This window comes from Myxocyprinus asiaticus, chromosome 8 (genome assembly GCF_019703515.2).
Source record: "Myxocyprinus asiaticus isolate MX2 ecotype Aquarium Trade chromosome 8, UBuf_Myxa_2, whole genome shotgun sequence".
NCBI classification, from domain to species: domain Eukaryota; kingdom Metazoa; phylum Chordata; class Actinopteri; order Cypriniformes; family Catostomidae; genus Myxocyprinus; species Myxocyprinus asiaticus.
The window spans coordinates 18388153-18459576 of NC_059351.1; the positions used below are offsets into that span (position 1 = coordinate 18388153).

Here is a 71424-nt window from a genome sequence, read left to right on the forward strand (position 1 = left end):
TCCAGACGGAAGAATTAATCGATGCACAGCTGCTTCTGCACAGATACAAACACACCGATTTTCAGTCACAAAAGACCAGGAGTCAAGTGTAAATGTAAATAAATATATTACATCAAGTTTGATCATTAAGGCTATCATTCAGCTAATCAGAACATAAAACAATAGTTTTAAATAATACAATTATTATTTCTATATCAACTTTCTATGACTTTTTAAAAATCCATGACCCAATTCTTCTTCTGGACAAAATGTAACAAATTCCAACATTATGCCGACAAGTTTCTGTTTGAGTTTTTCAACTTGAAATTACAAGTTCGAAAAAGATGCAACATTGATAAAACACTTCATGATTGTAGCAAATTCGCATGAATATACAGCTATGTGAATTGGGGTTTTAGACCAATGAGATTCTTGAAATAGCTTTATGTAATCTCAATAATAGATGTACTTCACCTGTTGAGTATTAAGCTGTTTTAGAATGGGCCATAACGTCTCTTCCGTCTTTCTGCTGTTCCAACCGAAACGACTTAAGACTGGTCAAGAAACACTTCAGAGCATTTTAAACTTGTGTATACAAAGTGACTACAAACACTTTTGTTACTACTATATTAGAAACACTGTGAAGGATATTCCTTAATTAGCTCCAGGTGTGGGTGCCCCCAGCTGAATGAGGCAACTGATTAGTCAACAGTGGGCTGCAGGTATGCTTGAGCCACGATGGGGTTTGGAAAACCAGGATGAAGCTGTAAGTTTCTCAGTTTCTTCTTCACTTTGGTGTCTTTGGGATTAATGGCCAGTTTCTTATTCTCCTGAGCTTCAGTCCACCACTCACTACAGACAACACAAACAAAATCAACTGATTCCCTTTTTACTGTATGGCTAGAGCAGCGAGAACATTCTGCAAAACATCTCTTTTGTGTTCCACTGTAGAAAGTGCTGAATTATGTTGACATGTTTCTGCCCTGAAATGCATGAGTGGCTCTAATCCAGCACCAGGAATCTCGTCGAGTATTTCCATTCCTGTGACATATCCCACCCCTGGAACACCTTCAGGGTAATTGCTGCCAAACAGATACGCCAAATTGATCATCTTAGTCCTGTCCAAACCTACGTCACAGGATACACAGTCACGCTTGTCTTGTTCTCCAAAGCCACACACATAATCATTAAAAAGGATTAAAACAGGATTTGCATTTGCTGAAGGAAATATCAGTACTAGCGAGGCAGCAAAAATAGCATTTACGTTTTAGGTAAGTTTAACCCTTGTGTTGTGATCGTTTTGTGCTAACACATTTTGTGTTCCCTATCAAAAATGACCGGATAAGTCTCTCAAATTGAATATATTATCACAAGATATTGCATTAGATCTTTTTATCAACATCTTTTTTATTAAATATGACAGGTTTTGTACACCTTTTTTGAACATATTTAAATATATATATATTATTATTGATAGAAAGATTAACTGAACTGAGCTTATACCAGGCCAGTGGAGGGCACTCCCAGCAGAATAATAATAATACTAATAATTACATAATAAATGAATAACCACTTGCTTGATCTGAACAAAATAGGTGTCGTTTTTAAAGCCTAGAATATGGACTTTATAATGCATATAGCAGATCCTACCAATTCTTAAATAATGCTTTTTAATTTACTGACAAATTAGAACTGCTGAGATAGCCATGTGCTATTTATCGTTGGAAAGGTCTCAGTTAGTAGACTGCAATCAGCAAATTTTGTTTCAGTCAGAGGCCAAACTGCAGTGAGTATTAGTGTATGAAATTCCCTCAGACACACACAAATATAATAAACAGAAGTGTCTTTTTGTCACGTTTTGTCCTTATTACTTCCCGAAACATACATATTGCCTATCATAGACAATGACATATTGTAACTTACAACAGACTATCCTGATTCAAATGAGCCCAAAGCAACATAATTTGATGAGTAGATCTTGAAATATTCCTCAAAGAGTGTACATGGAAAGACAATGAACAAGAGGGCACTCAACAAACAATGTGTGTGTGTGTGTGTGTGTGTGTGTGTGTGTGTGTGTGTGTGTGCACATGTCTGAGGACTTTGCATGTGCAAACACACATCCACATATGTGCTCATCGAAAGGATTGGTTTGCTCCTGAACACTGAATATTTTTGTATTTTGTAGTCTAATTAATTCATTTCCAGTGGCAGGTCATTTTTGACAGGGAACACAACAAATTTAACAAAGTGAAATAAAACCAATAAAATGTAAAGAAAATGGTCAAGTTTTTTGTGTTTTCAGATAACATATGTGAATAAAGTCAAGGAATTTTATTCTTAATTGGATTAAATACATTTTTTTTATTATTGTAAAAAAATAAATAAAAAAACAGTCGACAACATAAGTGTTAAGTATTAGTTTTTGGTTCTGTGGAATGTGTTAGAAATTGTAGAATTTCATGTAGAAATTTAAGATTAAATTAAAAAAAATCTCCCAAAAAACTTACAAAAAAACTATTGCACAACTAATCCTAAAATGAGCTACAAGATGTAGGTGGAATGAAGTCATTTATGTAGAATAAAAACTGAGGAATATCAACACAGAACTGCCTTGCAAACACTGTCATAACTTAAAATATTAAACTGAAAATTGAAGATGAGCTCACCAAGTTGGTTCTGCATGTCCAAAGACTGGTAATGCCCCACGTATTTGTTCTGGTTGAAGAATTTCTTGTAGACGTGATGGCCACCAAAGAGCCAGATGTCGCTGTCGTCAGTGATGGCCCCGTGTGTTTGATCGGAGCGGTCCAGAGCCACACATTGAGCTTTTGCTGCCACTATAAAAGGTACACCGAACAAAACAGCTCTTGAAAAACAAACAAAATATGGACACTTGAGCATATTTTATGTGCACCATAAGGCACCATATACATTATGCAAATAGCATACTACTACTACTATCTTGCAGTATGTATGCTGTGCATTTGTCAAACATTTGTCAGGTGACTCTGTGTAATAGTGTATCTCGCAATGCAATGCAATGCTTGACCTAAACTTCCATTTCCAGTGAATGAACTGAAAGCTTATTTGATTGGACTGACAAATTAGTTTTTTACACAAAATTGGATAAAAAATTTAAAATAACTAGAGCTGTTGATTTAACGCATTATTTTAGTGTGATTAATTAAAACAAAATTATGCACAAAAAGGGGATGTTCCTTCTATCAGAGCAGTTCAAGTTTGATGTACCACCTTGATGCTGTAGAGGGCAGTCAGCGCAACTCCAGCTGTACAGGCAACACGCTGCGTCAAACCAAAGAGCAGGCAGGCAGCACAGTCTTCCAAAGATGTTGTGCTCTTGCTCTCAATGACAGCTGGATGGAGCACAACAAAATGCATGGATTTTGAGACACATTTTTTGTAGGCCAATAATAGGGTTATGTTCAATGAAATTAAAATAAACAAACAATATTTTCCATTTTAAAGCCACTTTTTGTATTGTCTAAATGCGTTACTTGTCTGTTGCCACAATACATGTAGTATATGATGTAATTGAATTGAACTGTGTGAATGACATTATTTGTTATGCATTTTTTTTTTCTCCCCATTTTGGAATGCCAAATTCCCACAACTTAGTAGGTCCTCGTGGTGGCGTGGTTACTCACTTCAATCCGGGTGGCAGAGGACAAGTCTAAGTTGCTTCCGCTTCTGAGACTGTCAATCTGCGCATCTTATCACGTGGCTCGTTGTGCATGACACCGTTGAGACTCCCAGCATGTGGAGGCCCTTGCTACTCTCCGCGATCCACACACAACTTACCACGCACCCCAATGAGAGCGAGAACACTAATCGTGACCATGAGGAGGTTACCCCATATGACTCTACCCTCCTTAGCAACCGGGCCAATTTGGTTTCTTAGGAGACCTGGCTGGAGTCACTCAGCACACCCTGGATTCGAACTCGCGACTCCAGGGGACTGTCAGCGTCAATACTCGCTGAGTTACCCAGGTCCCCCTGTTATATATTCTTAATCATTTTAATTATTATATTCTGAATTACCTAAGAGTGAAAGTGTACAATAACAGGGCAGTCACTGAGACTAAAAAGTAGTATTGAACTGGTCATGCGATCCTAACGTGGCTGCCCCCATGAAGGAACCCTCTCCATTTAGATTTAAACAGCTTTTATCAGGCTAATGATATGACTTGTATTCCTCATCTCATGCGAGTGCTCATGATTTTATACATATGTTTAAAAATGATTATCTAATTCTTTAGGAGTAAAACATTTTTAATGAGAAAAACATTCCTGAGTGCACCTTCCAATTCAATGAATTTTTAAATCGACTCTTTGCTAAGCCCTGCCTTTAAAGTATTTCTGACCAGTCCAATCTTAGCAACTGGTGCCGTGCACCATTTCTCTGACAAGCGTTTGCTTTTTCAACGAGAGTCTGTGGGAGTAATGTGTGTTTGAATAGATTTAAGAGGAATTTTACAGAAATTATCCAAAACAAATTAAAAAACATTGTTGCTGGATAACTTGTAATAGTGACACGAGGTACACAGAGAGGATACACGCAGTGTTTTTTCTTTCCTTTTAAAAAATCTTTAAATAAATTGCCAGATGAACATGTATAACATCAGCACGGACACCTACATTATCTCCAAGGTAAATTATAGCTAATACCTTAACATTAATTTATTTACATATTGATTCATGTAATTGCAAAGGCAATAGAGTTCACAGCATCATAGTGAGTTATGAGTTGATGTGGGCAAAGCTTAGGGAATGGGCAGTCCTAAAAATAACCATTTTTATTTCTATGAAGGATGGATTAAAGGTATTGTTCACCCAACAATTTAAATTGAAAAATGAAAATTCTCTTATCATTTACTCACCCTCATGCCATCCCAAATATGTATGAATTTTTTTACTTTTAAAACAAATTAAGATTTTGGAAGAATATCTCAGCTCTGTTGGTCCTCACAATGCAAGTGAATGGTGACCAGAATTTTGAAAGTCCAAAAATGACAAAGGAGGCATAAAAGTAATCCATATGACTCCATGTCTTCTGAATTTATATGATAGGTGTGGGTGAGAAACAGATAAATATTTAAGTCCTTTTTCACTATCAAACTCCACATTTGACCACCCCCAACCAGTAGGCTGAATGTGGAAGAGAAAGTCATAGTGTAGATTTACAGTTAAAAAAGGACTTAAATATTGATCTGTTTCTAATTGACACCTATCATATTACTTCAGAAGATATGGATTTAACCACTGGAGTCTTACGGATGACTTTTATACTCCTTTTGGACCTTCAAAATTCTGTTCACCATTCAATTGCATAGTATGGACCTACAATAATAATTTAAGATTACATTTTATGACAATTGAGCAGATCTCTCCAATGTCTCATTCTTATTACTGTAATGGGAAAAAATATAAATTATTATTAAAATTCTATTTAAATACTGCAATTATGAATATTGTATTATGTTTTAAAATAATACAATTAAAAAAGGTATTTATACATAATGGCAGTATTTGTTGCGCTGCCTTTAATTTATGCTGATTTTCATATAAAAAAAATTATAACAGAAATTATAATCTATTGAGAATCACAATTGAATATAATAACTGAAAAGTCCACACACTGTGCTAAAACGTGCTAAAACTGTGGAGGGTGTGGTAAGTGACCGTCTGAAAAGTCCACAAATGGTGGTAAAACTGTGGAGTTTTTTCTATATAAATGTTCAGTAAGATCAAACAATGTATGAATACAATCATAATGACAAGTACAGGTGAAGGGAAAAAAATAAAATAAAATAAATAAAAAATTATATATATATATATACAGGTGCATCTCAATAAATTAGAATGTCATGGAAAAGTTCATTTATTTCAGTAATTCAACTCAAATTGTGAAACTCGTGTATTAAATAAATTCAGTGCACACAGACTGAAGTAGTTTAAGTCTTTGGTTCTTTTAATTGTGATGATTTTGGCAAACATTTAACAAAAACCCACCAATTCACTATCTCAAAAAATTAGAATACATCATAAGACCAATAAAAAAAACATTTTTAGTGAATTGTTGGCCTTCTGGAAAGTATGTTCTTTTACTGTATATGTACTCAATACTTGGTAGGGGCTCCTTTTGCTTTAATTACTGCCTCAATTCGGCATCGCATGGAGGTGATCAGTTTGTGGCACTGCTGAGGTGGTATGGAAGCCCAGGTTTCTTTGACAGTGGCCTTCAGCTCATCTGCATTTTTTGGTCTCTTGTTTCTCATTTTCCTCTTGACAATACCCCATAGATTCTCTATGGGGTTCAGGTCTGGTGAGTTTGCTGGCCAGTCAAGCACACCAACACCATGGTCATTTAACCAACTTTTGGTGCTTTTGGCAGTGTGGGCAGGTGCCAAATCCTGCTGGAAAATGAAATCAGCATTTTTAAAAAGCTGGTCAGCAGAAGGAAGCATGAAGTGCTCCAAAATTTCTTGGTAAACGGGTGCAGTGACTTTGGTTTTCAAAAAACACAAATGGACCAACATCAGCAGATGACATTGCACCCCAAATCATCACAGACTGTGGAAATTTAACACTGGACTTCAAGCAACTTGGGCTATGAGCTTCTCCACCCTTCCTCCAGACTCTAGGACCTTGGTTTCCAAATGAAATGCAAAACTTGCTCTCATCTGAAAAGAGGACTTTGGAACACTGGGCAACAGTCCAGTTCTTCTTCTCCTTAGCCCAGGTAAGACGCCTCTGACGTTGTCTGTGGTTCAGGAGTGGCGAAACAAGAGGAATACGACAACTGTAGCCAAATTCCTTGACATGTCTGTGTGTGGTGGCTCTTGATGCCTTGACCCCAGCCTCAGTCCATTCCTTGTGAAGTTCACCCAAATTCTTGAATCGTTTTTGCTTGACAATCATAAGGCTGCGGTTCTCTCGGTTGGTTGTGCATCTTTTTCTTCCACACTTTTTCCTTCCACTCAACTTTCTGTTAACATGCTTGGATACAGCACTCTGTGAACAGCCAGCTTCTTTGGCAATGAATGTTTGTGGCTTACCCTCCTTGTGAAGGGTGTCAATGATTGTCTTCTGGACAACTGTCAGATCAGCAGTCTTCCCCAAGATTGTGTAGCCTAGTGAACCAAACTGAGAGACAATTTTGAAGGCTCAGGAAACCTTTGCAGGTGTTTTGAGTTGATTAGCTGATGGCATGTCAAAATATTCTAATTTTTTGAGATAGTGAATTGGTGGGTTTTTGTTAAATGTGAGCCAAAATCATCACAATTAAAAGAACCAAAGACTTAAACTACTTCAGTCTGTGTGCACTGAATTTATTTAATACACGAGTTTCACAATTTGAGTTGAATTAATGAAATAAATGAACTTTTCCACAACATTCTAATTTATTGAGATGCACCTGTATATATATATATATATATATATATATATATATATATATATATATATATATATTAACCATCCAAAATGTATACATAAGATAAAGAAGACAAATAATCGAAAATTAAAATAAATATATATTTAAAATATAAATTATAATATATATATATATATATATATATATATATATATATATATATATATATATATATATATATATATAAGTAATGGGTCAGCAAAGTGCTCAACGCATTTATTGCTAAAAACGTGGAGGATATGGTTAGGGGCCGTGATCCCTCCCCCCATTTAAGTGTCCCTTATTTTAAAACTTCAAAAGTGGCAACGCTATAAGTGTCCCAAATTTTCAGTGGATCAGTAACATTGCCAGTGCCCGCATTCTTGTTCACGATATACGGATTCACGACATAGGGAACTATGGATCTGATTGAGTCACATGGTATACTATACTATAACTATACCTACCTCACACGTCACACCCATAACAACCGATGGCAGTGTCAGACACATAATGCCTCCCTTGGAAACATGAACCGAACACATCCGTTCCGTTCTCTTCAACTGTTTCCGCTTTCAACATGGACACCGCTTGCGAGAGGCGGTGAGGTACGTGGCCAAATTCACCATCAAATATCATTAATTGACATTTAGTAACTTGTTTAATGTTTTCATGATTTATTTCGTTTTATATCTCTGTTTAACACAGCATCACTCGTGTTTATTATCTACTATTGACCGGTTGTTTTCTTACGCAAACAGGCCACAAATTAACCAGATAAACAAACTACTCAGATAAACAAAGAGCAAAGGTCAAAAACTTTGTTTATCATCTCTTGTTTATGTTGTGAAAAAATAATCTTAATATTTCTATGAGACATTCACTTTATAGACGCTTATTCACTTCACTGGTAAGTTATCTAGTTTCGTTTTTAACCAGTGTAAACAGCTAAGTGGATGTCAGCGTTTGTTACTGCATACTAGTTTGACCTGTAACATAAAACTTGTTTAATTCATGATTTACTGTATACATACACGTCTCACTAATTTTGATTGTTTGTTAGAATAATATTATGAATTAATGTAAACAAAGGTAAGGCTATGATGGCATTTTAGGCATCAAATCTAAATCTGATCTGGCTAGACAGAACATGTCTACGTTTATTAACATGGATCTCTAAATCTTTTTTTTTTTTTTTTTTTTTTGTACTAGTAGTTCCCTCATTAATCTATCAAATCCAAAATGAAAGTTTGATCTGGTTAGCTGTTTACACTAAATAACACTAATGTACATGTAATAATTTTTGAACATCATAGGTGTGCTTAAAATGTTTTGAGACAAAGTCGAAGTGCAATATTCATTTGACTGAGAAAAAAAAAAATTGTCAGTGTTTAAGCGTCATCGCATGTATTTCACAACAAAAATAAAAAAAATGTTGGCATATGTTTAGTTAAATGTTTTTTCCCTTATAGGCTATAAAGGAAGCGTGTAGACTGGGAGAGATTCAAAGGCAGACTGCTTGTAACATAACAGTCCTCTGCAGTCATGTCTGTTGAAGTCGCCATGAAAGGTGAAAAATATGCTGTTTACATTCCTGCTATCTAAACATCACCTAGTTTAAACATCACCTGAACTTCACATGTATGCAAATGCAGCTTCACTCTCAGCTAATTAAACGCTCTAAAGCAGATATCCGCTGTTTCAGGTTTAGCCGTTGTGGCAGTCCGCGGCCCCGGTGATGGCATGGAGACAGACAAACCGGCGATGGCCCCTGAGATCTCTGCGGAGGCCCCGCTCTTGAAGATCGCCACTCCAAAGCTCAGTCCCAGGGCCACTGTCACATCACAGCAGTCACCGGGGGTTTTACACCTGGGGAAGGTGAGCAGAGATGCATGCATAGAGGTGGAGGCTGTGAGGATCGTGGTTCCCCGGTCCGCTATCACCCGCAGCGCACGCACAGGGCTTCACACTGAGGGTAAGGGTGATGAGAGAGGGTCACCTCAGCATGGGGATGAGCGCCCACCTTCACCCTCTTCTGAACCCATGGATTACAGGTGTGCGCTGGAGAAACTGCAGAACTCGGAACGGCGTCTGCTGCAGGATAAAGAGGGACTCTCAAACCAGCTGCGTGTGCAGACAGAGGTGAGACACTCATATAAAGCAATGCTTTATTAAACAACATATGAAAAACTACACTGCAGTGGCGAGATTATTTTGTGAAACGAATTTTTTTTAAAATGTATATCGCTGATTGGTGATTGGCGGTGTAATTAACTGCTGTCCCAGGCAAACAATGTTTTATATAGCTGTGCTAGATTCAAGTATCTTATATCACTACACACTCTCTCTCTCTCTTTTCCTATTAAATACTCAGTTACATTCAAATGTACAATTAGAACAGTTTTGTTTACTAATGAAATTTGTAGTTCTCTTAAATCTGATTGGATGAGCCACATTTGAGGCTGTTATAAAAGGCTGTTTGCCTGTGACCACACATCATTTTGACTAAATTAATCCGTCAAGTCTTGAATCTTCTATAAAATCACATACAGTTAGACTAAATAACTATTACATGGCGGAAGCATTTTTTGTGATTCATTGTGATTACCATAGTGAAGGGTGGTATCAGGGTTCCCATGTTCACTGAAAACCTTTAAATTTAAATTTAAATGTGTGATTTCCTGTCATGGAAATTTCCATAAATTTGTATAGTGATAATTTGTTTTCTTTTTTTTTTTTTTTATGTAATGCTCAGCTTTTTATTTATTTTTTTCTCCCCAATTTGGAATGCCTAATTCCCAATGCACTCTAAATCCTCGTGGTGGCATAGTGACTCGTTTTGTTGTGGCTTGTTGTGCGCGTTACCGCGGATACATAGCACGTGTGGAGGCCCACGCTATTCTCCACGGCATCCACGCACAACTCACCACACACCCCACCGAGAACCACACTTTGGCTGTGTCTCGTTTCAAAGACAGCCATATTTTGAAGGCTGCAGTATACCGAGTGTCCTCATTTAAACGAGACGGCCTTTGTAGGACAAATGGAAATGGAACGTAACATGGTTGCTATGACAGCACGCCACTCTTTAACAAGCGGGAGCGCTTTGAGTGAGAAGGGAACAAAGTCCCTTTAGAAGGAAATGCATGATGTACATTTTAGGAGAGTTATAATGATGAAAATAGATTTTACAGGTGTATTTTTAGTCTAATACTTTATTTTAATTATATATTATATAATTATACATATTAAATACTCTGCACCCATCTACTGAGGAACTTCAACTTGGGAATTAACATAACTTGCGTTTTGAACATCATATTTACAGGCAAATTGGCTTAATTTGTTTTTGTATTGTGGGTTATGAGTGCCCACAAAGGATACACCTCATGCATCCTCTGAATTCCCGTGAAAGAAGGACGCATTTGAAGGCTGCATTCGAAGTGTGCTACTCGCTTTTCTGAAACAAGACAGCCTCTGACGTATGCGGACGACAAATTTGACCTCGGGAGGATGCATCCTTCCAAACGAGAGTCAGCCATTATAGCGACCACGAGGAGATTACGCTATGTGACTCTACCCTCCCTAGCTACCGGGCCAGTTTGGTTGCTTAGGAGACCTGGCTGGAGTCACTCAGCACGCCCTGGATTCGAACTTGCGACTCCAGGGGTGGTAGTCAGCAAATTTACTTGCTGATCTACCCAGGCCCCCAGTAATGCTCAGCTGTAAAATATTTAGTAATGTCTAAAATATGTGTCCTTCACTGTTCATTCATGTCCTGTGTGTTTCGTGTGTGTGTATAGGTCAACAGAGAGCTGAAGAAGCTGCTGGTGGCATCAGTTGGTGATGATCTCCAGTATCACTTTGAGCGGCTCGCACGAGAGAAAAACCAGCTGATCCTGGAAAACGAGGCTCTGGGACGAAACCTTGCACACACCGCCGAGCAGCTGGAGCGCATGAGCATTCAGTGTGACGTCTGGAGGAGCAAATTCCTCGCCAGCAGGTGAGACACACGTTATGAGAAACGTGCTGTGTTCACATTTGGTGAATTATTTGTATTATTTATTAAAAAATTTTTTGCTTCTGTTTTATTTGATTTTTTTTTTTTTTTAATGCCTAATTTTTCTCAACATCTTAAATATCTTAGAAAGTATATGCTTTCATCTTTTCATGTTAATCATTTTTGTATCTTCCTGGAACGAGAGGATTGTTATGCATTTATTTACTTAATTTTTACAACAATTAAGTTTTTTTTTTTAATAAAAAAAAAATACTGTACCCAAAACTCTCAGTGAAAATGTATGGTGTTTTTTTTAATTTTTGTTTTTGTTTTTTTTTTAATATAATTTTTGGGTTTTGATGAGTAAAATCAGTCATGCATTATATGTAATTGTATATTCAAGGCTCAACGTTTCGATTTTTTTTTATGTTGGCCCGGTAGTTTCCATTTTAACTTGCCCTGCCAACGTTTTACAGGCCCCACTATAAAAAATGAAAATGTTATTATTTTAAATGTTAATTTTCCGATTTATCGCAGTCTTCATTTGAACAGTCAAGATATAGATTATTAAAATCCCAAGATCAATCATTTACTTTTATTCTAAAGTCTACTTTAGTTTTGTGTTAATTATATATCTGTTAAGTAGCAATTAAACTGAATAGTTTGGGCCATGTTGTTAATTTTTTGTAACTAATATTTTTATAATGTACTGAGTTAGAATTAATTTCATATGTCAGCAAAATGGATATTATAGCTGAAATGTACCCAAATCCAATCAGGAAATCTGTATATTAGCAATGTATTTTTGTATGTACTGTACAATAAAAAAATATATATGAGCCTGTTTTTAAGATTTACGCATTTTAATTTCATAAATTGAATTGGAAAATTAAATTAATAAAATGTAAAACAAATTGTTTTTATTTTTATTAATGATTACGCAATTTAATTTGATTGAAATGCATAAATCTTGCCTTTATTTTTTTAATGTGTGTATGTGCCAGAAATAAAAATATATATTTTCATTAAATATTATGTTTTCTTTAGAAAAAACTACCTTTGCTGGAAAGTGACGGCATACAATGCAAACATTATTTTCAAGCCATTTTACTGATGCTTCCAAGATTATCACAAGTCACATTCCCGCAATTTCAACAAAACCTAGCTAGATAATGTTACCTTGGTGAAAAGTGTAAATCAGCAGAATACATCAAAGAAATGCGTATGTTTTACATTTGTAAGGCATAACAACACATTTACACAGTGAATGTAAGATTTAGCGATAACGCTGCACTTCTGTCAACTGGCCCAAACCAGCCTTATTGTCAAACCCTGATATTATACATTATCGTTCATTACATATACAGTGCTTGATGTTGTCCTGTAGGGTGATGGCAGAGGAACTGACCAATGCCAGAGCAGCTCTACATCGTCAGACCAGAGATGCTCAATGTGCCATTCAAGATCTACTGAGAGAGAGAGATGAGTTCTCCAGAGATATGATGCACACACACAGGTAACACAAACACACACACACACTGACAAAGAGAAATGATATGAACAAAGCTGTAATGATGGTATATTAGCAACATTATTTGTGGAAAATGTTTTTTCTGATCATGTATTGATGGTTAAAGCTGTGTTTCTCCTCTGTTCTGCAGGTCTCTGGAGCAGCTGCTGGTCTCGTTGCAGTGGGGTCGACAGCAGACGTATTATCCCAGCGCACAGCCGCTTAGCACCGGTGAACTCGCGGTAGCCAATCACAAACTCGCTGATGCCATCAACTCTCATCTGTTGGGCAATGTGAGCAGCACTAGTGTAAAGAAAATGCAGAATTCAGAACTCTGCAACACACCAGCTGAGAAGATGGCAGAGAAGGTACCAGGCTAAGAGCATTCTGTAACAAGCTCTTTATCATATTTCCTGTGGAACCATGAGATTTGTATTGGATCCAAAATTTACACCCACCAAAAACTGGCATTGGCGAGTAAACAAAACGCTTAACTTTATTTGGAACTGCAACGTTACACATGGTTTAAATTTTATCGCAAGTATGATTAAGTGAATCAAATCATGATTTAAGTCAAAGCGACTTAAGCGTGCAATCAGTATGTGCGTTCCCCAGAAAATCAAAGTTGTAAGGCGCCAATATACAGTATTTTTAGCGAACTCGAAGTAAGAACAAATGTGAGTTTGTTGCGGTGGTTTCTCAACTCTTTCGAGCTTCTTTCTAGCGCTGAGTGAAGAACGAAGTGAATCGGAGCCTTTACAAATCATCTACTGAAGAAAACATCTTTCACAACTTGCATGTATTCAAATAGCTTTTACCTCAGTGGAAAATGTATCATCAGAAGTTTATCTTTTTCTCCAGATTTCTAAATGGCAGTCCAGAACGTACAATGGAAGTGAATGGGGGGGCAATCTGTAAACATTAAAATACTCACTGTCTCAAAAGTATAGCCACAAGACAAACAAAATATGTGTTAACATGATTTTAGTGTGATAAAATCACTTAGTTACCTCTTCTGTGTAAAGTTATAGCTAATTTTACTACCTAGTTGCCATGACGACGTAACTACCGTAACAATTACGATTTAAACAACTTTACAGCTCAAATAATACATGAGTTTTAACAGAAGAATTGATGCAAGGACGAGTCGTAATTATTTTTTGTGCTTCTCAACATTATGCCACAAATGCTGTCGATTAAGCTTAATTGTATTGAACCCTGAATATTCCTTTTGACCACCAAAATAAAAATATGAGGAAAATCACAATAGTTTTTAGTTCTATAGATGGTTCCAATGAAGTGCTCTGGTGTTTGTTGACAGGTTAGTGAAGATTCATTGAAAGCCTTCATAATTTCTCTTCAGGTCCTCAGGAGTCTGGACCCTATATCCTGCTCTGAAAAGGAAGGTGACGCATCCACATCTGACCCGGTACATTCTCCATTCCTGCCCAATAAGAAAAGCATCGGCCGATTTCACCCATACACCCGCTATGAGAACATCACCTTCAACTGCTGTGAACGCTGTAACGGAGAACTCATTGTGCTATAGATCAGATGTACTGCGGGTCAAACTATATTATAAATGGTCAGAACAACTCATAGATCAACATTAAACTCTATTTGACTGACACTCAAAGTTCATATTTTTACTTTTACCTTCTGCCTGAGATTTTCTAAACTAAAGCATTTGTTTGTTTTATAGTTACTGATCAAAGGTATGATGGAAAATGGATTTTGCAATACGCTCCATAATGTTAGAGTACTGAAACAGTTATCATTCAGTATTATTCGTTGCATTCTGAGTTCTATCTGCTAATTATCTTCTCATTAGATCAAATCTTATGAACCACATGATGTCTTACTTTTATTACCTATTTTCACCATAATACCAAAGAAAAATCACTCAAGACACCCAGTAACTTCTCATTCGCACATCCGGTGCACCTGTGGAGCTTTGAATGCATCCCAGATGTTTACAACTTTCTTTCTTTTGCAGAACACAAATGAAGATTTTTAGAAGAATATTTCAGCTCTGTTGATCCATATAATGCAAGTGAATGGCATCCAAAACTTTGAAGCTGAAAAAGCACATAAAGGCAGCATAAAATAAATCTGTATGACTCTAGTGGTTAAATCCTTGTCTTCTGAAGCGTTATGATAGGTGTGGATGAGAAACAGATCAATATTTAAGTCCTTTGTAACTGTAATTCTCCTCCCTGCCCAATAGGTGGTGATATGCATGAAGATTATTGCTTCTGAAGACATTTATTTAACCGCTGGAGTTGTATGGATTACTTTTATGCTGCCTTTATGTGCTTTCTGGAGCTTCAAAGTTTTGGACACCATTCACTTGCATTGTATGGCTCAACAGATCTGAAATATTCTTCTAAAAATCTTCATTTGTGCTCTGCAGAAGAAAGTCGTAAACACCTGGAATGCCACAAGGGTGAGTAAATGAGAATGTCAAATGTCATAAATGGATGGCAACGTGTATTTGACACTGAAAAAATATTTGAGAATCTTAGATCAGAGCAATTTAGCTGTAAAGATTTATTTAAATTGACAGTTCTCCCCAAAATTACAATTTTGTCATTTACTTACAATGTTTACTCATTTAGTTCCAAACCAGACTTACTTTTTTCCATGAAACATTAAAGGAGATGTTTAGCAGAATGTTCAAGTTGCTCTTTACAATACAATACAATGAAAGCAGACAGTGTCTAGAGATTGCCAAGCTCATAAAAGGACATAATTTAAGTATCATTAAAGTAGTCCATATGATTTGTCTGAGTCGTCGATCCAAATTTGAGTTGTTACTCACTGAAAGCTTTACTATTGTTTGGAAAAGAGCAGCGTGAACATTCTGCTGAACATTTCCTTTTGTGTTCCACAGAAGAAAGTAAAATCATACGGGTTTAAAACAACATGAGGATGAGTAAATGATGACACAATTTTCATTTTTTGGGGGGTGAACGATCCCGTTAAATTGTTTGTGTTGAGTTATCTTGTGATTTGCTGATTCAATCTTGTAAAATTTAAAGCATTTAGATTTAATATTGGAAAGATGCTGAGACTGTTTATCTTCCATATATCTGTTATGCATATTGCTTTGTTTTGTACAAATTCGGCTTATGAGCTTGTTTATCTGACTATGCCATAGGATGTATTTATACTGTAGTGTTTGGAGACATTGTTTCGGGTTAATTATTCTCACTCGTTGAGTGAACATGGACGATGCAGTGAATTCAGTTGCGCAGTATTGTGGATGTGTATGTTTGCAGTTGCACTGGAGTTGCAGTTTAACATGTTTGATACTTTAAGCATCTCATCAGCTGAACTTTATCTTTCTGTATTTGACGATGAGGCAACAAATTTTTTTTTTTTTTTTGTCTGCAAATTAGTGTTTAAAATCTTTTTAAAAGCATTTTAGTAATATTTTCTCTACAATATTCTTTTCAAATGACCAAAATAAATTTTCCAGAGTCAAACAGATTTGTTTTTAGTGTGTTTTCCCTCTTATACTAATTAAGAAACTTTTGTCTGTCTAATTGTCATAGAGCAAATAATGAATGTTGTACATCTAGTGATTCTGTTAGATGAAAAGCAAATGAAAGACGTGCTAGTTTAAAATAGTAGCAGCTGATTTGAACACAGAGTTGAATCTATAGTGTTCTTAAAATGTTGTGCTTGAACATTGAGTGAATCTCACAAAACCTGTCATTTCCAGGTCACATTTTACTCAAAAATCAAAAGAAAGAAATAAGTTAAATTTTGCATTAAATGTTTTACCTGTTTTTAAAACCATTTAAAGATTTTTTTTTTTTTTACATTGTGATAATTTTACGACGAACATGTCTCTCCCCCAAAATTATAATTACTGCAATATAAAAGTTTTTTTTGTTGTACTACATTTATGCTGATTTATATATATTTTTTTATTTTGTTGTACTACATTTATGCTGATAAATAAAAAATAAAAAAATTGTACAAACAGGATGATTTTCATCACTGTATTATATTAAGAATTATTTTTGATTTGATTTTATATTACAGTATTAAGAATTGAGGGGGCAATGTTTAATTGTCAAAAATATTGTAACTATGCAAAAAATTCCCTTATTATACTTAATATCCTTTATTCAAAATATAATTTCTTTTTTTGCAGAATAAATTATTTTAATTACCATAGGTTTGGGTTTTCCTGTATTATTACTATGGTTTCACTACATATATCATGGTTAAATATAGTAAACCACAGTAAAATTCAGGGTTCCCACTCTTCAACCAGTGAATTTCCATGACTTCAAAGCTAATAATCCATGCTCAAACATTTAGCTTTTCATTCAGAAAATGGCATCGAAATCACAATCGCAAGTTTGTAAAAACAAAAAAAAAAAAAACACACACACACAAAAAACACACACCATTGTTTGATAAAAGTTTAAAACATTTAATTTTAAATTTAATCCATAGGAACACATTGCGTGAATCCTAAAATGGGCAGGGATTAGCGGCACATCGATGTCTCTAATTGGTCAGGTACTCTAAATAACATGATATATTTTGAACTCTTCACTGTGTGTTTTTAATCCAGTGCAACATAACACCCCGATTAAATATTTTAGGACACAGCATAATAAATACAAATATATTAACTATAAACAAAACAAAACAAAAAAATATTTAATTAATTTCCATGACATTTCCAGGCCTGGAAATCACAATTTTAAAATTACCTGATATTTCCAGGTTTTCCATGTCTGTGGGAACCCTGTAAATTTATTGTGAGGGAATGCAAAACTATTTCATAAAATAATTCCTAGCCTGTTCTCTACAGACTCTGTACTGTTGTTACATACACAGGCATCTGTACACATTATTTACTTACACTGAACACAACTGGAATAGCAATAATTGTTTAGACTATCAATTATGTAAAACACAGTACTATTTGTCCTCCCACCAGTTCCTCTGGTCTCGGCCTATTCTCTGACCATCTGATTTGATTTTCAGCGCATTCTGAACTCTGCTGGGCAAATGGATCTCACCAGGAAAAGCAGATTCCTGACTAATATCATGACTTTTTTGAGTTCTGCGTTTACTTTCCTTCTCCCAGTTTTCCTCTTGGTCCACGAGCATCCTGGATTTAGTTTCAGTTCTATTGTCTCTCTGCTGGTGGAAGCCGCTGTGTTTCCTCTTAGGTACAAACTCGAGTGCTTTCTGCCAAATTCCGGTCTCTTTAACCGTGGTCAATATGCGGATCATCTGGTCTAGTGTCAGATTCTTTGCACCCGAGTCCCAGTCCAGGTATTCGTCAAGAGGAAGGCGGGCTGTGGCGAGCCTGAGGCGTTTCGCATTGGCCAATGAAATGCCTGAATGTATGGAGCGGTCCACCATCGCACCCACTACATACACTTTACTGTGATCAAACTTATGCAGGACGTTTGGCGAATCGGCCGTTAGGTAGACAAGGCTTTCAAGAGGAAACACGTCTACATGTCGGCGAGCGGTGGTCGTGATCAGCATACGTTCCCAGGTCTCAGTCCCATAGCGTTTGAGGAGCTCACGGAAATATGCCCCATTATGCTGCAGGTTGCAGAAGTGCAGGTGAAATGGGTCAACGGAACGTCGGTTCCAGCCCTCGGTCTCCAGCAACTGCGAAACTGTGTTTTCGATCTCTCGCTGCGACATGTGCTGCTCATAGCTCATATCGTATACCAGTGGTTGACCGAAGCGCATGGCCTGCGCCACCCGCCAGTTCAGGAGCTTATCCATGGAATGACTCCAGAACTTCAACATGAAAGTGTTCTTCAGAGAATCTCCTTCATCTCTATCTGATTCCATGTCTGCTTCCAGATTCCGCTCAGATTTCTTCTTTTCCTGCTTCTCCTTCTTGGAAATCTTGTGTCCTTCCTTGATGGCCAGATACTTCAAGAACTTCTTTTTGCCAGACTTTGTAGTCAATCCGGAGAGAACTTCCAGCTGTTCATCCGTGATGTTCTTTGGAACAAACTTCCCCGCTTGATGCCACATCTCAACCAGCTCGCGATTGGCCTCCAGTAGAGATGGCTCCGTTTCAGGATTTGGGGTCAAATTCTCCTCACCTTTCCTCTCTGCATGCATGGCTTGAGATTTCATCACCGATTTCCAAATGTCCAAGTCAAGCTTTTCAGCAGGAATGCTTTCTGCTCCATCTTTTCTGGTTCTCCAACTGGTGCTGATGGGTCTGCCGATGAGGTCCAGTAACCTCAATTTGCCCTGGTGCCTTTTGTAAACGGTCTGTACTGGAGCAGAGGTGCTTTTCCATTGCACGGCCAGTGAACACAACCTTTGAAACATCATGAAGGATGTCTTTTGGAATTTAAGCCAAACACCAAAACACAGGTGTGTACCATAGTATCAGTACATCATGTCAAAAGTCGCGGTTGCCTGAGGTAAAAAGCAGAAGTGTCTATTAGATACTATAAAATTACAATATATGGGAGACTGGGGCTAGCTGTCAAACTTTGACCATTATTGTCCAAGATAAAAGATAATGGCCAAATATTGGCCGATATGTTGGTCTATCGCAAGGGAAAGTAAACACTTCTGTTAATCGGCCAAGCAAACACGGTTATTGGCTGACTGCTTTCTCTTTTTACGCGCCATGGTATGGAATGATCTGCAAGTTACCGTTACTCTAGAATCACTTACCTCTTTAAATGTTTTAAAAATCTTTTAAAATCTGCACTTAAGTAATCATGTTGCTGTTTTTCATAATCTTTGAATAGTATGGCTTGTATTACTGTTTTTTTTTTTTTTTACTATTTTTATGTACTATTTGTTGTTTAAAATGTGTAATTGTGGTTTTTTATGTGAAATTGTTGGTGCAGCCATCTTGACCAGGACTCCATGGAAGAAGAGATCTTGTATCTCAATGGGACCTTCCTGGTTAAATAAAGGATAAATAAAAATAAATAAATCGCAAAATTATATATTGGTCTATAACAAAGGAAAGTTAACACTCCTGTGGCCAAGTGAACACGGTTATCGGCCGATGCGATAATCGCAAAATGGCCAAATATCGGCCAATATATCGGTCTGTAACAAGGGAAAGTTAACACTTCTGTTAACTGGCCAAGCGAACATGGTTATCAACTGATGCAATAATTGCAAAATGGCCGATATATTGGTCTATCACAATCGGTGAAAGATATCGGTGGCACAAGGGAAAGTTAACATTTCTGTTAATCGGCCAAGCGAACACAGTTGTTGGCCGATGCTAATAATTGCAAAACAGCCAAATATGGGCCGATTAATCAGCCTGGGCAGCATTTCCCAAAGGCATCGTAAGCCTAAGTAGATGGTAGAGACCTTTGAAAACAATGGCTTCTACGATGTGCTTACGATGGTTTTGGGAAACGCAGCCCTAGTTGATACATCGGTCTAACAGTAATACATTTTATAAAATGACAACATATAAAATATATGACAACATGCCTCGACATGATATTTATAAAACAAGTTACTGCACAGAACACAAAACGTTTCAGTAAAAAAATCAACCTTCATTATATAGTCGACTTTTGTATGCCAGTGTGCTTTAATTGTGTTTAACAAAATATGATGATATTGGAATGTTTGTTTAAAGTACAGAATTCATAAAAACAATTCGAATTCTAACTTAGAGTTTTTAAATAGATGTTTGAAAGCAACATAAAAAAAGCACCACAAGCAAAAATTAGCATTTGTGATTCAAACCCGTCTAGTTACTGAGATGTGACAACTAATCTCACCTGTAACAAATGAAGATAAATTAGAAAGTGACTCAATATACCATCAAATGTATTTCTGTATGTCCACTCAGAAGGACACACGCTGCATGCTGTGCCAGTGTACAACAACAAACGTATACCGTGTGGAAATCTACTCGCCATTTATCATTAGTGACATAAAATTAGATATTTAACCATTAATAAAATGTATTTAAATCAGTCGTGTAAAATAAATAGTAACATACGCAGTAATAAAATATTTATGTTCAGATAAACAGAAAGCATAGATGATGCCTTATGATGGTGTTTCTAGTCGGCCCGTATACAGTGACGCACTGCAGTACAGTAAACATCCGCTGGAGTTTCAAACACATGCTGCAGCGAATGTAGTTGTATTGGTTTATAGTTGTGTGTGATTTAAAATAGAGCGTCATGAGTTTTTTTCCTCCATAAACTGTCGTGTAAGAAAGACATTGATGACGACATTAAGACAGTCGCTGAGAAATATTTAGTGATTCGATTTGGCAGAGATGAAGATTCAATGTGTTAACAGCTCGATATCGTGAGTGTAATTGATGAGCATAATCTTACATATTTCATTTCAGCGAATCATTTGATTTCTCATTATGCAGTGTTATGTGTTATCATAATAATCGAGTATATTCATTTTTATTTAAAAATGTAATTACCATTATTATTATTTTTCTGTTGTTGTTGTTATTAAATTATTTTGCGCTAACGAAATTGTGATATTTACAATGATCTTCATAGTTTATTTTGTTATTTATTACATTGTGTTATGTGTTATGATCATGATAATATTTAATTGATCATTATTTTAATTATTTCAATTATTTATTTAACATATATGATTTATTATTGCTGTTATATATATATATATATATATATATATATATATATATATATATATTAATATAACAGCAATAATAATTTATATATGTTAATTGAAATAAATAACGATAATATATATATATATATATATATATATATATATATATATATATAAATACACACACATACAGACACACACACTGGTGGCCAAAAGTTTGGACTATTGTACAGATTTTGCTCTTATGGAAAGAAATTGTTACTTTTATTCACCGAAGTGGCATTCAACTGATCACAAAGTGTAGTCAGGACATTAATAAAGTGAAAAATTGGGGGCCTGGGTAGCTCAGCAAGTAAAGACGCTGACTGACTACCGTCATCATGAGTCATGATCCAGGGCGTGCTGAGTGACTCCAGCCAGGTCTCCTAAGCAACCAAATTGGCCCGGTTGCTAGGGAGGGTAGAGTCACATGGGGTAACCTCCTCATGTTCACTATAATGTGTGGTTCTCGCTCTCGGTGGGGCACATGGTGAGTTGTGCGTGGATGCCGCAGAGAATAGCGTGACGGCTCCACACACGCAACGTCTCCGCAGTAACGCGCTCAACAAGCCAAGTGATAAAATGCATGGAATGATGATCTCCACCTGGATTGAGGCGAGTCACTACGCCACCATGAGGACTTAAAGCGCATTGGGAATTGGGCATTCCAAATTGGGGGAGAAAAGGGTAGAATTTTTTTTTTTTTTTTTCAGAACTTCTTGAGCTGCTTCAAAGAGTTCTCATCAAAAAATCCTCCACATTCAGCAATGACAGCTTTGCAGATCCTTGGCATTCTAGCTGTCAGTTTGTCCAGATACTCAGGTGACATTTCACCCCACACTTCCTGTAGCACTTGCCATAGATGTGGCTGTATTGTCGGGCACTTCTCACGCATCTTACAGTCTAGCTGATCCCACAAAAGCTCAATGGGGTCAAGATCCATAACACTCTTTTCCAATTATCTGTTGTCCAATGTCTGTGTTTCTTTGCCTACTCTAACCTTTTCTTTTTGTTTTTCTGTTTCATTAGTGGCTTTTTCTTTGCAATTCTTTCTATAAGGCCTGCACCCCTGAGTCTTCTCTTTACTGTTGTACATGAAACTGGTGTTGAGCGGGTAGAATTCAATGAAGCTGTCAGCTGAGGACATGTGAGGTGTCTATTTCTCAAACTAGAGACTCAGATGTACTTATCCTCTTGTTTAGTTGTACATCTGGCCTTCCGGGGGGACAGTGGTAGCTCAGCGGTTAAGGCTCTGGGTTACTGATCAGAAGGTCAGGGTTTCAAGCCCCAGCACCGCCAAGATGCCACTGTTGGGCCCTTGAGCAAGGCCCTTGACCCTATCTGCTCCAGGGGCGCTGTATCATGGCTGACCCTACACTCTGACCCCAGCCTAGCTGGGATATGTGAAAAGAAGAATTTCACTGTATATGTGCAAATGTATAATGTGTGATAAAGAAAATTAAAAATGATTATTAATTAATTAATTATAATTATTATAATTAATTCCACATCTCTTTCTGTCCTTGTTAGAGCCAGTTGTCCTTTGTCTTTGAAGACTTTAGTGTACACCTTTGTATGAAATCTTCAGTTTTTTGGCAATTTCAAGCATTGTATCAGCCTTCATTTCTCAAAACAATGATTGACTGACGAGTTTCTAGAGAAAGCGGTTTCTTTTTTGCCATTTTTGACCTAATATTGACCTTAAGACATGCCAGTCTATTGCATACTGTGGCAACTCGAAAACAAACACAAAGACAATGTTAAGCTTCATTTAACGAACCAAATAGCTTTCGACTGTGTTTAATATAAAGGCAAGTGATTTTCTAGTACCAAATTGGCATGATTACTCAAGGATAAGGTGTTGGAGTGATGGCTGCTGGAAATGGAGACTGTCTAGATTTGATCAAAATGACTTTTCAAATAGTGATGGTGCTGTTTTTTACATCAGTAATGTCCTGACAATACTTTGTGATCAGTTGAATGCCACTTTGATGAATTAAAATACCAATTTCCTTCTGCTACAGCAAAATCTGTACATTATTCCAAACTTTTGGCTGCCAGTATATATATATATATATATATATATATATATATATATATATATATATATATATATATATATAGTATATATGTATATATAAAATTATACAACAACGTGCATACATTATGAATTTCAGTTGATGACATTTTGCTTATGTAGTAAACATATTGTATATAGCATATAGCAGTTTCATTTTTCATCTATTAATAGCTACAGAGCACAATTTTTATGTTAGTGATTATATTATAGATAATAAAATATTGCTGGTGATTGTCAGAGGAATTTTTTAAGAAAAAAAAATGGTTCTTTAAGATTTATGCGCCGTTTTATGGGCAATTGTATTCAGTTACATCCAGAAAATGTACAATTAGATATTTTGCTAAACAAACAAACTTTTGACAAAAGGCCTCTGGCAGTTATCAGCCACACAGTTGTTGGCTTTATTTTTAACCTGTAGCACCCCCCCCCCCCCACCCCCACCCAGTATGTAAAGTAAAGAATTCTCTTAACATGCGTGTGTGTGTGTGTGTGTGTGTGTTATTTGGCAGCTGTCGAAGACCGCTCATGATCTGAGTAACATGGCAAATATTTATCTTGTGGATGTGGATTCAACACTGGTTTATACACGATACTTTGACATCAGTTTCATTCCATCAACAGTGTTCTTCTTCAACGGACAGCGCAAGAAAGTTGATTATGGGTGAGTATTGAGACAAATGGGCTCTTTCTGATATTTACTTATCCATTGATATTGCATGATGGAATTATCAATTTCCCCTCCCTCTATCGATACTATAGGGGTTTAAAACTTTTCTAACTATCATTCTATCAAAAATAGACAGAAACATGCACAAACAGGATGTGCTGTTTTGCAAAAAGGTACAAACCACAGATATGTGGTTAAACTGTTAAGTAACTTTTCCTCAAACTAGAAAGAACTTCTTCTGAAACTAATGTTTCCAAAGACGGCGTAACCGCACAAGTATTTCACTTTTTACAAAAGATAAGCATGCCTCTGATTTTACATTTTACAGATTTTTTATATTTTATATTAACCCTGAGATTTCCTTGTTTTTCAGTATTTCACAATCATCTGTGAGCCCCAGTTGTCTGTTTTGTGTCTTCAATTCTTTTCGATAATGGTCTCATGTCTTGTCTTTAATTGACTTTTCCTCTGTAATGTTCAACATCAGCTGCTTGAGTGAAATTGTAAGCATCAGTCCTCTCATATTTTGATTTATATCAACACATTCAGATCTCCAGATCACACCAAGTTTGTGGGAACTTTCAAAACCAAATAGGACTTCATGGATCTAATTGAGGTGATCTATCCCGGTGCCATGAGAGGAAAGCTAATTGTTCAAAGCCCTATCGATCTGAGGAACATTCCTAAATATGATCTGCTGTACCACGGCATCTAGCACTGGATGAGATTTCACAGAAAGTGAACTTTTAAATGGTTTTCTGTGGCAGTAAAACTGATGAAGTGGATGTAGAGTTTCCGTTGGAAACCAGTTTGATATACACCGATCAGCCACAACATTAAATCCACCTGCCTAATATTGTGTAGGTCAGTGAGCGGCAGTTCTGTGGACGGGAATGCCTTGTTGATGAGAGAGCTCAACAGAGAATGGCCAGACTGGTTCAAACTGACAAAGTCTACGGTAACTCAGATAACCGCTCTGTATTGTGGTGAGAAGAATATCATCTCAGAATGCTATTCTGAGATGCGGGTTGGCAGTGTTTTGGCAGCACGAGGGGGTCCTACACAATATTAGGCAGGTGGTTTTAATATTGTGGATGATCGGTGTATTTACTATGTCATATTTGTATTATATGTGAAGTTTTTTTTTGTATGATGTTTTTGAAATAAAGATAAATGTGCATTTTGGTTTTATATTGGCTTGAAGAATCGTGTTGAAGTCATTACGAAACCGCATTCACACTGCAAATAAATAGTTTTCTTAATTAGTATTTTTGTCTTGTTTTCCAGTAAAAATATCTACAGTAAATATTCTTAAAACAAGATAAATTTACTTGACAAGCAAAATGGCATAAGATATTAAGAAAAATACCTTGAATTAAGTTTATGTTTCTGAACTTAATGATAAATAGTTTTTCTTCTTTTAAGCATAAATCTCAATCAAATTTAGTTAGATTTCTTTGAAAACAAGACAAAATATCTAATGTAATTTTGCTCGTCAAGTAAATTTATCTTGTTTTAAGAATGTTTAGATATTTTTACTGGAAAACCAGACAAAAATACAAAAACATTTTTCTTTTTTGGAGTGATTCAAGTGTTGGGTTTATTAAAATAACTTTATTGATTGCTGTATTGAAAAGTAATCACATTATTATTTACTTTTAAGTTAAACAATGTTCTGCTCAACTAGTTCAAATTAGTGCCTACATTTCCTCACACAAGCCATACACGGGTTTCTCACTTACAATGACTAGTTACTGGGCGCACACCCTTTAGCTGTCAAACAGACATACATATTAACATAATTAATGTTTGTTTAACATTAATATATATCTATATTTTTTAGAAATGTGTAACCCAAGTAATTAACTTAAAGGAATATTCCGGGTTCAATACAAGTTAAGCTCAATTGAAAGCATTGTGGCATAATATTGATTGCCACAAAAAATGAATTTCAGCCCGTCCCGCCTTTTCTTTAAAAAAAGAAAAAAATTGCCACATATGGACAAAAAGATATCATATAGTTGCCGCTTTAATGTATCCCTTTTGCAAAATCCTGAATTCCAAAAAATGCTAAAGGCTGAAATCAGTGTCTCTATGGAGACCAACTGGTCCTCAGTATCCTCTGTGGGTGTGGCTTGGGAGGCACTTAAGGCAGTTCTTAGGGGCTGGATCATACAGTATGCCTCATTCACCAAAAAATCCAAAGCACAAGAACTCGTGGAATTGGAAGGGAATATTAAATGTGCCGAGGCAGAGCTGAAGCGCCGAATGTTGTCTGACGGCCTCAGGGAATTGACCCGATTGAAATACAGATATAATTTTATACTATTTTGTCGCGGAAGGTGGATTTTTGTCTGTTCAGGGAAAGACAGTCATACTTTGAGTCAGGGGACAAGGCAGGGAAACTTCTGGCTAGATATATAAAACAGAAAGAGTCTTTTTCTACCATTCCCTCAGTGAAATCTGCTGGTGGTGAAATATTTACCTCAGCCATTGATATTAATAATGCTTTTAAAGGGGAGTCACATGGTGCCACGCGGGGGACGGATGTGTGAGTGGCGAGCTCTGCGCACTTTGCTAGTTTTTAATTCTCTTTGTGTCTTGAACCGATTCAATACACCCTGCTACATAACTGTTCTATGAAGTCAACATGTCAAAGAATTCAAAATCCTCGGGCTCTGGAGATATTAAAAGACACTTACGTGCTCAAGCTGATACCCCAGACAGGGCCGCAGACTAGGGACTCAGTTTGGACGGTGGGGCGGGAGAAATTCAGTGGCAACTGGCGAGCATGTCTGTAGTGCTGACGAAGGTCGTAGTGGACTTGGAGAATCTTGCGATAATACGTAGATCGATTACGGCGATGGAGGTGAAATTCTTGGAGTTAGTTACAAGAATCGGGGATGTTGAGAAATGGATTATTATGATTACCTGGAGTTAACGGAGAGGGAATTAGCTGCTAAATCACTAGCGACCAAGGCAGATTTGTGGTGCATTTGAGAAAAGTTGGAAGACCTTGAGAATCATAATCGGTGAAACAACGTCCGAATTGTTGGAATTCCTGAGCATGAGGAAGGCAGAGATATGGTGAAATTCCTGTTTTTCTAAATTCTGTTTTTTTGTTTGTTTGTTTGTTTGGTTTTTTTTCTGGGGAAAGTTCGGGGTTTGACTGTTGCACTAATGTTGGAATGTGGTCTTTATAATTTTATTTTTGACACACAGTCTGTTTTTTCTCATAAGTCAAAATGTCAAATGTTAATATAAGTGGATTGTCTCTCTCGACGTGGAATGTGAATGGGTTGGAGCACCCCATTAAAAGAAGGAAGGTTATTTCTTTTCTTAAACGAAAGAAATTTGATATAGTGTTTCTTCAAGAAACACATCTTTCCCCGCAGGAATCTGAACAATTTGGGAAGATATGGTGTGGGCATGTTTTCTTTAGTGCGAGCTCAAGTAAGAGCAGGGGAGTCATTACATGATGTTTATTAAGTAAACATCTACAATTCAAATGTCTCAAACAGATTAAAGATAAATTAGGAAGAGTCATTATTGTTTTAGCAGAAATACAGGGGCAAATGTTGATTTTGGCTAATATTTACACACCTAACGCTGATGACCAGGGCTTTTTTTATAGATCTTGAAGGGATGTTGCAAGCTGCTGGCACCCCTCATGATATAATACTGGGAGGAGACTTTAATTTATTGATGGACTCAGTCCTTGATCATAGTGAAGCAAAAGTGTGTAAGCCCCCTAGAGCAACATTGACGCTTCACAGGTTGTGTAAAAATCTTGGCCTTACAGATATTTGGAGACTTTTGAACCCATCTGGTAGGGGACTATTATATCCATTAGAACTCCCTAAACTGACGACTGAGCAAAACATTCTCTTGATTCTGAGATAATCTTGGAGGATCTTGATGAGGTAATTAAGGCCTTGCCTACAGGCAAGGCTCCGGGGCCAGATGGTGGATTCTCTGCAGCATCCACACACAACTCACCACGCGCCCCAACCTGAGTGAGAATCACATTATAGCGACCACGAGGAGGTTAACCCAACGTGACTCTACCCACCCTAGCAACTGGGCCAATTGGTTGCTTAGGAAGCCTGACTGGAGTCACTCAGCACGCCCTGGATTTGAACTTGTGACTCCAGGTGTGGTAGTCAGCATCTTTACTTGCTGAGCTACCCAGGCCCCTTGTTTTGTCCTTACTAAGTTTATTGAATTCTCGCTCTGTTACGGGTCCGCGCGGGCATGTTGGAGCCCAGAGTGGCCGCCTATATCGCCTGTAGGATGGGCCGGTACTTGCGCAGCAGCGGGCCGGCCCAAATTACCCAGCGGCCCACCGGGAAAATGCCCAGTGCTCCCGATGGCCAGTCCACTCCTGACCTTAACCATCAAGTTTAATTGTTATTTTTGTCGCTGAAACAGCTCTTGCACCTCGTGATGAATTCTAAGGGAGTTGCCGTGGCTTTGGGTTTCAGTATCTTGGCAAAGAAGCGAAACACAGACTCCATGCAGACTGCAGGCGCCGATCGTGGCATTGTGTTCCTGCAGAAATCTGTGGGCAACCTGCATTCAATGAACCTACAGACCGATTCAGGGGTTATGGAGTGAGTTTTTATCCAGTCACGCCCAGCCTTGCCCACATGCTATGAGACGAGTCCAAGACTGCTACGGCCTTCACACAATGCTCAACCTCCTCTGGCCAATGGCAAAACAGATCTACAAAAGCCAGTCCACAATATCCATGGGCAACCACGAAGACATGTTCAGCAGAACTCTTCGAAATCAAGCATTCCCAGACTGACTGGACGTGCTGTTCCAGGGTTTGTCCACCTTCGTTGGGGTTCATTAGGACAATGGCGCAAGATTCCAGCAGAGCCCATCACAGGTATGGGATCTGACTACCTCACTCCAATCCTTCATGTGCAGCCACCTTCCAACTCCAAACGCATCGTGCCCCAGTCCTGGACCAGAACCACTAGACACCCAGCATGCTCTAGTGCTCTGCGACTCATGAACAGAAAACTCTGTTGGTCCAGAAGATGGAACTTCTGTTCTAAGAGGTGGTAGACATGTTGGGTGATGTACTGACAAAGAGTTCGATGTTCCCGTTCAGTTCCCCTGACATCATCTAGTCTGAAGGTAAACCTGTAGGGTTCAAATATCTCTCTGTGCCGCAGATGGCCGTCGTCAGTGAAGGAATAAGAAAAATTGGATTGAGATTGATTCGGAATATCGCTCGTTCCAGAGCACTCCAACATCATTTATGACCTGAGATGTAAACATGCAAAAATATCTGTTTGGTGCACAGGAAATATACAGTTTTATCATTGATCGTATATAGTACCTGCATTGCAATAGCAAAATCTGTTTAAAATGAGTTTGCTTAATTTACAAACCAAACTAAATAACATAGTAGACACAAACAAATGTTATCTATTAACACTGTAGTCTAAAATGTATTTAATGTTATACCAGATGTAGCGGTTGGCTGCATGATGTCTGAAGTGATCATGACAGGTGTCTCTTATTGTAATTAGGATATGGTTCTAGATGTTTTGTGCATCAGTAGAACCCAGAACGAAATACTAGCACACTATGCTGCCTTCATGTGCTATCAGAGTTTTCCTACTTCCCACTTATGAAGTGATAATTACGAGTACGTCGTGTTCACGTGCTTTGTTGTTGGAAAGAACAAGAAACATGGACGATGCCAGCCAGGTTCATTCATTCATATTTCTTGAGGAACTTTTATTTTGACACCATAATACATATTACTCAGCTTGCTGACGATAATGGAATTTTGGTCAAATTCAAGCTATTTTCACGGTGTAAAAAATTTACAACATGCTTAGAATGGTTGCTGATATACATAAATTAATAACACCAAAACCGCAAGTGCTAACAAGTAGCTGTATTTAGAAAAATGAACAAAACCCGACATTCAATTCAGAAACTGTACTCTCCTCCACCATGTTGAAAGTTTAGAACTCCTCCCAACTCGGCAACTCGGGTATCTAGAATTCCGAGCAGTGTTGCCAACTTAGCAACTTTGTTGCTAGATATAGCGACTTTTCAGAACTCTTTAGCGACTTTTATTCGAAAAAGCGCGCCTAGCGACTTTTTGGACAAACCTTAGCTACCTTCCGTAGAAGAAAGTCACCAGTACTGCCCAGTGAGCGTGTGGTCTTGCTTTCCTGCCCGGTCTCGGAGGCACACCTCTCTCTGCGTCTTCTCTGTTCAGTGAGACTGACAGAGAGAGAGAAGTGAGCAGGCGAGAAGGCGGAGCAGCACAATCAGTTGACCGCAAGGCAGCTGACATAGACGTGAATGAGCTGCGCATGTGCAAACAGCGTTGTCAAGGACCAATCTCGAATCTGTTTTGTTTGCTCCCTTTTGCTGTAAATTTAAAGAGTTTAATTGTATTTTTTGTAAACATGCACATAGTTTTTTTTTTGTAAATATGCTCATAGTTTTTTTGTAAATATGCATATAGTTTTTTTTTTGTTTTTGTTTTTTTTTGTAAACATGTACATAGTTTTTTTTTTTTAAATATGCTCATAGTTTTTTTTGTAAATATGCATATAGTGGTTTATTATGGCTGAGCGCTGTGTGACAGAAAAGATAAGAAAGTTTCTGTCGCTTCTAACTTTCTCTCTGAGTGCATTGATAGATATAGGGAATGAATAGGGTATTACAGTATGTACGGTAAGCACAGAGAAGCAAACACATGTAAAGGGCGGACACTATGCAAAAATGCAAATGAGACGGGGGGAGTTAAATGCAATTAGGAAAATGAAAATTGATGGTGTTGTATGTGAGGATACTAATCTCATCTCATATAGCAGATTTTTTTGGTAAATTATATGAAAGTGACTCTAATGTTATTGACCCTTTGCCTATTCTAAATTCTATTACTTCAAAAAGAACTGTTAGCAGTGATTTCAATCTTATATGTTCTGAAAAAATTTCAATGGAAGAAATTAAAGAGGGCATTAATAAGTTAAAAAAACAATAAATCTCCTGGGAGTGATGGATTGACTTCAGAGTTATATAAAACATTTTGTGACCCTTTATCTAAATTTTTATTGGCAGAATATGAAGAATCATTTGTCAATGGATGCCTTCCACCATCAGTGAGAGAGGGTGTTATTACTCTAGTACAAAAATCCCAAAAAGATGCTCTTTTGATCGATAACTGGCGCCCAATCACATTATTAAATAACGGCTATTTTGGCATCTGTCCTGGCAAAACGACTTAAATATGGCCTTGATGATTTGATTGATGAGTGCCAATCAGGGTTTATATCCAACATGTAAGGTTAGTTCTTGATTTGATTGATTATCGTGATTTGGTTTTGGATCCTGCTCTTATTATGTTCTTAGACTTCCAAAAATCCTTCGATACTGTTAGTCATAATTTCATCTTTAGTGTATTACGCTTCTTTGATTTTAATAATTATTTTATCAATGCAGTGAAAACTCTGTATGTAAGAGGAAACAGTTGTGTTAAACTTATATCTGGAACAACTCCTATCTTTCTTAATCACAGAGGTATAAGACAGGGCTGCCCCATTTCCCCCTTTCTTTTCCTGCTGGTTACTCAGATTTTGAATTTAATAATCAATCAGAATAATGTGATTAAGGGTATTAGAATTCAAGATAAAGAATAAAAATGTCTCAATTTGCAGATGACACCACAATTTTCTTAAAAAATCCATCGGAAGTTCCTAAAACATTGGAGATTATTAAAGATTTTTCTCAGATTTCTGGCCTTTCTCTCAACATTTCAAAATGTGAAATATTATCTTTAAAAAATATAAATAAAACAACAATTTGTGGAATTCAGCTTAAAGATGTAATTAATTATTTGGGTGTAAAAGTATCTTTAAATTCAAATTCGGTTCTTACAGAAATGAATTTAATTCCCATTAAAGATGTGATTAAAAAGATGTTTAATTCTTGGCTGGCAAGAGATTTGTCTCTCGCTGGTCGAGTTTTATTATCAAAGGCAGAGGGTCTAGCAAGAGTTTCTTACCTCTTTTCTGTAATGGATTGTCCTAAGTCATCATGTTCTTTATTAGATAAATTATTATATAATTTCATATGGAAAAATAAACCACACAAAATCAAAAAGGAGGTTCTAAGAAATAATATTAATGATGGAGGTCTTGGAATTGTTGACTTTACCCTATTCAACCAGGTAGACAAACTCTATATGGAACATATTTCCTAATTTTGTTTTTAATAAAATTGGAGGTATTGAATTGTGTATTACAGTGCCCCTTCTCAATTGGTAAACTACCCATTAAATTAGCAAAATTTCTGTCATGGTTACTGGTTTACACTTCACTGTTGTTTTATTTGGAATAATCAAAAATATTATTTACAGAAATAAATCATTGTTTTTTGAGAGATGGTATTTAAATAATATCTATATTGTTAATCAGTTGATAGATGACAATGGTCAGTTTTATTCCTTTTCAGAATTCTCCAGAAAATTTGATTTTGGGGCGTCATTAAAAGAGTATAATATTGTAATCAACGCTATTCCTAGTGGAATAAAAATTATTTTGAAAGGAGAGCGAACCTATAAACCTATTTCTCTGAATAACACTTCTATTTCAATAGAAGGAATTCTTAATACTGATGACAAATTCAATAACCACTTTGTTCGCAATCATATCAACAGAAAATCTATTCCAGCATCTTCTTTTCAATGGATGACGCTATACAGTGTTAATTGGAATTTGGTCTGGTCTCTTCCCCACAAATATCTATTAAGAAACAAGATAAAAGAAGTCACGTTTAAAATATTACATAGATGCTACCCTTGTAATGGCACACTCCACAAGTATATTCAAAATATTGAGAAAAAATGTCCATTCTGTGACATAGAAGAGACTGTTGTTCATCTTTTTAGTGAATGTCTTTGTGTTAAATCTTTTTGGAACAAGCTATGTACCTATCTCTCAGAAAAAACAACTGTCAAAATATGTATGAACACTTTTAATATTATTTTTCTTTATAACAACTCAAATTCTCATATCCAGTATATTGTTAATCTTTTTATTATACTTGGTAAATTTTTTATACACAAATGCAAATTTTTGGGTAAGAATCCGTTATTGTCAGTTTTTCTGATAGACTATAACTCCTATGTTTTGTCTTTGATGGGCATAAAAAAATTTTTTTTTTTGAAAAGCCAAAAATGCTTTCAGTGTTTAACCTTGTATAGATGTTTTTTTTTCTCTCTCTCTCTCTGGCTTGTTTATTATTATTATTATTATATTTATGATATGTCTTCCTTTTTTTTTTTTTTTTTTTTTTACTGTTCTTGTTGTTCTGTGCTTGTTGACACAATCTCATGTAAGACGTTTTGCATGAATAAAAAAATAAAAAAAATAAAAATAAAAATAAAAAAATATTCCGAGTTTCCCACCTGACCTTCTGACTTCGCTGGGTCATCATGTGCTCGGAACTCGTAATTACGATATTTCCGAGTCCAGTTGAAGGGCACATTAGTTTACTCGCTACAGGAAAATCATTTCAAGTTGTGCTCTGGAATATGTTTGACCAGCAACTCCCCACTAGCTTAGCCAAGGAGGTTTTTTACCAGCTCGAACTAAAATGTTTGGATGGTTTTGAATGTTCTGTGTGAAAATTATTTGTATAACACTTTTGATCATATATATATATATATATATATATATATATATGAATAATTTCTTTGTCGATTTGTAAAGCTTTTATTTTCTTTTTTAAGTTTTTGTTTTCAGACTAATACATAGATAATTCCTTAATTTCTGAAAGGCACTCCTAGTCCTCCGTAAAATACACCAATGTAAAAAAAATTATAATTAAAAATACATAAAAATGGAATGACAATCATTTATTTAACATACCGTTTATTTTTAATATCTCAAACATGGAACTCATGATTCGCGCTGCTGTTTCTACGGCGTAATTTGACCGAAACACCGGATGTTAATCAAACATGGCAGCGACCTTGCGTAATGTGTGAGAGACCAATAGAGACCGATATTAATTAAAATTCTTAAGAAATAATTAATTATTAAGCTTATATTTTCATATATAATATATTTGAATATTACATTCAAAAAATGTTATCAGTACTAAAGAACGTATTTTGGGCGTTTTCCCGGACATCAAGCCAGCCAGGTAGTGCCAAGACGATTCGTTTTATTTACATTTTACATATAATTTCGTATAATTTATATTAGTACCACAAATGTAAAGGTATCTTGATATTACCATGTTTTTGTTTGGACATGTACCATGGTAAGTATTCTGCTCGCTTGGCTATTATTATTGACACCTGGCTGTACCACGGTATCACCACAGTACTTTTTTCTAAGGGACTACAGCATCACTGATCATCAGATATAATTCATCATTCTATCTGGATTCTAATCCTTTTTTACTTATTTTAGAGTAATTAGAGTGTCATAACTAGTTAATGTGGCCATTTATTATATTTTGCTCATGAAACCTGTGTTTCCCAGTTACATTAGTATGCATTTACTAAGATCACTTCTTATATCCTAGATGTCCTGCAGAGAAACTTGAAGGTTTTGACAGCAGGGTTGAGGACTTATGAAGTGCCACCAGACTTCAGTGGTAATTATATTTTATACTACATCATCAGTATTTAACCATTATTATTTACTCGCTCTCATACTATCCCAGATGTGCATGACTTTTTCTTCTGTAGAACACAAATGAAGATTTTTAGAAGAATATCTCAGCTCTGTAGGTCCATACAATGCAAGTGAATGGTGACCAGAAAAAGCGCAAAGGCAGCATAAATTAAAAAATATTTGTCCTTTTTTTTTTTTTTTTTTTTTAACTATAAATCTCCACTTTCACTTTCAAATTCTACTTTTGTTTTTGACGATTCAGATTCTTCGTGCATATCACCACCTACTAGGCAGGGAGTAGAATTTATAGTAAAACATTTCTTAAAAATTGATCTATTTCTCACCTACACCTATTATATCATTTCAGAAGACATTGATTTAACTACTGAAGTCATATGGATTACTTTTGTGCTGCATTTATGTGCTTTTTGGAGCTTCAAAGTTCTTGCCACCATTCACTTACATTGTATGGACCTACAGAGCTGTTCTTTTAAAAATCTTAATTTGTGTTGTGCAGAATAAATAAAGTCAAATACATCTGGGATGGTATGAGTTAATGATGAGAATTTAAATTTTTGGGTGAATAATTTCTTTAAACTTATTTACTTTGGTCAAGGACTGCCATGATAATCGTATTCTCATTTGTAATGTTTACTCTTACCAATTTTGTGTTTTCTCTTTCATGCAGATGTGGTTTTACCTGACAGGCCTAAACTGAAATTCCTCAATAAGGTCCCGAACTTCAAAAAAGCGAAGAAGGAGATGAAGAGGTTGCGTGACATTCAGGGACCAGCCAAAGCAGCAAACACCTTTAACAAGGGACAGTATGGTATTGTGGTCAGTGTTGCAAATCATTCTTCTGAGAGCCAATGGAAACATTTGCAGTTACATACAGTGGCCCCAAAAAGTATTGCGACACTGAAGCCACACTTCACAAGTCTAAATGTCATTGCATTTTGTGCTGACATGATAATACGTTTCTTTATTTGGAAGATTGCACAAGCACACTTTTCAAGCCAGACATTTGGCAAAAAAAGTTTGTTAGGTTTAAAATGATAGCAATTAAATCTGTTGTTGGAAATAAAGACACAGCTGTCAAGTGTGGTTTTGCCAGGTTGTGTTGCCAACTAAAGTCTATTTGCTATATAAAAAACAAGCGAGCCCTTTAATATGCCCCACATCAAATTTCTGTTTCAATAGGAACTACAGGAAATAAAACTGCACTCTTCAAACCATTTCATGGGGTCTTTTTCAACAACTTGTGTTTATTGACCTTTAGGCTCTGGGTGGCGGTTACCTACACTGGGGTCACATGGAGATGATGCGGCTCACTATTAACCGGCGCATGGACCCGCGCACAACGTTCGCTCGCTGGCGCATTAATGCACCATACAAGCCGATCACTCGTAAAGGACTCGGCCAGCGCATGGGTGGTGGCAAAGGTGCCATCGACCACTATGTGACTCCGGTGAAATGCGGTCGGCTGATAATAGAGGTCGGAGGTCGCGTTGAGCTTGGTGAGTTTGAGGCAGTGCTGACTGAGGTTGCCAAGAAGCTCCCCTTTCCCGCCAAGGTTTGTTCTGAGATACTTTTGTGTAACTTGCATAACTAACTTTTTGTTTTTGCTTTTCCATAATCATCTTTACCTCAAAACAGATACGGCAGTAACTTAAATGTGGAAAGTGTTGCGTAACGTTTACTTTTATGCTGTATGTTTTTTGCATGATGTTTAATTTTTTTGTTTTTAATGTAATTAAAATGTAGAAGTAATTCTTGAAACAAAGTTCTATAAGTGAAGTTTGTCTTCTGCAGGATTTTCTTGTTGTTTTGAAAAGTAATCTGTTAAACATGGAAGTAATTTATTTTCTGTATTGTCTTGAAAGTTAGTTTTGCAAGGTGCTTACAAAGTTACAACAAAATTGAATTTCATAAAAACATCAGGTTCCATATTTTACCCCCAAACCAAAAGAAAAAAAGGAAGTCATATTTTGCATAAAGAAAATGAAGCCTTTTTAAGGACCTGTATTATAAACTGTATTATATACACTGTGTATATACGGTGTGTGTGTGTTTAAATAGTTTTTATATATTTTAAATAAAAAAATAATTTATATCATTTTTTATTTTCTCTTTCTTAATGGTGACTGTCATCACTGTAATACAGTAATTTAGTGTTTAACAATAAAAGATACTGCAATATAATGATTTTTTTTTTTTTTTTAGGTCAGCAAAGATTAAAAGGCATTATAACTATCATACAATTTCATCTTTTTGCATCACTACCAAGAAAATGAGAATTATTTCATCATGAAAATAATGTCACATTGCAAAAACTCTTAGTGACCCTAAAAACAGGCTTAATTTTCCTTTTATATGCAAAATATAGTTTCTCATTACTTTGTTTTTGAGGTGAAATATGACAAGTTTCAAGCCATACGCCCTAAACTAGTTTAGAGAGGTTTACTTTCAAATATCTGTGGTTAGAATTGAGGCATAACAGGTAAAATCCTTTCCTACATAGAGCATCGATGAGTTTAAGGGAAACCATGATAGAAAACCAAAATTTGCATTGTTTGCAGAGGTTATGAGATGGAGAACATGATATGAAATGGTCAGATAGATACTGTGGCAATAAACCACTCGACACGGTGAACGTGAGAATTTCATCCAAAAATAGGTAGTTCACCTATTTGCTGTTTGCCATATTGGGGCCATTTTTGATTTGAGAGCTGCAGCAGATTTCGCTGGATAATGACTTCAATTTCAGTCTTTTCCTCACTTAAGTTATCGTATGACTTAAAGGAATAGTTCACCCAAAAATGAAATATCCTGTCATCATTTACTCACTCTCAATTTGCTCCAAACCTGTATGAAATTCTTTCTACTGCAGAGCACAAACGAAGATATTTTGAAGAATGTCCAAAACAACATTGAACCCTACTGACTTTCATTGTATGGACAAAATAAACAGAGACATTTTTCAAAATATTTTATTTTGTTTTTAAGAGAAGAAAGAAATGCATACAGGTTTGGAGTGGCATGAGGGTGAGTAAATGGTGACAGAACGTTCATTTTTGGGTGAACTGTTCCTTTTAACAAGACTTTCGTACAAAATATTTTAATGCTTTTTTGTCATTGTGGAGCTTGAAAGTCCCACTCACACGTCAACATTGATATATTTACAAATAATAACAGTAATGTGCTATTATTTATCCTGTAGGTTGTGAGCAGAGAGAGTTTGGCAGCGTTGCAGCAGGAACAATCCGAGAGGGAATCCAACAATCAAAACCCCTGGACCTTTCAGAGAATCGCCCAGTCCAACATGCTTGGTATTCGCAAAGTCCTCAGTCCATTTGACCTACACAAACACGGACGATACACTGGGAAATTTTTCAACCCTGAAAGAGTGTAGATTTCTTTCAGAGATAACATCGCAGAACTTTATCTTGTAATGTCAAAGCGTAGCTGATGACAAACGCTGTTCTGGCGAGCTCTATGAGACGGATGTGGTGAACTCTAATATTCATAATGTTTTTAATAGATGTGAGATTGTTATCACCTGCTTTTTGTGGTCATAACATGTTCTGGTAAGGAGTTTGCAGCCTTGATAATGGAGGTGTTAAACAGGAAATGCCATATTACCTCAAGAGAAGTATTAAAGAGAAAATTCTCTTATCATTTACTCACGCTCATGCTATCCCAGATGTGTATGTTTTTTATTCTTCTGCAGAACACAGTTTTTAGAAGAACATCTCAGCTCTGTAGGGCCATATAATGCAAGTGAATGGTGACCAGAACTTTGAAGCTTTAAAAAGCATGTAAAGGGATCTTGACATTGCAGTCTCTAGACACAATCATGATTTCAAGCTAAATTACACTTCCTAGTGCTTGAGGCATGCACAGAGCACTAGATGGTGCTAGTAAGTGTAATCGAGCTTGATATCATGATCGCCAAGGAGACTGCTGATATCTGGATTTATAGTGAAAAAGGAGTTATATTTTAGTCTGTTCTCACCCACACCAATCATATCACTTCTGAAGACATGGATAAAACCACTGGAGTTGTATGGATTACTTTAATGCTGCCTTTAAGAGCTTTTTGGATCTTCAAGGTTTTGGTCACCATTCACTTGCATTGTGTGGAACTACAAAGCAGAAATATTGTTCTACAACTCTTTGTGTTCTTCAGAAGAAAGAAAGTCATGCACATCTGGGATTGCATGAGGGTGAGTAAATGAGGCAATTTTCATTTTTGGGTGAACTACTCCTTTAATGCCCTAATATTTTAACAGCAGGGCAGAAATGATAAATGTGATTTGTATATTTTCTGTTGCTGTTGTTGCATTCTGTTATCAAATGTCGAAATTCCCATATGTTTCTTAAGAAGAATAAACACTGTGCTTTTGAGTTCTTTTCCCTTGTGCGCATGGGCACATTTTTAACGCTACTACCAAGAGTAGTAGTCACTATTATTTTTAAAGTCTCCTTTCTTAAGACAATTTCATCATATTGCTAAAGTCTAAGACATTTTTACACAAAATGTAATTTAAAAAAAGACACACACACACACACAAGCCTTTATATTTACAATTGATACGCAATTTGACAATATCACGTGACAAAAATGTAGCATACTACTGCTTGAAATGTTTTGGAAATGCCTACTTGTGTTTCGAATAATTGGCAGTATACGGTGCATATTTTGCAGCATGCCGTTCAAAGTAGTCTAGTATTCAAACATCTCCTCCTTGACTCATTTGATAAGACTGACAATTTATTTTATTTACAGTTAAAAACTGAAATAAAAATAATAACTGGACGGCACTTGTAGCAGTCGGCATTTGGCATACTGAGTATACAGTACTCAAAGTGTTCATGTGTTCCATTCCCTTCTCAATATGGCGGTCAAAAAGATGACGTTTCTTTCACAGCGCATGCGCAGTACAGTTCCGCTTTGACTCGTTTGGCGCGAATCGGGTGAGTACTGAAGACGGAATAGATTCGTGGTACATAGCTGATAAAATGAAAATTATTTAATAATTTTGTCGTTCGTTAGCAGTGCACTTATGCTGTTAAACTGTTGGATGTGTACTACAGTATTTACATACTATCCATAGGTATTTTAAAGAATATCTTATTATAAAAATGCATGCCCCAAAACATGGTATTATAATGATGCCAAGATTCTTAAAAGGATGATTTTTTAATGGAATGTTCCGTGTTCAATACAATTTAAGCTCAGTTGACAGCATTTGAGGCATAATGTTGATTACAACAAAAATTAATTTGGGCTTGTCCCTCCTTTTCTTAAAAAAATACAAATCTGGGTTATATTTAGGCACTAACAATGGAAGTTAATGGGGCCAACTGGTTATGTTAAACTGTTAGAAGTAAAAACTGTTCAAAACTCACGGTTTCAAAAGTGTAGCCTCAAGCAATAAGCAATGTCCATGTAAACATGATTTTAAAAATTGTTTTTAAATATTAGTTTGAAATTGCCTCAGGGAATGTAATCTCAGTTTATGTATTTTATGTATAACCTACAGCTTTGGCACATTGATCATCATTATGAAACCAGCTCGAGCGTCAGGAAGGACCTCCACACGGGGCCCCAGAGGAGCTGCAGAGAGGAAGACTGATAAGAGATCTCAAGTGAGATGCACCTGCTCTAACCTGAACCAAACTACTTTTTATTGACAATTTATTTGACAGTACTATTGATAATCATATCCAATCAATAACATACATACATGGCTCAACAGTAAGGATAGCCCAGGGGCCATTGTGAGAGAGTTTGGGGCCAGTTGATGGGTCTGTTACTTGCCCTATGGGGCCAGTACTGTGTTTTCACTACATTTTACATTTGTTGATAATGTACGTATGTTTTTGTGCTTTGCTAACTTAAATAATCAAAAAAATATTTTGTGGTTGTTACTAAACTCAGCAAAAAAAGAAACGTCCTCTCAATTTCAACTGGTTTTATTTTCAGCAAACTTAACATGTGTAAATATTTGTATGAATATAAAAAGATTCAACAACTAAGACATAAACTGAACAAGTTTCACAGACATGTGACTAACAGAAATGGAATAATGTGTCCCTGAACAAAGTATCTGGTGTGGCCACCTGCTGCATTAAGTACTGCAGTGCATCTCCTCCTCATGGACTCCACCAGATTTGCCAGTTCTTACTGTGAGATGTTACCCCACTCTTCCACCAAGGCTCTTGCAAGTTCCCAGACATTTTTGGGGGGAATGGCCCTAGCCCTCACCCTCCGCTCCAACAGGTCCCAGACGTGCTCAATGGGATTGAGATCCGGGCTCTTCGCTGGCCATGGCAGAACACTGTCTTGCAGTAAATCACGCACAGAACGAGCAGTATGGCTGGTGGCATTGTCGTGCTGGAAGGTCATGTCAGGATGAGCCTGCAGGAAGGGTACCACATGAGGGAGGAGGATGTCTTCCCTGTAACGCACAGCATTGAGATTGCCTGCAATGACAACAAGCTCAGTCCGATGATGCTGTGACACACCGCCCCAGACCATGATGGACCCTCCACCTCCAAATTGATCCCGCTCCAGAGTACAGGCCTCGGTGTAACGCTCATTCCTTCGATGATAAACGTGAGTCCCTCACCCCTGGTGAGACAAAACCACGACTCGTCAGTGAAGAGCACTTTTTGCCAGTCCTGTCTGGTCCAGCGAAGGTGGGTTTGTGCCCATAGACGACATTGTTGCTGGTGATGTCTGGTAAGGACCTGCCTTACAACAGGCCTGAAAGCCCTCAATCCAGCCTCTCTCAGCCTATTGCGGACAGTCTGAACACTGATGGAGGGATTGTGCATTCCTGGTGTAACTCGGGCAGTTTTTGTTGCCATCCTGTGCCTGTCCCGCAGGTGTGATATTTGGATGTACCGATCCTGTGCAGGTGTTGTTACACGTGGTCTGCCACTGCAAGGACGATCAGCTGTCCTTCCTGTCTCCCTGTAGCGCTGTCTTAGGCATCTCACAGTACAGACATTGCAATTTATTGCCCTGGCCACATCTGCAGTCCCCATGCCTCCATGCAGCATGCCTAAGGCATGTTCACGCAGATGAGTAGGGACCCTGAGCATCTTTTTTGGGTGTTTTTCAGAGTCATTAGAAAGGTCTCTTCAGTATCCTAAGTTGTTATAACGGTGACCTTAATTGCCTGCCGTCTGTAAGCTGTTAGCGTCTTAACGACCGTTCCACAGGTGCATGTTCATTTATTGTTTATGGTTCATTGAACAAGCATGGAAAACATTGTTTAAACCCTTTACAATAAAGATCTGTAAAGTTATTTGGATTTTTACTAAATTAATTGTGCTTATTTAAATATGTCACTGATTAGCTGGCAGACGTGGATGAGCTTTTGTGTAAACAGTGAAAATGATTTGTGAAAATTCTAAACACATCAAAAATGTTCTGCAAATGTCATTTTTTTCTAGCAAAAGTGTATCTGCAGGGCATTTACTAGCAAATGCAGGTGAAATGCTTGCCCTGAGAGTCATGATTTAGATTAATTTAGCATCTTATCATAAATTATTATTATTTTTTTAAACACATTAAAATGTTTTTAAATTAGCAGCATGGAACTTCACACTGCTCCAGTGATCTGTTGAAGATCTGTGTGAAGATGGGGGTCAGTTGGTCAGTGCAGACTTTCAGACAGGCAGGTGAAACACCGTCTGGGCCTGAAGCTTTCCTAGTCTTTTGTTTCCGAAAAGCCCAGCACACATCCTCCTCACAGATTATAAGTGCTGTTTGAGTAACAGGAGAGGGGTTCCAGGAGGTGTTGGTGTGTGTGTGAAGTAAAGATCAGAGTAGGGGAGGGGTGTGAGACTGGGCTTTTCAAACCTGCAGTAAAACACATTCAGTTTATCAGCCATTAGTTGATTCTCTACAGAGCAAGAGGGAGGTGTCTTATACTTGGTGATGCTTTTCAGGCCTTTCCACACAGATGCAGGATCGTTGGCTGAAAACAGTTTTTTCAGCTTTTCAGAGTAGCTTCTTTTAGCCACTCTGATTTCCTTAGTCAGTGTGTTTCTGGCCTGGTTGTTCAATATTTTATCCCCACTTCTGTAAGCATCCTTTTTGGCATGATGGAGCTGTCTTGAGTTTTCCTGTGAACCATGGTTTATCGTTATTGAATGATACATTTTTTTTTTAACCTAAATTATCAGTGGTAAATCTTAGATACTTGATGTTTGACATTATTTGAGATGAAATATGTAATGTAAGATTTTACATTTATGTGTGTTTTAGAAGTCTAAGCCCAGTGTTGAAGGCTCACATCCGGAACAGTCTAAGAAAAACAGTGGTAAGTTGAGAAATATTTGGAGATGTCTGTACTTGTTGGGCAAGTTGAGGTTCTTCTGAAACTTATTGTGGAGATGATTTGTCAAACTTTCTTGTTAAAGGAAGTGTTCCAAATGCATAAATAGGCTACTGAAAAAAGGTTTGTATCCTCTTTCCCTTAATGCAGTGGTTCTAAACCTTTTTTTGATGACCTCCCCCTACTTCATTCCCTTACCCCAGCAGTGACATAATTTGAAAGCTGAGACTTTGTGTTACCCAAAAAAAACAAACAAAAAAACCCCCATATTTGTATTATTTACTTATTTTGCTCGATGCAGCTTCGATGCATAATTTTAAAGTTATGTTAATAAATACAGCAGGCTTACACATCATGAATGTGAGACCAAACCTTGTGTTCCTTAAATTTAAGCAGATGGAGGGCTATATCTGGGGCCTATAAAATGAAAATGTGAAGACAGAAACTAATAATAAAAATGGTTATATTTCAAATGTGAAAAGACCAATAATGCATATTTTGTCCCACTGAAATGCTCATTCTACATTACAGCATTGATTTTGAGTTGGATACTGATGTAAATTTACTGGTATCAACAACAGTAAGGTTATCTATAACATCTATAAATAGTAAAAAGTTAAAACCTAATTTATGTGACTAAATTATTCTAACAGTGTGACTGAGTTGGAACTTCTTTCATCAGGCGCTTATTGATTCAAATGAGTCATCTCTTTGAATTTCTGAAGGCAAACAAAATCAATTATATTTTCTTACACTCAAACAAGAATATTTTAGCCTATTGTTTTTCTGTTTGTTTTTAGGATTTATGCTTTTCTATTTAATCTTAAATTTTTATTTTGCCCTTATGAAAATTTAAATGTATTTATTTTTATAGTTTTAACAGTGGTATTTGTAACAAGATCATAGTAAGAACATGAAAGTATGGATGTTCTTCACTACCGTGGTTAGATATAACATGATTTCTATAAAAAAACATTATGGCATTTTTGTAATTACAAACAGTAGGCCTACTCTAAACGCATGTAAAAACAATAAATACAAAATATAAGCATTTAAAAGTTGTAACAAAAATAAATGCCCCCATTTGTAACCTAACGCTTCCCTCTCTACTAATTTGCTCTCATAGCCCCTGGCATCCTTTGAACGCCCACTGGGGGGCGGTACCACCCCATTGAGAACCCCTGCCTTAATGGAATCATTCCCACAAAAATAAAAAATAAGTAATAAAAAGTATGACTTTCCTTCTTTTGTGGAATACAGAAGGAGATGTTTAGCAGAATGTTCACACTGCTCTTTTTCCACACAATAGGATATAGCATTCAGAAAGCATATAAGCAGGGCCACCGCTGAATAACTCTTGAATAACGTAACGTGCGAGTAATGTCAGCCGGTGGAGTTTCTGGTGCCCCTCTAGGGTATGGTGCCCCCCTAGGGGGTTGGTGCCCTGCACAGACTGCGTAATTGCATATAGGGAGCAGCGGTACAGCATATAAGTGACCACCAGAGACTGTCAAGTTCCAAAGAGTACCATTTTGTGCACTATTTTCCAAGTCTTCTAAAGTCGTATGAAAGCTTTGGGGGAACAGACTGCTCACACTTTTTCAATTGTTTTTCTATGTAAACATGCGCTAGATGGATGTCTTTCACCGTTGTGCCATGTTTCGCTATCTTGTGCAGGAACGCTGCACTTTTTCAACCTTCAACCTTTAAAGTGCGTCTCAAGACAACTGTGTTCCGTTAAATTGTATTATTGCGATTAAGATCACAATCAGTCTTAAGTCATCGTCAGTGCTTAGCACGCATCTAAAATTTGAACACACTGTTTTAGCATTCGAATGTGCATTTTTATCTTCAATTTTAAATTTAACAACCTTACTCGGAAGTAGCTCTCAAACCTCATTTGTGCATGTGCAAATTTAATTTGTGCATCAGGTTTGACATCAATGACACCAAATGCCATTGGCTCTCAAATGTCTTATCAAATCTGAATATTTGCGAATGAAATTTGAGAGCTATGGCAGAGGGGAAGATCTTCAGTGAACAATGACTTTATAAAAAACAAACAAAAAAAAATTCATTTTCTTTGTTGATTTTACTTTTACTGCTAGCTACACTACCAGTTGAAAATTTGGATACACATGACTGAATTCGCTTTTCATTATCTTAAGAACATTTTGGTCTAAAGGATTATGCTTAGATTGTGTCTATGGATGAAAGCTAAAAATGTAATTTGTTTAAAAAGCATCTCAGGATGAAGTTGCCTGAGAGAATCATTAGAGTGTGCAGAGCTGGAATCTACCCAAACTCCAATAGAAAATAGTTCTGACGTTTTCTTGGTCACTACATCATTCACATACTTGCATTTGTGTGATTTCATGGTTTTGATGACTTTACTTTTGTTCTAAAATGTGGAAAATAGTTATAATAAAGAATGAGTGTGTGTTCTAGTAGTGTTATTCCATTAACGTGCTTGATTACAGCAGAATACAGAATAAAACCCTGTTGGAACTGTTTTTGTCTTTATTCCCCTCCACCCACCTTCTTTTCTGATGCAATCTCAGCGATGGCTGGAAATATTAAAAATCAGAGTAAGTGGAAGCCAATGACCAAGTCTTCCATACTGACCCTCGACAACATGCTTGACTTCTCAATTCTGTAAGTAATACAGTGTAATGTAATAATTATATTTGTGTACTGTGAGAAAATGGATTGTAGCATTTTCTAAATTTTTGCTGTTTTTTCACGGCCTTGTCTTAGGTCTGTTTTAACATTGAGACACAAAGAAAAAGAAGAATCGCAAAAGCATCTCAACCTCCTTAAAGATCAGTAAGAGACGCTTCCAGAAATACTACTCTTACCAAAAATAAAATTATTTTGAACCATTTACTGTTTGGCAATATGTTTTCTTAGGTTTCTGGCAAAGTGTGCACAGCTCTCCATTCCTCCAAGGAAACATGGAGACATTATGCAGGTGTCCAATCAGTTCAAAGCTGAGAGTAAGAAGGCTGAGCAAGGCAAGAAGACACTTGAGGCTCTAGAGGTGAACGATGAGCAGATAATTATTCTCTTCCAGAACCTTGAGCTTTGTCTGCTGTCTACATAGGCAGCTGTCTTCTAAGTCCACATCCGCAATAACCCGTATCAGTTTGAAAAGGCATTAATATGCTACATTTATGCCTCTCATCCACACTGGAATGGCGTTTTCCTCCACCCAAAACAGAGACTTTCGAAAACGCTCTCCATAACAGCATACTTTGGAAAACAATGACGTTAGGAAACTGAAAACGGCTAGTGTGGATGTGTTCTAAGGCAGACAATTGATTCCAGTAATATTGCTAAGCTAACAGGGAACTCTAATAACTATAAAAATACAAAGCGCACACACATTTTTAATTAGACTGAACCATTTTTATCAAGACTTTACATATTTTTAATCAGCATTTCTCTGGAGTCATCCGCAATCTTGGATTTATCTTTGAGCACATTGCAACTCATTCTTTGATTGCCTTCTACATATCTAAAACGAGGTATCTTATAAGGCAGTGAGTCAGTATGACCGTTTGTTAATGAAATAACCAGTTGATCACTTTTTTGTGTGTACTGGCAATGCGTTTAGGAGAACATGGCCTCAATGGTGAGCTCTCTTGAGGAGATGGAAGGGAAGATGGACAGTTTGGAAGAAAAATGCAGGATGATGAGGAGCAAACTAGAAGAGAACAAGGAGAACGCACCGGAGGTTCTAGAACTTAAACAATGTCACACCTCAGCGATTTACTAGCACTCAATTGGTTTCACTTGAACTGTGATTGATGTCTTATACCTGTCATTGTTATATTAAACTCTGTTTCAGTTTCTTCAGCTGTCAGAGCAGACTGTCCTGCGGCTCCCTGCTTTACCATCTCGCCCAGCCAATGAGCCGACACTACAGGTACATCACAGTTCACTTCAAAATGACCCCTATGAACCGCAATCACAATTAGATTCCAATGTTTCCCATTAATTACAGTTGAAGTCAGAACTTTACATACACCAAATACATTTAAACTCAGTTTTTCACAATTCCTGACATTTAATCGTAGAAAAAAAATTCCCTGTCTTAGGTCAGTTAGGATCACTATTTTAAGAATGTGAAATGTCAGAATAATAGTAGAGAGAATTATTTCAGCTTTTATTTCTTTCATCACATTCCCAGTGGATCATAAGTTTACATACACTTTGTTAGTGTTTGGTAGCATTGCCTTTAAATTGTTTAACTTGGGTCAAATGTCTTGGGTAGCCTTCCACAAGCTTTTCACAATAAGTTGCTGGAATTTTGGCCCATTCCTCCACACAGAACTGGTGTAATTGAGTCAGGTTTGTAGGCCTCCATTTGGAAGACCCATTTGCGACTGAGCTTTAACTTCCTGGCTGATGTCTTGAGATGTTGCTTCAATATATCCACATAATTTTCCTTCCTCATAATTCCATCTATTTTGTGAAGTGCACCAGTCCCTCCTGCAGCAAAGCACCCCCACAACATGATGCTGCCACCCCCATGCTTCACGGTTGGGATGGTGTTCTTCAGCTTGTAAGCCTCACACTTTTTCCTCCAAACATAATGATGTCATTAAGGCCAAACAGTTCAGTTTTTGTTTCATCAGACCAGAGGACATTTCTCCAAAAAGTAAGATCTTTGTCCCCATGTGCACTTGCAAACTGTCGTCTGGCTTTTTATGGCGGTTTTGGAGCAGTGGCTTCTTCCTTGCCGAGCAGCCTTTCAGGTTATTTTAATATAGGACTCGTTTTACCGTGGATATAGATACTTATCTACCTGTTTTCTCCAGCATCTTCACAAGGTCCTTTGCTACTGTTGTCGGATTGATTTGCACTTTTCGCACCAAACTATGTTCATCTCTAGGAGACAGAATGCGTCTCCTTCCTGAGTGGTATAATGGCTGCGTGGTCCCATGGTGTTTATACTTGCGTACTATTGTTTGTACAGATGAACGTGGTACCTTCAGGCATTTGGAAATTGCTCCCAAGGATGAACCAGACTTGTGGAGGTCCATAATTTTTTTTCTGAAGTCTTGGCTGATTTCTTATGATTTTCCCATGATGTCAAGCAAAGAGGCACTGAGTTTGAAGGTAGTTCGAAGGTAGGTACACCTCCAATTGATGCCAATTAGCTAGAATGCCAAGGATCTGCAAAGCTGTCATTGCTGCACGAGGATTTTTTTTTTTTTAAGAAGTTCTGAACATTTTTTTTTTTTAAATTGTAATAGTAATTTTTCACATTATTAATGTTAAGTTTAACATAAGTATTTTGCCCCTTTGTGGTTGTTAGTAGAACATGTCCATAGTTAATGTAATGAACTACACTGTGGTTACTCTACTAGGACACCAGTGTGAACTTGAGTTGAAGTTTGTTTTGTGAAAAGCTCTAGCAGAATTTGCGCAGATGACATGCTTTGATATTTTGTTATCTGAATGTCACTGCATCAGATATTATGTTTTAAGTGTCCAAATTCTTTTTGGAATTTGTAGATATTGTGATTTATCTACATTTGTAATGTAGATATTGACTCATGCATATGGCATTTAACAAATGTCCACAGCTTTCTTTGATTATAGTATCTCTGATAACTGATAAAAGGGTTCTGAATAATAACTTTGAAAGCAGTTACAATAATGTTAGTTTTTCACAGCAGTTTATGGCCTAAAGGGCACACAGACACATAACATGAGGTTTTCACACCTTTGTCACCATATCTATATAGAAAGATGCACAGTGCATCTGGAAAGTATTCACAGCGCTTCTCTTTTATCCACATTTTGTTATGTTACAGCCTTATTCCAAAATGGATTAAATTCATTATTTTCCTCAAAATTCTACAAACAATACCCCATAATGACAACGTGAAAAGTTTGTTTGAAATCTTTGCAAATTTATTAAAAATAAAAAATACAAAACATCACATGTACATAAGTATTCACAGCCTTTGCCATGACATTCAAAATTGAGCTCATGTGCATCCTGTTTCCACTGATGGAATTCAGTTGATTAGACACGATTTGGAAAGGCACACACCTGTCTATATAAGGTCCCATAGTTAACAGTGCATGTCAGAGCACAAACCAAGCCATGAAGTCCAAGGAATTATCTGTAGACCTCCGAGACAGGATTGTATCGAGGCACAGGTCTGGGGAAGGGTACAGAAAAATTTCTGCAGCATTGAAGGTCCCAATGAGCACAGTGGCCTCCATCATCTGTAAATGGAAGAAGTTTGGAACCACCAAGATTCTTCCTAGAGCTGGTCGCCTGGCCAAACTGAGTGATCGTGGGGAGAAGGGCCTTAGTCAGGGAGGTGACCAAGAACCCGATGGTCACTCTGACAGAGCTCCAGCATTTCTCTGTGGAGAGAGGAGAACCTTCCAGAAGAACAACCATCTCTGCAGCACTCCACCAATCAGGCCTGTATGGTTGAGTGGCCAGACGGAAGCCACTCCTCAGTAAAAGGCACATGACAGCCCACCTGGAGTTTGCCAAAAGGCACCTGAAGGACTCTCAGACCATGAGAAACAAAGATTGAACTCTTTGGCCTGAATGGCAAGCATCATGTCTGGAGGAAACCAGGCACCGCTCATCACCTGGCCAATACCATCCCTACAGTGAAGCATGGTGGTGGCAGCATCATGCTGTGGGGATGTTTTTCAGCGGCAGGAACTGGGAGACTAGTCAGGATCGAGGGAAAGATGAATGCAGCAATGTACAGAGACATCCTTGATGAAAACCTGCTCCAGAGCGCTCTGGACCTCAGAATGGGGTGAAGGTTCATCTTCCAACAGGACAACGACCCTAAGCACATAGCCAAGATAACAAAGGAGTGGCTATGGGACAACTCTGTGAATGTCCTTGAGTGGCCCAGCCAGAGCCCAGACTTGAACCCGATTGAACATCTCTGGAGAGATCTGAAAATGGCTGTGCACCGATGCTCCCCATCCAACCTGATGGATCTTGAGAGGTCCTGCAAAGAAGAATGGGAGAAACTGCCCAAAAATAGGTGTGCCAAGCTTGTAGCATCATATTCAAAAAGACTTGAGGCTGTAATTGGTGCCAAAGGTACTTCAACAAAGTATTGAGCAAAGGCTGTGAATACTTATGTACATGTGATTTTCTTTTTTTTTCTTTTTTTCTTTTTAATACATTTGCAAAGATTTCAAACAAACTTCTTTCACGCTGTCATTATGGGGTATTGTTTGTAGAATTTTGAGGAAAATAATGAATTTAATCCATTTTGGAATAAGGCTGTAACATAACAAAACGTGGAAAAAGTGAAGCGCTATGAATACTTTCCGGATGCACTGTATATTCTATAGTGTGCACAGAACAACAAAAGGATGTTGAGCTTGAGAAACTTGCCTTCTTATATGGAACTGTCACAAAGCTGTACAGACAAGCTTGTCGCAATCTTTTCTAGAAAAGCAGTTTCAACATTTAACAATGTACTTTTTGTAAGTGTTGTGCAAGTGCATTTATATTAAGCTCATATTTGAAACCAGGATCCAAAGTTAACATTCACTAAGCTGAAATTAGACTTTAGCAAGCAAATACATTTTTTGGGCAGTACGTTTTGGGGTAATTAGCACCATAATAGTTTCAATTTCAATGTCAGGGCGAGAAGCAGAGCAAAAGTCTGACCTTAGTTGTGGTTTTTTTTTTTTTTGTATATCTGACATAATAAAATAAAAGCGAAACAAGCAATGTTGAGGAAAAGACTTGTGTACCATAATAATTTTGACTAGGCAAGCAAAGTTTGAGTTAATTTTGGACCCTGCATGCAACATGCTGAATTACTGCCAAACTTATACGTCATTGATTTTTCAGGAGCAGCTCATGAAGATGGTACCTAATCCCTCAGCAGTGGTCAAAGCCCTTCAGATGGCTACAGTTGTTGGAGATGTGAGGGCGTACCTGGAACTTGCACACAAACAGGTGGATGCAGTACAGATGGCAAACAGTGACACATCCCTGGACTGACACCCCAAAACACAGGCTTTTCCGCCACAGGAATAGACCTTAGACACTCTTTGTATGACTTATAAATAAATCAAATAAACTTTTTCTTTTCATTACGACAACAGTTGTTAGACAAAGTAGATGCTTATTTCAAAATGACACATTCTGTTCAAGCACTGGAATTCAGTTTTCACTTTGGAAGTCTCACTGCTCTTTGTACGGCTTTAATCAGTAAGTTGATCAACAACTTGTTCTTGCAAGTCATAGTCTTTAAGATGTAAATTTGTCAAGTTTGCATCAGTACAGCAGTTCACATTCTTGCTTCCTTTTATGTTTGATCTGTTGTTTTAAACTTTGAAACTGAAAGTAACTTTTAAAATGTTTATTTTGTTTTTAAATGTTTCCCCAATAAAAGGGTTCACCTCAAAACTTAAAGGCCATGTTCTAAATTCATAGAGAGAGAATATGTCTTTAGCTTTATTAATGGATAATTTATTCCCAGTAATCAGGCTACACATGCCTTTTATCATACTACTTAATTGTAAATGCCCATAAGAGAACCCATATCTTGACGTCATTATTTTGTTTGCTATTAGGTTCCTGAAATGCAAAGGCAGCATTATTGCATTACAACTAATTTAAAAGATAATAAAGCCTGTCAAGTACTTCAAAGACTCCAAAAAATATATATGTCCAGTGAATGGTTGAAAAATGTCCCAGTCTCTTGCAGAGTGTTTCCATTTTATGTAATGTAAAGTGGATTGCACTGCACAATGTGTTCTATACCTGCCTGTTGTCAATATGATCAACTAGAAAATGTTCATCAAAGTTGTCCAAGATGCTGTGTCAACAAGCAGATCTTCTGGTCCAACTTTCCATACTCTTTTGACCTCTATGAAACTTAGAGCTGGTAGCAGATCATTCATTTACAGTAAACCGCTTCAAGAGTCCCCTAAAACTGTGAGTCTCTTCTCCGTAGGGACTTCTTTCGTAAAGATTCTGACATTTCATCATTGAAGACTCGTTCAATTGTCGAGAGAAGTGAGGCGCGAACTGTGCGGCCTAGTCCGCGAGCTGCAAACACGTACAGAATGGGGTTTAGTGCACTCTTGATGTAAACCAGGAACAGTGCAATGTAAGCACCTCCAGTTGCCCCCTTGTTGAGCTTTTCCCAGTTTGGACGCTTATGCGAAAGAGCCTTTAGGAAGCGGCAGGTGAAGTACGGCACCCAGCAGGTAAGAAAAAGGAGCATGGTGAGGAACAGTACCCGGTAGAGACGTGTTAGCCGTTGGGATGTGTAACCTGGTCCAGATGAAGACGTAGGTGATGACACCGGGGATGTTGCCACTCCAGCCTCAGCCTTCTTTGCGCAAAACAACACTGCAATATTGCAGGACAAGAAGATTACCAGAGGTAGCAAGAAGCCTGCCATCGTCTCCACTACAACCAAGGCTTGTCCAGCTCCTAACTCACTTTCTATGCATGCGGTGCGGTTCTCCCAGGAAAAGAGTTTAGCTGCATATATGTAGGGCAAAGCCAGGAGTGCAGCTAACACCCAGATTGCAGCGCAGGCTAGTAACACGGCCCAGCGTGGCCGCCTCAGTCGAGCCCAGACAGGTCTGAGAAGACACAAGCAGCGCTCCACTGCCACAGCGCACAGCAAAAATGCACTTGCATACAATCCAAGGCAGCGTAAGTACATGACCAGCTTGCATACGCGTTCTCCCAAAGTCCAGTTGAAGTTGTGCACCAAGTAGGATAGCATTAACGGTGTACGTAGCAACAGCACTAAATCAGCGAGCGCCAGGTTCACTACATAGATCCGAAAGCTTCCAGCGCCCTGTGTTTCGCCAGTTGCTCCCCTGTTCCGGTTGCCAGTTCGAACCCCCAGCACCCAGACTACCAGACTGTTTAGAAACACACCAAAAAGGAAGATCATCACAGTCACAATCATCTGCAGGACACGCATCACCTCACTCGGGTAGACAGAAGGCTCTGTGATATTGGAGGATGAGGTGGCATTCATCAGGACTTTGGAGGACATTGGTTCTCTGTAGAAATACAAAGTCATGTTTATATGTATTCACATGTCCAAACTGCTCCAACCTGATGTGGTACATTTGTAAGATAAGCCTTTAATTATGCCCAAGAAACCCAGCCAGTCCAACTCTGTTTATGTTCACTGAAAGTCTTTATCATGTGAGGCATTTTGAAATGAAGTGGTAAGCTGGTTCTTCTTTTTTTCTCTAAAAAGTATTACAAAATGAGTGAAGATGCTTATTTCTATAAGGTAATGTATGTCCATGTCATTGCAACAGTTTCATAATCAATTCTAGATCTAGTGAAGGTTCTTTTAGTAGGTAGATTTAGGTAGTGGTGTTTGCTAAGGTAAGCATCACTGTTGGTATTGATTATGCTCATTATATTATACTTCTTGTAATATCCCAAAACTTCAGCATGAAGCAACTTCTGCACTCTTTCCACCTTATCCATTCTATGGATATGAATGAATAATTTTGCAGTTTATTGAGGAGAAGTGTGCTCTTATTTTTATGGATAATTTAGAACATCTGCTGATACAGTTTGCTACCTTGTTTCAAATCACTGACAATAAATTACACAACTTTGAAAGAAATTTAAATTATAACTCTGTCTCTACATGTCTTCCATGTTACATAGTAACTGGTCTCAGTTATAAAGAAAACCCTGAAACAGAAAGCACATTATTAACTCACATTAAAGCGGAAGTATGTAACTTTTTCTTTTAAAATAATTTCTCCAATATCCCAGCTTAATATATTTATATAAGTAAACAATTCATTGGTTAATTTTCTCAAAAACTGTAAACACTGTGGCGCTATAAAATTCCTCTCAACCAATGGTTTGAATTGGGGGCAGGTTTATCTGCTTGTTTGAACAATGGCTGTTTGAAAACAATGTTATTTTTTGCTATTCCATTCAGAGGTGCAGAAATTACACACTTTGGCTTTAACATTCTTAACACACATTAACTGAATTCTGAATTAAACTCTTGTTTAGCTCACATTAAATTGGTAAGATTTCTTAATTTTTTTAATGTGCTTGACTGACATTTACTGAAAGCTTAAGCCTAAACAAACTTGTCATATTTCTTACTGTGTCAAGAATTAAGGCGAGTAATCAAATTAAAAGGTAAAAGTGTTAAGAATGACCTGTGTTAAAAGTTTAACAGTTGTTCCATATTGTGAAATCTTACAAATTGCAACTCTGCTGTCATTGTCAGTCACTCAATTCAAAGTAATACCACACAAGAGACATTTTCTTTCACACAGCAAGAGTTGTAGGCTAAATGACACATTTTTCTGAACCCTTTTGACAGGAAATAATCTGCCCTGATCATCAGCTAATTTTAAACCATGTATAGTGCAAATAATTGCTTTTACAGCCAATACCGATGTTTGGCCGACCGATGCATTGCTGCGTCTCTAGTTGACATTGACAGAGGACCCTCAGCCATATCTTGACTAGAGGGTGTCCAACCTCCAAGAATACCTGCAGCACCCTTGCAACCACTAAGAACCCAGTAGAAACCATACAGATTGCCTTAGCAATGGATTAGCAAATATGTAAGAAAAGTTGTCAGTCCAACTCCAGCATTTTGGCGGTGAGTTTTGCACAGGCAAGCACTGCTCACGTTTTATTTAAAAAAAAAAAACTGCCATGATGCTGTGCATGTCTTTCTGAATTGCAAGTCTTAGGAATGTTCACTCTTATCTCTTGAGGCCATAGCAACAGTTCATCAATAGCTGACCTAACATTCACAGCCTGATTACACACATCCATAATGCATGCCTGGAATGTGAACACACCTTCTGCAACTTCATCTAAAGTGTTCATTATGAAAGAGCTTCAACAAAAGTTTTTTGACTTCAGTTCTCTAAGAAGCAGTTAATTTATATTATAGAGGTTTTTAAGGAGTTAATAGGAGTATGTCTTACCTACTTATGAAGCTCTGGTCAACCACTGTGCATTGACTTTGATATCTGAGAGCTTTGGCAGTGGTGGGTGAAACAAAACCAAGAGGGAGTGTTTTATGTTTTCAGTGAATTCAGTATGGGAGTGTTTCAAGAATATGTGTGCCTCATTTTGATTGCAACATAAATGAATAGTCACCATTATAATCTGTTAAAATGAAACTCCAGTCTCACACTGATTTGCCACATTTATAAATCGCTTATGATAATATTAAAGTAATGTTCCGGGTTCAATAAAAGTTAAGCTCCATTGACAGCATTTGTGGCATGATGTTCATTACCACAAAAATTAGACTCATTCCTCCTTTTCTTTAAAAAAAAAAAAAAAAAAAAAGCAAAAATTGAGGTCACAGTGAGGCACTTAAAATGGAAGTGAATGGGGACAATGAAAGTGAATGTGGCCTATTTTTTGAGGGTTTAAACACAGAAATGTGAAGTTTATAATTTTATAAAAGCACTTGCATTATTTCTTCTCTTAAAACTTGTGAATTGTTTGAGCTGTAAAGTTGTTTAAATGGTTATTTTTACAGTTGTTTTAGGGTTTGATGACATTACATAGTGATTTACACAGAAAAGGTTTGTAAGTGATTTTATCACACTGAAAACATGTTTAAACGCACATCCTTTATGTTTTCTGGCTATACTTTTGAAACATTGAGTATTTTAACATTCACAAATTGGTCTCATTCACTTCCATTGTAAGTGTAACCCAGATTTTTGCTTTGCTTAAAGAGTCCAAATACATTTTTGTGGTAATGCACATTATGCCACAAATGCTGTTGATTGCATTTAACTTGTATTGAACCCAGAACATTCCTTTAGAATAAACAATGGACAGCTCGACAAATATGAATAGCTACTTGATAGTAATGACTAGTTTTGTTTTTTTGTTTTTTTGCAATCTGATTGTAGTTATACTGTATGTTGTATAACATTTTTCTTAGAAAATGTGAATGGTGTATGCCTGTGTAAACTAGCAGGCAAGATGCTAGGATGTTTTTTGTTTCTTAGCACATAATATGCATTTTCTAAGGTGTTTAGGGTTGTGCACTGGCCAAAGTCAAAAGAGTCTATCACTGAGTCTCTCCTGATCTCTAGAAATGGCTTAAGTCCCTCCTTAATTGTAAGTCTTTAAGATTTGATCGTCTGTCAGGTGCAAATCGTAAGTCTGATCACTTAGGGGTTTGTTCAGATAACTAACCCAAAGTACGAACAATAGTAATAGTGATATTTGACTTAGCAAGCGTCACTAATAAAGTAATTCTGGTCTGGAAATTGTAGTCCAAATGCGACTAAACTAGCAGGGGCTTGTGTAAACTCATGCATTCTCTCGGTGTGCTAACAGTGTTGAAGTGTAAATGTGTATTACATCAATGCACTGTTGAGATATTGTAAGCTAGACAGTACTGAGACCATAACACACTAGAGTCAGCGATTTGGTTAGACTGATACTATCAAATTTCTGTGGTTTCTCACAGTTTGTGGGAAATGTGTTCAAGACTATTCTCATACATTTTGTGTTTGCTCAAGTAAATATCCATAAGTATACTCTTAATATTGGTGGATGGTTTCAAAGTTTGAACTCAAACTGTTTTTGAGAGTCTTTCGTGTTGTGTGTATGATGAAAGATTTGAATGTTTACTGCCTGGGGTATCATGTGATTTTGGTAATTAGTGTTTGTAAAATTATAGAGCTTTAGGCTGAGCATTTTTGCTCCTACATTTACATTTATATTTTATTCATTTGGCAGACACATTTATCCAAAGTGACTTACATAAAGAGGAATAATACAACATAAGCGATTTATCTTTAGCTAATGTTTTGTTACATTTTTTTTTCTATAAAGCCAAGTCAACTACTGTGCTGATTTGCTAGACCAATTCAACTGTATTACAATAATAATAATAAAAAAAGAGTCATATTTAACTAAATGTACATATTATGAATTAAGCAAAATGTTAATTAAACCTGAATACTTTACAATTTTGCTTAATTTTGTTTATAATTTTTAATGCAATTGAAAATTAGAATTCTAAAAAAATATATTGAAATGTTTTTTTTTTTAATACTTTTTTGTGTATCATCAAGTATTGAGCCATTACTGGCCAACAAAGATAGAAGTTTATGCATACAAAACCCAAAAATTTAATAAATCACTTATTTAAATAATTTTTTTCTCACCTGACATATTTCTAATCAATTTGTAACAAACAACTCTACTCTTAACATCAGGACTATGTTAAGTAACCAATAGGTGGCATGATGCAAACTAAACGCTTCATATATGCCATTTCATTCATGGCCAATAGATGTAGCTGCTGTGCCACTTTTGAGCAGTTCATTAACATTTCTACACAAGGCATTAATATATTGATATAGTAGCCTATTTATAATAGCTTATAGATATTGCTAATAGTTTCAATAATAAAACAGTTTGGAACTTGCATGGACCTTTTGCATGGTTTAGTAAGTTTTTGTAAGTATGCTTTTCATTTGTTGTGTGTTATTTTAGATGATAGATTTGTCATGAATGCCATGTGATGATGAGTGACTTGAACTGCAGTTTTCTGTATTATTCTTGCACACAGTCCAGACAAGAGCCGGACAGTTTGGTGCACAATGCCTTTGCTAGAACAAGTTTGTCCTGTATAAGCAGTTTTAGGTTGGGATATTGTGTCAGGCGCATGTATTTTACGTCTGCAGTTACAGTATACGTGGATCATTCTACCGAATTGATTTAAACTCAGAGCTGGAAACATTTTTAAATTGGAATGTTTTTTCCCCAAAACTTTGTCCATATATAGGTACAGTAAAAGTACAGTAAGTTTTCATATTGTATTTTCAGACTTAATTGAAATGTTTTTCCTCCACCAAAATTTGTTTTTGCCGTAGAGAACATATTTGCACAGCAAAATCAATGAAAATGACAAAACATTTTTTTTAAAGTTAGATTTTTAAGATCCGTCAAATATAATCTAAATGCAAATCTTCTCTTTAAAATACATAATTATGATCAGACTGATTTGAGAGTTAATGATTTATGAAATTGAACATTATCAATCATTTTAATTTTTTTGTTAATTACTCAGAGTAGTGACATGAATGTGTGGGACAGCATTTATTTTAAATAAAGTTTAATTATATAAATCTCAGAATAGCATTTTCAGATTATATTCTTCTCACCACAATTGTACAGGGCGGTTATCTGAGTTACCGTAGACTTTGTCAGCTTGAACCAGTCTGGCTATTCTCTGTTGACCTCTCTCATCAACAAGGTGTCTCTGTCCACAGAACTGCAGCTCAATGGATTTTTATTTCATTTTTGGCACCATTCTGAGTAAACTCTAGAGACTGTTGTGTGTGAAAATCCCAGGAGATCAGCAGTTACAGAAATACTCAAACCAACACATCTGGCACCAACAATCATGCCACGGTCCAAATTATTGAGATCACATTTTTTTCCCCATTCTGATGGTTGATATGAACTGAAGCTACTGACCCATATCTGCTTGATTTTATGCACTGCTGCCACACGATTGGCTGATTAGATAATCGCATGGATGATTGTTGGTGCCAGACGGGCTGGTTTGAGTATTTCTGTTACTGCGGATCTTCTGGGATTTTCAAACACAACAGTCTCTAGAGTTTACTCAGAATGGTGCCAAAAATAAAAAACATCAAGTGAGCAGCAGTTCTGCAGACGGAAATGCCTTGTTGATGAGAGAGGCCAACAGAAAATGGTCAGACTGGTTTGAACTGACAAAGTCTATGGTAACTCAGATAACCACTCTGTACAATTGTGGTGAGAAGAATAGCATCTCAGAATGCTTTGAGTTGGTGCTGTTTTGGCAGCACAAGGGGGACCTACAATACTACACTGTAAAAAATGTCCATAATTTAAATGGAAAAAGTTAAAAAGTTAATTCATTAACAGTTACCTTAACATATACGGTAAAAAATAAGAATATATTTAACAAGACAATACATGTAGTTTTACAGCAAACTATTGTTAAATTTACAGTGAAAAACAATAATCGGGCATTCCCACAAGTTCCTGCGTGACCCATCATATTTCATTATATTTTATGGAAAGAGTTATGTTTTTTCTTATTTATTTTATATCAGTTATGTACATTGCAGTGTTCTGTGTTATATTTATGTAGTATGATTAATGTTTATTGCATTAATTAAGTGTCAAGTGTGTTACGCTGATGGTGTTTTGTGTTTTTTTTTTTTTTTTGGAAACACTGAGCACTGCCTCTATATGTTAATCGGTCATTGCTCCTTGGTGGGCCACTCTTGCCCTGTAGCACTCTATGAATTTTAAGTCATCATGTGGCCTTCTGTAGTTATTCTCAGGTTTAACAATATATTTTAAAGTGTAAAGCAGATTTTGATAGCTCCAGAAGGTTAGTATATTACATTTATATAGTTTAATATATAGTTTCGCTTCCGGTTGCTGCCGGCACGCTGCACGAGTCTGTGTTTGTAGCTTGCTAGCCTGCTTAGCCTTGCTTATTCCTCTGCGTTCATCATTTTATCCTTTGCAAGGATATATTGTTTTTTCTGCTTTTCTACTGTTTAAACTGCGTGTATATTACCGCATGCACCCAATTTCTTTTTCTGCTTGTCTACTTCTTGTGTTTTGACTGCAGGCATTCGTTTTCTCCTCTGTGTTTTACATGGATTATTGCATCTATCTCAAACCTCTGCTGAACAGTTGTTTGCAACAACAATTGCAAACAACTGCATGAGGGATTCACATCGATCTCAAACCCTCGCCACTCAAGAACCACCACCACCACAAAAACAAACAAACAATTGTGGCAAGTCATGGCATCTGCTCACGTTATCGCTTAGTGCATTGCATGCCACATGTTTACTATAGCTTCTTCAGTCAGCAATGATGGATTCACATGTGATAAATGTAAGGAATAAGTCAGGCTGATGGAGAAGGTTAATGAGTTAGAGCCACGCATCCAAATGCTAGTGGAAGTCAGTGAGAAAGAGATGCCAGTAAATACTGTTTCGGATGTGGGTAAAACAGCGAGCAACACACACACTTTGGTTCCAGCTGTAGAGCCCCAACAGCAGGGTATTAGGTTGTCATCTCGGCAGTATACTCACTCAGCAAAGCGACACCACACTCCCATTCCTGTTAGGGTTTCCAATCGATTCTCCCCACTCAGTGATGCACCCACTGGGAATCATTCTATTGTAAGGAACATGGAAATAGAGACTCCAGCCACTATTGTTAAATGTATTTTGGGGGCTCGGGCATCTGACATCAGATCAAATTGACAAGTGCTGTCTAATGCTAAATATAGATTTTCTAAAATTGTTATTCATGTCGGCACTAACGATCACCGGCTTTGCCATTCGGAGATCACTAGAGATAATATTAAAGAGGTGTGTGAACTTGCAAAAATGATGTCAGACACTGTAATATACTCTGGCCCCCTCCTTGCTCATCGTGGTGATGAGGTTTATAGTAGATTAGTGTCACTGAATGGCTGGATGTCTGAGTGGTGTCCGGGGAATAGCATAGGATTTATAGACAATTGGATGAGTTTTTGGGGTAGACCTGACCTGCTAAAGAGAGACGGACTCCATCCTTCCAGGGAAGGTGCCACTCTCCTCTCTAATAATTTGACTCATAGTCTTAATAGTGATAGTATTTGACTAGCTGGGGCCCAGGTCAGGAAGCAGACAGAATGGCTTAACCATCCATCTGCAAGCTGCCTTGAGACGACACACAGGTCACATAAACTACAACACATAGAGACTGTATCACCTAGATATCACATAGAAACTGTGTCTGTTCCCCAAACTACCAAACACAAACCCCTAACTAAATAATTTAGAAATAAGATAAACATCATATAAAGTTAGGAGTTACTAAACATTAGACCTCTTTCAACCAAAGCACTATATGTAAATGAAATTATTACAGATCATAGTTTGGATGCGCTCTGTTTAACTGAAACCTGGCTTAAACCAAATGAATATATTAGTTTAAATGAGTCTACTCCCCCACGTTATTTTTATAAACATGAGCCTTGTCTCAAGGTTCGAGGAGGAGGTGTTGCTACAATTTACAGTGATGTTTTTGGTGTTACTCAGGGGACAGAATATGAGTATTTTGAACTAATAATGCTTAATGTGACACCTTCATATATAAATAAAAAACCTCTGTCGTATTTTGCCCTTGCTACAGTATATATAGATCACCCGGGCCACATTCTGATTTCCTTGGTGAATTTGCAAATTTTGTATCAGATCTAGTAGTTACAGTGGATAGAGCTTTAATTGTTGTTGACTTCAACATTCACATAGATAATGAAAATGACACATTGGGTTTAGCATTTATCGATATTCTCAATTCTCTTGGATTCAGACAAAATGTGACAGGACCAACTCAGTGCTATAACCATATGCTAGTTTAATTCTGTCATATGGACTGGGGCCTGGGTAGCTCAGTGGTAAAAGACACTGGCTACCACCACTGGAGTTCGCTAGTTCGAATCCCAGGGCGTGCTGAGTGACTCCAGCCAGGTCTCCTAAGCAACCAAATTGACCTGGTTGCTAGGGAGGGTAAAGTCACATGGGGTAACCTCCTCGTGGTTGCTATAATGTGGTTCGTTCTCAGTGGGGTGCGTGGTGAGTTGAGCGCGGATGCCGCGGTGGATGGCGTGAAGCCTCCACACGCGCTATGTCTCTGTGGCAATGCGCTCAACAAGCCACGTGATAAGATGCGTGGGTTGATGGTCTCAGATGAGGAGGCAGCTGGGATTCATCCTCTGCCACCCGAATTGTGGCGAATCACTACGCGACCACGAGGACTTAAAAGCATGCTGGGAATTGGGCATTCCAAATTGGGTGAAAAAGGGGAAAAATAAAATAAAAATAATAATAATTCTGTCATATGGAATTGATGTTGATACTATAGAAATTCTGCCGCAGAGCGATGACACCTCAGATCATTACCTCGTCTCTTGTATGCTGCGATCAGCTAATGTCACTCAATCTACACCATGCTATCATTCAGGTAGAACTATTCTTTTGACCACTAAAGATAGCTTCACTAATAATCTTCCAGACTTGTCTCATATACTCAGAAAGCCAAAAAGTCTTGAAGAACTTGATATAAAACAGAAAATATAAATACAGTCTTCAAACTGCTTATTAAGAAGCCACAGCTTGATCCTGGAGAATTGGCTAATTATAGACTGATTTCAAATCTCTAATTTGTGATAAATTGTAAACTCCTGAGTTTACCGGTAGGAAGTTGTCGTGGAGTTCGAGATATTGCACACTCCGGACATCCCTGGACGAACCTTCGGACATCTTTATCCATGCGTGGCCACCAGAACCGGTCCTGGATAAGCGAGAGGGTCCTATTGGTCCCAGGGTGGCCAGTGCCTAAGGAGGAGTGTACGGAGTCAATGAGTGATAAGCGTTGGGAGGAAGGGACATAAGTTTGGTTGGCAGGGCACCCTGATGGAGCTGGTTCAGTGGCGGTGGCTTCGTGAATGCTATCGTCCAGGGACCATCGGATGAGGCTTACTACGACGTGGTGAATGGTGTTAGGTTCCTCTGGACTCTCTTCAGGAGTGTAGAGGCGGGAAAGGGCATCCGCTTTGGAATTCTTATTACCTGGACGATAGGAGATGGTGAAATTGAAACGCGTGAAGAAGAGGGCCTATCGTGCCTGGCGGGGGTTGAGGCGACGAGCCTCTCTGAGGTACTCAAGATTCTTGTGGTCAGTCAGCACTAAAAAGGGATGTTGAGCACCCTCTAACCAATGCCGCCACTCCTCCAGGGCCAATTTGATAGCCAGAAGCTCTTGGTTTCCAATGTCGTAATTTTGCTCCAACGGGGAGAGCTTTCTGGAGAAAAAGGCACATGGGTGAAGTAGAGATGGTTTACCCTGCTGCTGAGAAAGGACAGCTCCTACGCCATTCGTGGAGGCGTCAACTTCCACTACAAATGGTTTATTAGGATCTGGGTGTACAAGGAGTGGGGCTGAGGTGAAAGCGTCCTTAAGGAGTTGGAAGGTGTGTGAAGCCTCGGGGTTCCATGATAGTGTTTTGGGTTTAGACCTGAGGAGGGAGGTTTAAGGAGTAGAGAGGGTACTGTAATTCCGAATGAAATAACGGTAGAAGTTGGCAAAACTGAGGAAGCATTGGAGCTCCTTGATGGTAGTAGGAGTGGGCCAGGATTGCACAGCCTTCACTTTCCCCTCGTACATCTGAATGCCCTCCTTGCTGATGATGTACCCCAGGAACTGGAGGGAGGTTTGATGAAAAGAACACTTCTCTGCCTTAAGGTACAGATGGTATTCTCTCAGATTTTCCAACACAAGCGCAATGTGTAGATGATGGTCGTCTCGTTCCGGGAGTATACTAGAATGTCGTAGATGTAAACGAGGACGAATCGATGGAGATACTCTCGGAACACCTCATTCATGAAGCCCTGGAGTACGGAGGGGGCATTGACCAAGCCATACGGCATCACCAGGTACTCATAGTGGCCGGTTGGAGTCATGAAGGCTGTCTTCCATTCATCCCCCTTCCGAATGATGTTGTACGCGCTGTGAAGGTCCAGCTTAGAGAAGATAGTGGCTCCTCTCAGCAGTTCCAAAGCAGCAGGGATGAGGGGAAGTGGGTACCGGAACTTGACCGTGATCTTGATGAGGGAGCGATAGTCGATACAAGGTCTTAGTCTGCCGTCCTTCTTTGCTACGAAGAAGAAACTCAAAGCAGCAGGGGAAGTAGAAGGGCAGATGTAAATCTGATTGAAGGCCACCTCAATGTATTCCTCCATGGCCTTGTGCTCAGGAATAAATAGAGGGTAGATTTTACCACGAGGCACTGGCTCAATGGGAATTAGTTCTATTGCGCCATGGTCGATGAGGAGGTAGTTGTGAGGCACATAGAGGGCAGAAGAAAGCGGGAATAGCAGGATGGGATTTCCACAGGGATGGAACTGGTAGGGCTTTCAATGGAGGTTGTGTTAAGACTGAGAGGAAGAGTTTTCTTGACAGAGACCTTGGGTCTAGGAGAGGGAAGATGTGGTAAACAGGAAGAAAAGCACTGGGATCACCACTTCAGGATGTCACTGGTAGACCAGGAGATGACTGGAGAATGTTGAATGAGCCACGGACATCCCAAAACGATGTCAGCGGTGGGAATCTCCAGAACCAGTAGGGTGATGTCTTCATTGTGCAAAATTCCTACTTGGAGTTTGATGGGACCCACACAGTAATTTATAATCCCTTTTCCCAAAGGCTTGCCGACTATGAAGTGTATTTGGAGCTTGGGGTCACATGAACGTCTTTGGAGTTGGAGCCGATGGCAGAGTGAGTCCGAGATGAAGTTGCCGGCTGAGCAAGAGTCGAGGAGTGTGGGTACTGAAGCCCCTGAGGAGGCCGCAAGCCCGGGACTCAAATCGGATGGTGCGATGAAAGAGATTCAGCGTCAACTGTCGAAGATGTCGGTAATGCTAATGAAGGTCATTGCTGACTTGGAGGATCTTGCTGTAATATGTCGATCGATCACTGCCATGGAGACAAAATTCACTGAGATGGTTACAAGAGTGTCAGATGTTGAGAAACGGATCGATTATCTGGAGTCATCGGAGAGGGAATTAGCTGCTAATCCGCTAGCAACCAAGGTGGACTTGGAACGTGTTTGGGAAAAGCTGGAAGACCTTGAGAATCGTAACCGGTGAGACAACATCCAAATCCTGAGTGAGCAGAGGGTCAGAATATGGTGGAATTTCTGGATGGGCTCTTTCCAACTCTGCTCGACACTGAAGGCCATAAGCTGGAAATCGAGCGAGCTCAGTGACGCCATGCAAGAGGCAGACATTTGAGCAACGAGCTCTGCGCACTTTGCTAAGTTTTTAATTATTTTCATGTAATAATCTGGTGAATTTTGATACACCCAGTTACACATTTGCTCTTTGATGCAAAACATGGCAAAGAAGTCAAAATCCTCTGGCTCTGGAGACATTATAAGACACTTACATGTTCAGGATGAAAGCCCCGACAGACCTACAGACCGGGGACTCGATTTGAATGGCGCGGTGGGAGAAGCAGTTGTCCAACATGTCGGTGATGTTGACGAAGATTCTTGCTGACTTGGAGGATCTCGCTGTAATACATCGATCGATTACGGTGATGGAAACAAAATTCTCTGAGTTAGCTACAAGAGTGACTGATGTTGATAAACGAATCGATTTTCTGGAATCTTCGGAGAGGGAATTAACTGCTAATCCGCCTGTGACCAAAGTTGATTTGGAACATCTCCTTGAAAAGCTTGAAGATCTTGAGAATAGAAGCCACAGGAACAATGTTCGTATTGTTGGAATTCCTGAGCATGAGGAGGGCAGAGATATGGTGAAATTCCTTGAGGAGCTTTTCCCGAGTCTGCTTGACATAGCAGGCCACAAGCTGGAAATCGAGCGAGCTCACAGAGTCCCAGCTCACAGATCTGCTGAGGGAGAAAGGCCTCGATCGATTCTGGCCAAATTTCTGAGATCATCCGATAAAGATCTTGTGTTGCGCCAGGCGAGGAGCAAAGGGAAGCTCTCTTGGAAGAACCATAATGTTTTCTTGTTTCCGGACTTTGCGAGTTCGACAAGAGAGAAACATGATCGGTTCAAGGAATGCAAGAAACTCTTACATCAGGAAAAGATCTCGTTTGCTCTGATGTTTCCGGCCAATCTAAGAATAGAAACGAAAAACGGTCGCAAAGTATTTACATGTCCAAATCAGGCAATGTCTTTTATAGAATCAATGTCTGAGTAAACCATTGGATGTTTCTCATGTGAGTGGGTTGACTCGCTGTACTTACTCTTGAGGAAGCTGGGCATGATTTTGGTTTCTTTTTTCTTTTTGCGTTGGCTCTGCCGTGCGGCTCGAGCTTGTTTTGTGAATAACACTTTTCCTTAAAGAAATTTTGCATGGAAGTTCCCGGCCAGTTTGAGAGTGGACACTACGGATGACCGCAAAATATCTACATGCTCACACAAAGGATGTCTTTTATGAAGTTGACAGATTATGTAAGTCATGGTATATACTTTTATACGGCCTCCAAGTGAATTGACTCGACCATCCGGGGAACAGGTATGCCGGTTTTGTTTCTTTTTGTATTGATTCCGCCTAGTGGCTGGAGCTGGTTCTATTGAATAACACTCCTTTGGAACAGCTGTGGATTAATCTGTTTGTTCTTCATGCTTATTCCTCCTGCTGGCTGTAGTTTGTTTTGTTGAGTTTTTTTTTACGGGACATTGGAATGAATACGTCATCCGTTGAACTCATAACAGCCGGCTCACTGAACATTCGTTTGTCTGACCAAGTAATCTGAATGGTTTTATATCAGCTGGAATTTGTTTTGTGGAAGATCACACCTTTAAAACAATTCTGTGAATGAATCTACACATTCTTTGTGTTCCTTCTTCCTATTTGCTGGGTTTATTTAACAAAGTATTTTCTGTTATGTAATTTTGCCTCACAAATTTGTGAGGCAAAATTGAGCAATCCGATGGCAAAGTTGTTGTGGGGGCTCGTGGGCATTCATGGACGTTTTGAGTTTAGAGGGATTGTCGCAGGTTGGTGCTGTCGTGCGCGGGGTTAATGCGCACGTTTTTCTTTTTTCTGTTTGTTTTGTTCGGGGGGAAGTTCGGGGTTTGATTGTTTCACTAATGGGGAATGTGGTCTGTATAATTTTGTTTTTGATACACAATTTATTTTTTCTACTATATCAAAATGTCAAATGTTAATATGAGTGTACTATCTCTCTCCACATGGAAGGTGAATGGGTTGGGGCACCCCATAAAAAGAAGGAAGGTTATTACTTTTCATAAACGTAAGAAATATGATATAGTGTTTCTTCAAGAAACACATCTCTCCCTGCAGGAAGCTGAAAAATTTGGGAAGATATGGGGTGGACATGTTTTTTTTAGTGCTGGCTCAAGTAAGAGCAAGGGAGTCATTATATTGGTAAATAAACATCTACAATTCAATTGTCTCAAACAGATTAAAGATAAATTAGGAAGATTCATTAATGTTTTAGCTGAAATTCAAGGACAAAGGTTGAGTTTGGCTAATATTTACGCACCTAACGCTGATGCACCCCTCATGATATAATATTGGGAGGAGACTTTAATCTTTTGATGGACTCAATCCTTGATCATAGTGAAGCAAAAGTGTGTAAACCCCCTAGAGCAACACTGACGCTTCACAGGATGTGTACAAATCTTGGTCTTACAGATATTTGGAGACTTTTGAACCCATCTGGTAGGGACTATACATTTATTTCATCAGTCCATAAGATTTATTCTAGAATAGATTTTTTTTTTTTTTTGATATCCAAATCCCTCATTTCATCTGTTGTTGATTGCTCAATTGGAAACATTTTAGTCTCGGATCATGCCCTGGTGAGTTTAGAGGTAATGCCACATATAGAGAAAAAGAAATCATATAGTTGGCGCCTTAATGTATCCCTTCTGCAAAATCCTGATTTCCAACAAATGTTAAAGACTGAAATCAATATTTATATGGAGACCAACTGGTTCTCAGTATCCTCTGTGGGCGTGGCTTGGGAGGCACTTAAGGCGGTTCTTAGGGGTCGGATCATACAGTATGCCTCATTCATCAAAAAATCCAAAGCACAAGAACTTAAAGAGTTGGAAGGAAATATTAAAAGTGCCGAGGCAGAGCTGAAGCGCCGTATGTCAGCTGATGGCCTCAGAGAATTGACCCGATTGAAATACAGATATAATACTATTTTGTCGCGGAAAGTGGAGTTTTGGTTATTCAATTCAAGACAGTCATACTTTGAGTCGGGTGACAAGGCAGGGAAGCTTTTGGCTAGATATATAAAGCAGAGAGAGTCTTTTTTTACCATTCCCTCGGTGAAATCTGCTGATGATGAAATTTTTAATTCAGCCATTGATATTAATAATGCTTTTAAAGAATTGATCTCTTGATCTCTATAGTTCCACATCTTCGTCTATTAATGAAGATATTAGAAACTTTGTGGAACCATTAGATCTTCCTAAACTGAAGACTGAGCAAAAAAACTCTCTTGATTCTGAGATAACCATAGAGGAGCTTGACGAGGTAATTAAGTCCCTAACTACTGGCAAAGCTCCGGGGCCAGATGGTTTTGCCGCAGAATTTTTTAGATCCTATGCTACAGAACTGGCTCCACTTTTGTTAGAAGTTTATACTGATTCATTAAAGAATGGAAAGCTTCCTCCAAGCATGACACAAGCCCGGATCAGTCTGATTCTTAAAAAGGACAAAGATCCAAGCAAGTGTAAAAGTTACCATCCAATTTCCCTGATCCAACTAGGTGTAAAAATATTGTAAAAAATTTTGGCTAATTGATTAAGTAAAGTTATGACATCACTTATACATATAGATCAGGTGGGATTTATTCGGGGCCGCAGCTCTTCTGATAACATCAGGCATCTCATCAATATCATGTGGTCAGTAGCGAATGATCAATCTCCTATCACTGCCATCTCACTTGATGCCGAAAAGGCGTTTGATATGGTAGAATGGGATTGCCTTTTTAAGGTTTTGGAAATGTATGGGTTTGGGTTGGATTAAGTTACTTTATAGACACCCTGTAGCAGCGGTACAAACAAATTGATTAATTTCAGATTATTTTACTCTGGATAGGGGCACTCGGCAGGGCTGCCCTCTTTCCCCATTATTGTTCTGTCTTGCTCTGGAACCATTAGTAGCCGCGATGAGAAAGGAGGATGATTTTCCAGGGGTGGTGGTGGGAGGTGTGTCGCATAAGCTTCTGCTTTACGCAGATGATATTTTATTATTTGTCTCTGAACCTACTAGATCTATGCCTTGCCTCCACAGAATTATTAATTCCTTTTCCAAGTTCTCAGGATACAAAGTCAATTGGGCTAAATCTGAAGCTTTGGCTCTGACAGCGTACTGCCCAGTAACGGCTTTTCAGCCGGGCACCTTCCAGTGGCCCAAACAGGGCATTAAGTATTTGGGGATTTTATTCCCAGCAAATTTGTGTGATTTAATTTTGACCCTTTAATAAAAAGGTTTTCGAGTGATGTGGGCAGGTGGGCTTCATTACATTTATCGATGATTGGGAAGGTTAATGTTATTAAAATGAATTGTATTCCAAAATTTATCTACCTTCTACAATCTCTCCCTGTAGATGTCCCCCTCTCTTATTTCAAGGAATTTGATAGCATAGCGAAGTCCTTCATTTGGAATGGTAAACGTCCCAGATTGCATTTTAATAAGTTACATAGGCTGATAGACAAAGGAGGCCTAGGCCTACCCAAGATTTTGTTTTATTACTATGCATTCAGTCTCAGACATTTGGCTCATTGGTCACTTCCACCTGAGAGAGCACCTCCCTGGTTTGTTATTGAACAAGCAAGTCTTGCCCCTATTTCGCCATTACAAAGCATCTCTATCAAACTAATCGGAAAAGTTAAGTTACACCCTGTTATTTCGCATTTACACTCGGTATGGACTAAAGTGTCCAGATTTTTTAAATTGGACACTTATTTAAATGTTGCCTCGAACATATGGCAGAACCCAAGAGTGTGTATTGGCAAGTCTCCTTTCTGCTGGCCGGAGTGGATTGTGAGGGGGGTTGCTACACTCGGTGACCTGTATGAAAGTGGTGTGTTGAGATCGTTTGAAAACTTGGTCCAACATTTTGGGATCCCCAGACCTCAGTTTCATAGGTATTTACAACTGCGCCACCTGCTTTGTACTATTTTTGGGAGCAGCACACATCCCCCTAAGGAGGCAGATGCTTTGAGAGAGGTGATTGCGGCTTTTGGAAAAGGTCCTGAGGCAGCAGTGTACTACTCCCTGTTAATTCAGAGTATGGGGGAAGGAGCCTTAACTTCTCTCAAGAGAGTATGGGAGAAAGATTTCAACTTGGCATTGGAGGAAGGAGTGTGGGCTAAGATTCTTAAAAACGTTAAGTCTGCATCTAGTGATGCAAGGGTACGTCTTATACAATTCAAAATTTTGCATAGATTTTATTGGACCCCCTCTAGACTGTATAGGCTTGGTCTTAAAGACACACCCACCTGCTGGAGATGCCAATCGGAGGATGGAGACATGGACCATGTTTTTTGGTGGTGTGTCGAGATCCAGAAATTCTGGTCGAAGGTTCAGAATTTTGTGTCCGACGTGGTGGGCACTCAGGTTTCGTTTTGCCCCAGACTTTGTGTTCTGGGTGATGGGGCGGTCATCAATGTGGGGGATGACCATATAGAGAACTGGGTTCTGACATGTGTGATGATTGCCAGGCAGATTATTTTGAGGGGTTAGAGGTCAGCTGGAGCGCCCCCATTTCAGGAGTGGTGCACGGAGATGGGGATTGTGGCGGCTTTTGAGGAGATGTCATTTGGAAGACGGGGTAACTTGGATTTGTTTGTTGGGAAATGGGGCATCTATTTGAAGTTTTTGGAGGGCTCTCATGGTGGGGTGGTGGAGAGAGTAGTATAGTTTTAAATGTGTATGATTATTATATATATATATATATATATATTTTGTTTTGTTTGTGTGTTTGTTTGCTTTTTTTTGTGTGTGTATATACTCATGTGTGACCACAGGGATGTTTGTTGGGGGTCAGGGTGGGGTTGGGGATTGGGAGGGGGAGGGCTGGTTGTGGGGTTTAAATGTTGATTCTATGTATACAGTATATGTTTTTTCTTTTCTTTATTTATTGTAAGAATCCATAAAAAAAATTGAATTACAAAACAAAAAAAACAAAATAAAACACTCCGCTCTCATATAGGTCACCGAGTGTAGTAACCCCCCTCACAATCCTTTCTGACCAGCTGAAAGGGGACTTATTAATACTTAATTTTGGGTTCAGCCATATGCTCGAGCAAACCTTTAAATAAATGTCAGAATTAAACACTCTGGACACTTTTGTCCATACCGAGTGCAAATGCGAGATAACGGGGTGTAACTTAACTTCTCCGGTTAGTTTGATAGAAAGGCTTTGCAATGACAAAATAGAGGCAAGAACTTGGCCCAGGCCACCACAGGCCACCCCC

The 71424-nt window shown here is 37.9% G+C and overlaps 5 protein-coding genes and 2 pseudogenes across 11 annotated transcripts; 4 read left to right on the forward strand and 3 right to left on the reverse strand.

Annotated features, from left to right (window-relative positions):
- Positions 1 to 7921: 7921 nt before the first annotated feature.
- Positions 7922 to 16416, forward strand: blzf1 (basic leucine zipper nuclear factor 1). The gene is made up of 7 exons (XM_051705328.1): positions 7922 to 8022; positions 8887 to 8984; positions 9120 to 9556; positions 11218 to 11417; positions 12802 to 12930; positions 13076 to 13292; positions 14288 to 16416. The coding sequence occupies exons 2-7, from the start codon at positions 8960 to 8962 to the stop codon at positions 14471 to 14473; spliced, it is 1194 nt and encodes a 397-aa protein (XP_051561288.1). The 5' UTR covers positions 7922 to 8022; positions 8887 to 8959; the 3' UTR covers positions 14474 to 16416.
- A 765-nt stretch (positions 16417 to 17181) lies between these two features.
- trmt10c (tRNA methyltransferase 10C, mitochondrial RNase P subunit) lies at positions 17182 to 20994 on the reverse strand. Of its 4 annotated transcripts, XM_051705362.1 has the most exons (3): positions 20700 to 20994; positions 19618 to 19851; positions 17182 to 19353 (listed from the first exon to the last, which is right to left on the reverse strand). In XM_051705362.1, the coding sequence occupies exon 3, from the start codon at positions 19264 to 19266 to the stop codon at positions 17872 to 17874; it is 1395 nt and encodes a 464-aa protein (XP_051561322.1). In that variant the 5' UTR covers positions 19267 to 19353; positions 19618 to 19851; positions 20700 to 20994; the 3' UTR covers positions 17182 to 17871. The 4 variants fall into 4 exon arrangements, with proteins under 4 accessions (XP_051561322.1, XP_051561323.1, XP_051561320.1 ...); XM_051705363.1 differs by lacking the exon at positions 19618 to 19851 and having other exon boundaries at positions 20741 to 20994; XM_051705360.1 differs by having other exon boundaries at positions 17182 to 19851; positions 20741 to 20994.
- A 34-nt stretch (positions 20995 to 21028) lies between these two features.
- On the forward strand, positions 21029 to 25511 carry LOC127445358 (thioredoxin-like protein 4B; annotated as a pseudogene).
- A 3206-nt stretch (positions 25512 to 28717) lies between these two features.
- LOC127445575 (cotranscriptional regulator FAM172A-like) lies at positions 28718 to 29581 on the reverse strand (annotated as a pseudogene).
- Positions 29582 to 34271: 4690 nt separating this feature from the next.
- On the forward strand, positions 34272 to 39388 carry mrpl16 (mitochondrial ribosomal protein L16). 2 transcript variants are annotated; one of them, XM_051705377.1, is made up of 5 exons: positions 34272 to 34502; positions 34890 to 34961; positions 35670 to 35818; positions 36261 to 36498; positions 38202 to 39388. In XM_051705377.1, the coding sequence occupies exons 1-5, from the start codon at positions 34445 to 34447 to the stop codon at positions 38336 to 38338; spliced, it is 654 nt and encodes a 217-aa protein (XP_051561337.1). In that variant the 5' UTR covers positions 34272 to 34444; the 3' UTR covers positions 38339 to 39388. The 2 variants fall into 2 exon arrangements, with proteins under 2 accessions (XP_051561337.1, XP_051561336.1); XM_051705376.1 differs by having other exon boundaries at positions 34276 to 34502; positions 36261 to 36554.
- A 543-nt stretch (positions 39389 to 39931) lies between these two features.
- cenpq (centromere protein Q) lies at positions 39932 to 52023 on the forward strand. 2 transcript variants are annotated; one of them, XM_051705373.1, is made up of 9 exons: positions 39932 to 39958; positions 40528 to 40633; positions 43266 to 43320; positions 45897 to 45990; positions 46093 to 46161; positions 46246 to 46375; positions 46952 to 47071; positions 47186 to 47263; positions 51200 to 52023. In XM_051705373.1, the coding sequence occupies exons 2-9, from the start codon at positions 40550 to 40552 to the stop codon at positions 51350 to 51352; spliced, it is 783 nt and encodes a 260-aa protein (XP_051561333.1). In that variant the 5' UTR covers positions 39932 to 39958; positions 40528 to 40549; the 3' UTR covers positions 51353 to 52023. The 2 variants fall into 2 exon arrangements, with proteins under 2 accessions (XP_051561333.1, XP_051561335.1); XM_051705375.1 differs by lacking the exon at positions 39932 to 39958 and adding an exon at positions 39985 to 40098.
- On the reverse strand, positions 51540 to 55406 carry LOC127445346 (C3a anaphylatoxin chemotactic receptor). Of its 2 annotated transcripts, none has more exons than XM_051705364.1 (2): positions 55309 to 55406; positions 51540 to 53382 (listed from the first exon to the last, which is right to left on the reverse strand). In XM_051705364.1, exon 2 carries the CDS (start codon positions 53373 to 53375, stop codon positions 52284 to 52286), a length of 1092 nt encoding a protein of 363 aa, XP_051561324.1. In that variant the 5' UTR covers positions 53376 to 53382; positions 55309 to 55406; the 3' UTR covers positions 51540 to 52283. The 2 variants fall into 2 exon arrangements, with proteins under 2 accessions (XP_051561324.1, XP_051561325.1); XM_051705365.1 differs by having other exon boundaries at positions 55313 to 55369.
- Positions 55407 to 71424: the final 16018 nt, after the last annotated feature.

Coding starts and splice junctions, on each gene's coding strand:
- cenpq (XM_051705373.1), top strand. CDS start 40,550: ATGAAACCAGCTCGAGCGTCAGGAAGGACCTCCACACGGGGCCCCAGA. Junction 46,376..46,951: donor AGACACTTGAGGCTCTAGAG/GTGAACGATGAG, acceptor CAATGCGTTTAG/GAGAACATGGCCTCAATGGT. Junction 47,072..47,185: donor ACAAGGAGAACGCACCGGAG/GTTCTAGAACTT, acceptor ACTCTGTTTCAG/TTTCTTCAGCTGTCAGAGCA.
- LOC127445346 (XM_051705364.1), bottom strand. CDS start 53,375: ATGTCCTCCAAAGTCCTGATGAATGCCACCTCATCCTCCAATATCACA.
- mrpl16 (XM_051705376.1), top strand. CDS start 34,445: ATGTTATCAGTACTAAAGAACGTATTTTGGGCGTTTTCCCGGACATCA. Junction 35,819..36,260: donor AGGGACAGTATGGTATTGTG/GTCAGTGTTGCA, acceptor ATTGACCTTTAG/GCTCTGGGTGGCGGTTACCT. Junction 36,555..38,201: donor AGCTCCCCTTTCCCGCCAAG/GTTTGTTCTGAG, acceptor TTTATCCTGTAG/GTTGTGAGCAGAGAGAGTTT.
- blzf1 (XM_051705328.1), top strand. CDS start 8,960: ATGTCTGTTGAAGTCGCCATGAAAG. Junction 8,985..9,119: donor TGTTGAAGTCGCCATGAAAG/GTGAAAAATATG, acceptor CCGCTGTTTCAG/GTTTAGCCGTTGTGGCAGTC. Junction 13,293..14,287: donor CTGAGAAGATGGCAGAGAAG/GTACCAGGCTAA, acceptor ATTTCTCTTCAG/GTCCTCAGGAGTCTGGACCC.
- trmt10c (XM_051705363.1), bottom strand. CDS start 19,266: ATGATGTTTCAAAGGTTGTGTTCACTGGCCGTGCAATGGAAAAGCACC.